At 44.4% G+C, this 71,260-nt stretch overlaps 2 protein-coding genes across 2 annotated transcripts; one reads left to right on the top strand and one right to left on the bottom strand.

The window, feature by feature from the left end:
• The first annotated feature begins 28,486 nt into the window (after positions 1-28,486).
• Smu1 (SMU1 DNA replication regulator and spliceosomal factor) lies at positions 28,487-44,827 on the top strand. Its single transcript, XM_038346944.2, has 12 exons — positions 28,487-28,590; positions 30,385-30,595; positions 30,972-31,124; positions 32,079-32,189; positions 33,751-33,879; positions 36,291-36,410; positions 37,577-37,693; positions 38,604-38,731; positions 39,176-39,302; positions 42,031-42,198; positions 43,291-43,443; positions 44,214-44,827. Exons 1-12 carry the CDS (start codon positions 28,565-28,567, stop codon positions 44,310-44,312), a joined length of 1,542 nt encoding a protein of 513 aa, XP_038202872.1. The 5' UTR covers positions 28,487-28,564; the 3' UTR covers positions 44,313-44,827.
• Positions 44,828-47,697: 2,870 nt separating this feature from the next.
• Dnaja1 (DnaJ heat shock protein family (Hsp40) member A1) lies at positions 47,698-59,872 on the bottom strand. The gene is made up of 9 exons (XM_038346945.1): positions 59,733-59,872; positions 58,535-58,676; positions 58,224-58,401; positions 56,127-56,231; positions 54,533-54,760; positions 51,207-51,321; positions 49,816-49,931; positions 49,475-49,575; positions 47,698-48,849 (listed from the first exon to the last, which is right to left on the bottom strand). Exons 2-9 carry the CDS (start codon positions 58,664-58,666, stop codon positions 48,631-48,633), a joined length of 1,194 nt encoding a protein of 397 aa, XP_038202873.1. The 5' UTR covers positions 58,667-58,676; positions 59,733-59,872; the 3' UTR covers positions 47,698-48,630.
• Between the last annotated feature and the right edge of the window lie 11,388 nt (positions 59,873-71,260).

The following is a 71,260-nucleotide window of genomic DNA, read 5'->3' as shown; positions in this document are numbered from 1 at the left end:
TGCCAGCTGGCTAATAGAGACTTTCTATCGACTTAAACCCATGTCTGAGCAGTCTTTTCTGGTGAATGCCCACAAGGTTTCCCCCCCACCAGCTGTGTGTAAGGGTTTCCCACATCCTCACCAACACTGCTTGCTGTTTTTTTAGTGACTGCCGTTCTGACTAGGATGAGAGAAAATCTCAACAGTTTTAATTTGCATTTCTCTGTCAGGTTGAGCGATTTGATTCTTGTTCAGAAAGTTCATGACTGTGTCTGTAACTTCTTTTCCCTGTTCCCCCCCCCCCCCCCCCCCCCCGTTATTCCCCGCTGCAGAGTTTCGGGTTCTACTTTAAGGTTGTTTTGTATTTTCAAGTGAACTATTGCTGCAATTTTAGTTAATCTGAGATATGAGCTCTTGAACTCGATTAGTTCCTGGACTGACTCAGTGAAACTTTTTGGTCAGTGGCTAAACTCGGCCCCTAATTTGTTCAGGTTTATGCACCATTTGAACGTCATCTTTTGATGGCCGTCCGTTCATTAACCCATTTTGATTAGAGTGTTCAATTTTTTGTTTAGGTTTGGAGTTCTTATGTGTTCTAGATATGAATCCTCTCTCAGATGTCCAGCTAGCAACGATTTCCTCCTGACTAAATCTTGTCCTTAATGGTTTTGGGTTTCAAAGTTCGTAAAACAGAGACTCCAAGAGATTCCACCCTAAGAGCACTGGCTTTTCCCTTTCCATCCCCTCCCCATCAGCCACTCACACAATACTTCAGCCCATGGCTTGGATGGACAAACTGACATTTATGACTTCATATGTAGAAAAGGCAGGGTCTTTTCCCCCTCTAATATCAAAAATTAACACCTTTTAGCACAGAATGGCCTCCCTGTGTCCACTCTCTAAAAAAGGCTTCTCATTCAATTTCCATCTCTAAATAGTGCCAGTACACCTGTAATCCCAGCTCTTGGGATGTGGAGGTAGGGGGATCAGGAGTTCAAGGCCATTCTCAGCTATATAGCCAGTTCCAGGCCAGCCAGGGCTACATTAATAGTGAGATCCTGTCTTGAGAAACAAAATAAAACAAAACACCAAACGATAGCATGGTAACTCAGAAACTAACAGCCTTTTTGTTTTTGAGCCAGCCTCTCTATGTAAACCAGGTTGGACTGTAACTCTGCCTGCCTCTGCCACCCCACTGCTGGAATTAAAGCAGTGTGCCGCCATGCCTGACTTAGTCTCTTATGGGGAACAACATTAAAGTCAGGCAGGGGACACCTTTGCTGATAGGTTTCAGGCAGCGGCAGTTTTCAAGCAATAGGTCCCTGTCCTCATTTATGGTGCCATTAAATTATTTTGAAAAGATAAAATATTCTGGACTTAGAACCAAATCATTCATTGTTTCTATTATCTCACCATTCCTCCAGTCAGATGCCAAATTTTAACCAAAATGTTCCTATTCCATCTCCCTTCCTTTCCCCTCTATCCTTCCCACCTCCCAAATAATATACCAATAGCCCCAGATCACGCATATGCTACGCATATGTTAACAGAGACAGTAAAGTCAGACAGGGTGGCTCACACCTTTAATGGCAGCATTCTGGAGCAGAGGCAGTCAGATCTGTGTGAGCCAGTGCCAGCCTGTTCTACCTAGTGAGTTTTGAGCTAGCCAGGGCTTACACAGTAAAACCTTGTCAAAAACAAATGAATGAATGAATGAATGAATGAACAAACAACAAACAAATAAATAGGTAATACTATTGGGAAGAAAACTGGGAGTCACTGGACATGTTCTTTGAAGAGTATGGTTTCCCACAAGCCCCATTCTGCAAATTTAGTCCTTCACGGCAGGCCCTTTTCTTCACTGTAAGTGCAGCATGGGCTGTTTTGAAACCTTGTTTCCCTTGTAGGTGTAAGCTACACAGCTTTGGACATCTTGAAGACACTTGGGCAGCTGGACAGAAGTTATCTGGCAACTCTTCTCTCCTCCCCTCCTCTCTTCTGTGCGTTACTTTTCTCTTCAGTACTGGAGATTGAACCTAGCGCCTTGCTTACCCCAAGCCTACCTTCTACCACTAGGCCATACTCCCCCTTTTCCACTTTATTTTGAGACAGGGTCTTTCTCAATTCCCAGGTTGGCCTTGAACTCACTCTGTAGCTCAGGTTCCTTGATCCCCTTGCCTCAACCTCCCAAGTGGCTGGTGCTATCATCCTGTCCCGTCTCCCCCCACCCCCCCAACCCTCCTCACCCCCCCCCCCCCCCGGTCTGGCTACTCGGTTTTGCAGTGAATGTAGCTCAAGCTCCCTTTATGGTGCCAAGACAAAAACAAACAGAGCCCCTTTCCACTTGGAAGGCACAGAGGACAGGGCTGGTACTCCACAGGGGTGGGACTGCCACGTCAACTTTTCCACGTAGAAGGATGGTCCCCTGTGGGCACCTGATGCCTTAGCAGCAATCAGGTGGGTCTTCCGGGACTTGCCTACTTTGACGGGAGAACGGGTTCTCTGGAACCTATTCCTTCCATAACTGGCTCTATCTGCAAGCCCAAGGCAAAGGCTCCTGGTTTCTGGGTACTTTCTTCTTTGCTTTGCTTTCCTCTTCCTTTTTTTTGATCCAGCTGTCTCTGCTTCATGTACTACTTGCTGCTGTCTTTGACTTGGAAGTTCAGCTGTGACGCCAGGCAATCCCAGTTCTTCTCTGGCTCCCATGTGTTGTCCTTATTTTAGAAGGAACCTCCACCCTTCCATTTATGACTCAAGGAAGACTATCCACCACCAATTCCTCCTCTTCTCCAACTGCGCCAAGTTTTCACTCCATGGTGCCAAGTGGGTTTTGTTTGCTTGCTTTTGGTGTAAAGGGTGGAGCTGTTTAGACCTGCATCCAGACCTAAGTACTGGAGGAGTAGCACTGTGCTGCCAGCACCTTGTCTGACAAAGCCCGTGACCCTAGTGGCTGGGAGAAGAGAAAGCATGAGTGGATACATATGTTGACATAAGCCTGCCATGTCAAGGATCCCAGAGTCTCTTCAGACCCACGGAGGAACAGCAAAGCCTTTCCAGAGATGAGGCTCAGAGGAAAATGGCAAACTCTTTCTCTCTGGTCGATGTGCCAGTGTTGCCAGTGTGTGTAGTACAGGCCCGCCATAACATTCACCTCTCTGGATGTGCACAGCTGAAGACTGCTCCCCTCCAGAGACTGCACCTGCCAAGATTAGCTAACCCTGCCTCCCTGTTCGGCTGCACACAACCCTGACTCTGTTCAACGCTATATAATAAACATGCTGAGCTTTTGGGATACTGTGGTCTCTCCACCTGAGAGCCAGGACCACACAATTCCAGCTTTTGGTCTCTGTTTCTATCTCTGTCTCTGTCGTTTCTTCATTCCCAGGACACCCCAGTCAGGATATGAGGCACCCAGCTGAGTCCCTTGAAATCCTATTTGGATTTCCTCCCTGAATTTGTAGCTAGATGTTTTCTGTTTGGAGGAGTTCTCAGCCATTATTAGCCCTATGGATTGTGCTGTTCTTGCTTCTCTCCCTGAGTGGCACTTGAACCACACGTGTGTTGTCCCACACCTTTAAGGAACCATCTTTCTTTTGTATTGCCTTTCTGCACTCAACTGGTTATTTTTAAAGTTATTTTCTAATTCAGAAACTCTTAGGCTGAGTGAACTATAAATCTAACAGTGACTTTTTTAATTCTAGAATTTCCACTTCAACTGCTTTTTAAAAATAATCTATTTAGGCCAGGTGGTGGTGGTGCATGCCTTATCCCAGCACTTGGGAGGCAGAGGCAGGTGGATCTCTGTGAGTTCGAGGCCAGCTTGGTCTACAAGAGCTAGTTCCAGGACACGCTCCAAAGCTACAAAGAAATCCTGTCTCAAAAAAACAAAAAAAAGAAAGAAAGAAAAAGAAAAAGAATAATCTATTTAATTTTATGTGCATTGGTGTGAGGGTGTCAGATCCCTTGGAACTGGAGTTACATACAGCTGTGAGCCACCATGTGGTTTACTGGAAATTGAACCAGGGTCCTCTGGAAGAGCAGCCAGTGCTCTTAACCGTTGAGCCATCTCTCCAGCCCCCTACCAACTACTTTTTATTGTTCCCAGACCTTTACCGAAAAGCTTGGTCTTGCTTTTGAGCACAGTAAACTGTTAAAGTCTGCTTGTTATAATCCCACCATTTAGAGCTGCGGTGGGGTTAGTTCTATTGCAGACAGTTTTTTGCTCGGATTTTGTTCACATTGTTCGTCTGTTCAGGGGGGAGAGATTGCATTTACAAAACACCATGATTTCCATGAGGGGGAAAAAAAGCAAAAAAATTTTAGCAATAATTTGAGACCTCTGATGTCTTCTTCCAGAAAGCGTCTAGGTTGGTTTCTTCTAGACCCTTTGGAATGGCTGGCATAACCAGAAACTTTACTCAACTTCAGGGACTGAGTTGGGTGACATGGCACACAGCTGGGATCCCAAGACTTCAGGTGAGGCAAGCAGATGAATCTAGGCTACCTACTGAGGGGCTGCCACAAACCAAACCAAAGCCAAAACAAATCCAGCTCAGAGACGGAGATGATTTGGAGCTGATCCTTGACAGGGCTGTTTACCTTTTATTCACACACACACAGACCCCACTTCTAAATTTTCTTTCTTTTTTTTAAAGATAGTCATCTTGAGGTAGATTAAAAGTCAGGGAAAATTAAAGAAGCATGGGAAAATGGAGAGTCCCCCCCACTCAGAGAGTCTGATTGAAGCCTATCAGCACCAAGAATCAGGAATTGCAGCCCCATTCACAGATCCGTCCTCTACATGATGGGGCACTGGGGTGACTTTTGGGGCAGGGAGAGACAAAGAGAGGCCCCAGCAAGTAGTTCTGAGAGGACCCCTAGCGAGGTAGGTAGGCGAGGAGAGCTTTGCGGGTAGAGTACAGGGAGGAGAGAAACGAACAAATATGGGTGACGGGAGCCAGCAGAAGCAAATGAACCAAGCCGTGAGTGATAAGGCTTTTTTTCCGGGGTGGAGGGAGGTCATGTCTATTCTTTTTTTCCGGGGTGGAGGGAGGTCAGGTCTATTCTGGGTTTTGATGTCAAGTGTGAGCAGGAACAGAGTGAAATTACTGAACTGGACCATTGCAGAGGCAGAAGGAAAGGTTTACTGGGGATCAAAGTGCCAAGGCTTTTTCTCACGGGCACAAAGCAAAAGGGCAGAAGAGCAAGTGGATTTCATATGCCAGTCGCGGGGTGGGGGCTTTGTGCTCAAACAGGCTCTTTGGATCAACTGGGAACCAGCTGCTCTGGCCAGCAGGAGTCGACCTCAGGGGAGGATTAAGGGAGGTTCCTGGTAAACTGAAACCCTCCTTACAAAGAGATCCGCTTTTCTGTTAAACAGAAACTTACCTTTAGGTGTCTGTTTACTCAACCATTGGCCTTCTGTTTTGGACCAAGTCACCAGCAGCACTACCAGTTTGGGGAGCTTTTTTGGACCTAACAACCCCCTCACCTGTCTTCATTTACCTTCTGAAGGTCAACCTTTAGTATCTCAGCCAAAGGGAGGTTCATTAGCACCCATTCTGGCAATTCAAAACTTCAATCCCCGTTCTGTTAAAACAAAACAAAAGGGGGAGGGGGGAACACGTCATTTTCTTGGCTGGCTGTTGTAGCTGGCGTTAGTTGTCCCAGATCCAACAGGGAGAAATGAGTCCTAACATCCAGTCACTGATTTCTATGCCTTCAGGTTGATATTTTCTTATTCTCCAGTTGTCTTTCTGGAGCCAAACTGTAGGAGGTTAAATTCTCCTTGGTCTTCTCAGCCTCGTTTTTCTGTAGTGGAGGACTCACGTCTTTTGAATGACTTTGGTGGCGTGGAAGTCATCACTGACCTTGACATGACAAGACTCTGGAATGCTGCTGGGACAGGGTAGAGTGATTTGAGGGGCAAAGAAGAAGAAAACAGTAGTGACAGAAATGCTAAAAGTTTGGGCGTGAAAGAAAGCAAAGAAATGGGGATGGAAATATGAAGTAGGATGGTGGGGGTCAAAGAATTCCACGCGGGAAAGAGTCCAGTGCATGTCCACACATTGTTGAACTTTTTCTTTCTTTTATGAGACAGGTTTTCTCTGTGTAGCCCTGGCTGTCCTGGAACTCACTCTATAGACCAGGCTGGCCTCAAACTCATGATCCACCTGCCTCTTCCTCCTTCAGCAAATCCTACTTGGAAATCCACCACAACCGACTTGTTACACATTTTTCTTTTGTTTTTTTCTTTTGTTTTGTTTGTTTGTTTGTTTTGTTTTGTTTTTTTTTGAGACGGGGTTTCTTTGTAGCTTTGGAGCCTGACCTGGAACTAGCTCTTGTAGGCCAGGCTGGCCTCGAACTCACAGAGATCCACCTGCCTCTGCCTCTGCCTCCCAAGTGCTGGGATTAGAGGTGTTCGCCACCACTGCCAGGCTTTGTTGAACATTTTAAATCTCCATAATAGCTGCGTTTTCCCTCAGCTTTCTATGCCTGTCTCACAGTAGTTTCTCTACTTAGCATAAGAGGGAGCCCATGAATTCGTACACTGGTCAGCTTTTCTTATCAAATCCCTATACACTTCCCTTTCTTCTCCTCACTCCAATAGGACATCTGCCCTAGAACAAGCCCCTTCCTCTAACCTGAGCAGATGTTCCTGTTCACATTTCCTATCCCCAGGGCTACTGGTGTCCAGCCACACTTCCCTTTCTTCTCACTCCGATAGGACATCTGCCCTAGAACAAGCCCCTCCCTCTAACCTGGCCAGATGCTCCTGTTCGCATTTCCTATCCCCAGGGCTACTGGTGTCCAGCCCTTCCACAGCAAGCTGCCATATTTATTGTGTGCTAGATACTATTCTCTGAGCTGGGAGCTCTAAAACAGCAATTTAAACATGGCACCCTTTCTCTTAGCAGTGCCCACTGCCCATCACCTCCTTAGCAGTACCCACTGCCTATCACCTCCTCCTTAGCAGTACCCACTGCCCATCACCTCCTTAGCAGTACCCACTGCCCATCACCTCCTCCTTAGCCGTACCCACTGCCTATCACCTCCTCCTTATCAGTACCCACACCCCCATCACCTCCTCCTTAGCCGTACCCACACCCCCATCACCTCCTCCTTAGCCGTACCCACACCCCCATCACCTCCCTCTTAACAGTGCCCACTGCCCATCACCCTTTTCCTTTGGTCAAAAGCTTAATTTCTTCTTTAAAATTTTATTATTTTTATCATCTGTGTATGGGTGTTTTGTCTACATATATATTTGTGCATCACCTGCATGCCTGATGCTCACAGAGTCTAAAAAAGGACTTTCGAGCCTCTGGAACTGGAGTTACAGACAGTTATGAGCCGCTTTGTGGGTGCTGGGAACTGAACCTCCTGCAAGACCAGTAATGCTCTTTACCCCGGAGTCATCCCTCCAGCCCTAAAGGGCAAGTTAACCTTCACTTCCACATCACTCTTCACAGCCTTGATCCTCCGTCCTGGCATATTGCTTTGTGGCGTAAGGCTGGCTTGTTGGGTTAAAAATGATTTGGGCTGGGCAGTAGGGGAGCAAGCATTTGGGAGGCAGAGGCAAGTGGATCTCTGTGAGTTCAAGGCCAGCCTGGTCTACTGAATGAGTTCTAGGACAGGCTCCAAAGCTACACAGAGAAACTGTCTCAAAAAACAAACAAACAAACAAAAAAGATTCGGTTGGGGAAGATAGAGGCTCTGTTTGTCCAAGACTGTTCAGTCCGGTCCAGTTCTCTTGCTGTCCCCCGGGCTAAGGGAAGGCTGTTTCTTGTGTCTAAGAGGCCCTGGAGCATCATTTGAACTGGAACACCAGTTCTAGGAAGGTAAAAGTGTTAGCAGGCATCTTGCCCTGCTAAGCCAGAGCTGTGCTGTGCCAAGGCCTTTATTTCTGAGTTGGGCAAGGCTTCAGGTTTCTGCCTTTTCCCCTACGAACTGTGAATGTGCCACATGGGCACCACAGTAGCCAGAGACTACAGGAAGAACAATATGGGGGCATAGGGGAGGGGAGGATGACAACACGGAAAACAATACCCCGGCGGGAGTGGGGGTGGGGGGAGATCTAACTCACATTACTCACCACAGGATTGTGGTGAATGACTCAAAGTTTGTGTGTCATATGACTGCATGTCTCTACATAATGTGCTTCATGTCTGTCCCGTTGTGTGCCTCTCTCTGTTGTATGCTGGCAGAGAAAAGAGGGGACAGTCCTGGATCTGTGAATTTATGAGTTTTGTCCCGTGCTGCCTGCCTGAACGCACCTGCAGGTCTCTGGATTCTGTCTGGGAATACCCCATGTGTGGGTCTCTGTCCCTCATTTCCAGGATTTCCTCCAGTCTAAGGCCTTCCCCTCACTTTAGACACTCTCTTCATGTCTCAGCTCCTGTCATGAATAAGAACGGTTCCACCTTGATCTCAGAAGCCAAATTTTAGGCTGCAATACACTTGGGTTCTTTCATACTCTGAGTAAGCCTGTCTTCCACCTCGGGGACCCCTACCCCCTTACAGCCCAATAGGTCCCTCCTGGCTCCCTTTTAATGTCCCCACCTGTTCCCCTGACTGTACCCAAAAGGCAGAGAAGCCTAGAATGGAGCAGCTTAGCCACGCTGGGGGATTCCTCAGGCTGATCCAAGTTGCTTTTCTTCTTCCCTTATTTACAGCAATTCCTTTTTCCAGCCACAGCGTCTTTCCTCACCCCCCAAATCTTGCCTTGAACTACCTCACAGATAAAGCCTTGAGGTTAAAGGGTGTGAACTTCCCCCATTTCCTGCCCCTCCCACCTCCAACTCTGTCTGTAAACCTGCTGCACCCTTCTTTAAGGTTATCTTTCTTCCCGTCCAAGGCTAGATTCTACAAAAACAGCCCTATTCCGGAGGAGGAGGACCATGGGGATTGGAGTGGGGGGGTAGCTCAATGGTAGATCACTTCCCTACAGTCAAGAGGCCTAGAGTTCAGTACCCAGCATATACTTCAAAACACACGCACAATCTACCTCAGTCAGCCCTTTCTTAATAAAAGAGAATCTCAACCCAAACCAGTTATTATAGCCATAGGTAGAGGGAATGACGGTAACTGAACCCAGGATCTGTGCAACGGTAACCTAGTGCTGCCTCTTCTACTGCGTGCCATCCTCCCCTCAACAAGTCGTACAACTAGGGTGCCCAAAGCTAGACCGTTTCTGAGACTAGCTAGATCGTAGGGTGTCACTTAGACGACCTGTCATGTCTGTCTCGCTTTCCACATCTGTAAAACAGGATATTAATATTCCCTACCACAATGTCTCCATGAGGAGAAAATGCCGTCGGAAACCTAGAAAGCGTCCCTGGCATCCGTGTATCCAAGAGAAAAGCCCCTCCCCCATCTCTCTGCATAGCCTGCTGCATCTCAGAAAGCCCACCAAATGATGACCCCCCCCAGAGATGCTCAAGACCACTCCCACAGGGTAAACTGTGGCACCCCAAAAAGCAGACACATGTTTTCCAGTCTTCCTTTCCCATCTCTTCTCTGGGGAGCTGAAGGCCTTCCTTGAGCGCGGTATCCATTAAACCTGGGCTTTTCTAATTCGGTTTGATTTGGTCTGATTTGAATTATTGCATCAGTGGAGAGGTTTATCGGGGTACAGAAACTTTCGGGGACATTTAAGGAGGACGCTAGCAAGGAAAAGGACTTCTTCAATACAAGAGGTGGTCAGGAAAGCTTCAAGGATACCTTCAAGGATACAATGCTCCTTTCCCGGATGCGTCTAAACGTTTAAGAACAACAAATGAACTGTTTGCCTTCAGTCAGGCATATGGGCCTGTAAGTTTACAGAGGGCATTCCTCTCTTATCCCTGAAACCTGAACATGCAAGTCACCTGACAATTTCATCCATAAAAGAAAATTCTCCAAGATAAGAAAAACAATCGAATGAGCTCTTCCTTTTCTTTTTTATTTTATTTTATTTCTTTTAAAAGCTATTTATCTATGGCGGGTGTAATGGCGGCACACACCTTTAATCCCAGCAATTGGGAGGCAGGGGTAGGTGGAGCTCTGTGCGTTCAATGTCAGCCTGATCTACAGAGTGAATTTCAGGACAGCCACAGCTATATATTGAGACCCTGCCTCAAAACCATAACAAAACTCAAATAAAAAGATATATTTATTTATTTATTAGTTTTGCAAGACAGGGTTTCTCTGTAGCTTTGGAGCCTGTCTTGGAACTCGGAATAGCAGGCTGGCCTCAAATTCATAGAGATCCGCCTGTCTTTGCCTTCCAAGTGCTGGGATTAAAGGTGTAAGTCACCACCACCCCACAATTTAATTATTTTATTTTGTTTTATTTTTTATTTTCTATGTATGAGTGTTTTAACTGCATGTATGTCTGTGCACCGTGTGTGTGCCTGATATCCACGTAGGCTGGAAGAGGATTTTGGGCTCCCTGGAACTATAGTTACAGTTGATTGTGTAGATGCCGGGAATCTAACCCCTGAAATAGTAGCTAATGCTTTTTAACAACTGAGTTATCTCTCCTGCTCTGTTGGGTTTGTTTTGCTCTGTTCTGTTGTTTTTAGAGAGAGGGTCTTGGCGTGTAGCACAGGCTAGCCTTGAACTTGCTGTGATCCTTCTGTCTCAACTTCCCAAGTTCTGGCATGATAATTATGAACTACCGCGCTCCATCCAGCCCACACATTTTCATTTCTGTGTATCCATTAGGCTTTTGTAACCGTGGTAAGGCTGGGTGCCCCCCAGGAGCCACATTCCTGCAGTCATCCAAAGGATATGCCAGGTTTCTCTTTGTCTCTGCCCTCTAGTGGCCACGAGACCCCGCAGGAGCTCGCCCAGCCAAATTCTGCACTAGGTGGTGGCTCTCTGTGCACAGTGGGCAACAACCTCTGGGAAGTTTCTCGTTTGTCTGCTTAGATGACAGGTCTGCATGGTTGCCGATGTCACGTCTAAACTCGTGACTGGCTTGTTATCGTCAGTGTCACCTCCTCACCTCCCGCCTTCCTTTCAGCACGTTTTAAAACTTAATTAGCCAAGTATTCTCAAGACAGAGGCGGATCTGTGAGTTCGAGGCCAACCTGGTCTACAGAGCGAGTTCTACAGAACAGCCAGGGTTACACAGAGAAACCTTGTCTGGAAAACCAAAAACACAAACAAACAAACAAATAAACAAACCTAAACAAGACCAAAAATAAAAACAAAAAAATCCCAAAAACTTATGAAACATTTTCTTTTAAGATTTATTTGTTATGTATATAGCATTCTGTCTGCATGTATGCCTGTACACCAGAAGAGGGCACCAGATTTCATCATAGATGGTTGTGAGCCGCCATGTGGTTGCTGGGAATTGAACTCAGGACCTCTGGAAGAGCAGCTAATGCTCTTAACCTCTGAGCCATCTCTCCAGCCTCATGAAACATTTTCTTAAAGTTGTATTTTTTATGTGGATGTGTGCATACCCTTGCAGAGGTCAGAGAACAACCCACTGGAGCCCCCATTCTGTCACGTGAGTCCCAAGATGGAACCCAGGTTGCCGGGCTTGTTAGCAAGCACCTTTACTCGCTGAGCCATCTCTTTGGCGTTTAAATGTAATTTTCAAGTTTTTCCTAATCTTTGAACCTGGTTGTAAATTACACCCTTTGAAAAACGTAATTTCAAAAGCTACCAAATAGGACTGGGGCTATAGCTCAGCTGGTAGAGGGCATGCCAGCATGAACTCTGGGTTCAACCCCACGCACGGCATAAGCCAGGTATGGTGGTGCATATCTGTGATCCTAGCACTTAGGAGGTAAAGTCGGGAGAAGTTTAAGATCATCTGTGGCTACATAATAATTTTGAGGCCAGTCTGAGATGCATAAGACACTGTCTCAAGTAAAGGAAAAAGCCACAAAACACATATATTGCTATTATTGAGATGCTTAAGCCCCCATCTCTTTTTCTGCCCGCACTTCAGACTTAAACATACACTTGAGTTTTTCATCGTTTCAATAAATCCAACTTTTCTTCAAACCGACTCATTCTGATAATCTCTAGTAGAAAACCAAGCCAAACCAAACCAACCAACCATACAAACAAAAACAATCCAACAAAATAAAACAAACACCAACCAAAGCAACCCAGTTTCGTCTGAGTGGAGGCTGCAAGAGAACTCACTAGGCTACAGGGGACAGCCTTGGGCCGTATGTCCCCCACTGCTGCTAACGAGAGAGACAGAGAAGTCGGATTGTTCTGTGGGCAGGGCAGTGTGAGGAATGAGCAAGGGTGGAACATCTGCCTCACAGAGCCAAAGGATAGCGAGGAATTTTGGATGTGTAGGTTTAGAACTAATTTGGTGCCCCAGAGTCCCTCAAGGCTGTAGGAAAATAATTTGGGGAAGAGGGCCAAAGGTGCCATCTACAAGACAATCCTGGGAAATCTCGTAGTGAAAGTACAGGAAGCTGCTGGGGCTCCTTGTGACCTGGGCCTGGGGATACTGTTTGCTCAAACCCCAGATCAAAGGCGTGCGGAGGGAAAGCTCTGGAAAGCACAGAGCCAGCAAGTCCTGGTGGAGTAACCAGCCTCACACTCCGGCCCCAGCCTGCGCACGTAGAGGAGGCGCCGGCCACATCCTTCATGTGGCTTTTGTGTCACGGGGCAGAAGCAGCCAATGGGACACACATAGTGATTTGGGGGGCCAAGACAAAGTAGAGGACCACGGGAGGACCAGCCAGCCACCGCCTGCTGACATGAACAGGATGCAAGCTGTATTCAAGAGCAGCGGCTTAGTAACAGGGATAGTGTTCCCTCACTCCGGAACCAGCCGGTCCTAGACCTTTTCTTACTTACACTACTCATTTTCTCTTTATGTTAAAAAAAAAAAAAAGCCGGGCAGTGGTAGCACATGCCTTTAATCCTAGCACTCAGGAGGCAGAGGCAGGTGGATCTCTTGAGTTTGAGGCCAGCCTGCTACAGAGTGAGTTCAAGTACAGCCAGGGCTACACAGAGAAACCCTGCTTTGTAAAACAAAAAATGAAAAGAAAGCCAGGAAGGAAAGAGGAAGAAAGAAAGACAACAGAAAGGCTTCGACTTCTTTTCAAAAATTAAAGAAAAAGATTATGTTTTTAAATTATGTACAGGTGGGGCTGGAGAGATTGCTCAGCGGTTAAGAGCATTGCCTGCTCTTCCAAAGGTCGTGAGTTCAATTCCCAGCAACCACATGGTGGCTCACAACCATCTGTAATGAGGCCTGCAGGAAGAATACTGTATACATAATAAACAAATAAATAAATATTTTAAAAAATTATGTACAGGTGTGTGTTACCGGTAGTTTGAATGAAATGGACAACATAGGCTCAGAGGGAGTGACACTATTTGAATGAATCAGGATGTGTGGCCTTGTTGGAGGAAATGTGTCCTTGGGATGAACTTGGTGACTCCATGTTTCTTCCAGCTGCCTGCTGATCCAGATGTAGAACTCTCAGCTACCTCTTCTACACCATGTCTGCGTGCCTGCCACCATGGACTGAACACCTGAAACTGTGAGCCAGCCCCAATTAAATCTTCTCCTTTATAAGTGTTGCTGTGGTCACGGTGTCTCTTCACAGCAACAACACCTTAACTAAGACTGTCTGTGTGCCTTTGTGTGTGTGTGCCTCTGTGCAAGTGTGTGTGTGTGTGTGTGTGTGTGTGTGTGTGTGCATATGAATGTAGGCGCCCTCAGGAGGTCAGAGGCATCATACCCCTGGAACCTAATGGTTACAGATGGTTGTGAGCTGCTTTGTGGGTGCTGGGTATTGAACCTGGGTCCTCTGGAGGAGCATGCAGGTGCTCTTAAGTGCTGAGTGATCTAAATGATGATAATGCATTCATCTTTGGTGTTTCCTATATGCCTGATAGGTTTGACATATTTTATACATGAAGTAATGATTCATTCATTTTTTTGTTGTTTTGTTTTGGTTTTTCAAAAGAAGGCTTCTCTTTATAACCTTGACTGTGCTTGAACTAGCTCTGTAGTTCAGGATGGTCTCGAACTCACAGAGATCTGCCTACCTCTGCCTCTTAAGTGCTGGGATTAAAGGTGTGTGCCACCACTACCCGCCTAACTCTCGGGAATTCTGAGATCCTTATTTTACAGATAAGGAAAGAGAAACCCCTAAAGTCACAGCCTGGGATCTCCAGCTAGGCCACTGCCAGTGATGTTGCTCCAGGTAAGCGGTGTGCTGACTAGTTAGGTTCTTTTGGAAGATATAGTCTCCTTTAAGCTACATCATGGTAGAAAGTATTCTCAAGGGTGGAAATAGGGCTAGAAGAGGTAGAAGCTACTGAAGTCTAAGAATAGGCATCGTGAGTCAAATGGCCTTTTGTTTGTTTGGCTTGGTTTTTTGAGACAGGATCTGGCTGCCCTGGAGTTCTCTATGTAGACCAGGCTGACCTGGAACTCACAGAGATCCACTCGACTGCTGGCATTAAAGGGGTACAGTACTAACAGAGGAGCTCTTAGAGGCCTGGGAAGTGAGATTCTCTAAGAGTTCAGTGTGTTCCAGTATTCTTGGCAGCAAGAAGGAACCAAGGCTTCCCTCCCATATGTCTCTGTCAACATACAATGACACGTGTCTTCTCCTCCCCTTCCAGTGCACACGTAGGCTTTATTCCCCTCAACTGCACCTTTTCTCTCAGCTAAAGCTGCCTCAGGCCTCAGGACCTGTTCCCAAGTGTCCTGGTGTCCCTGCCACCTCCAACTGCTCAACTCTCAAAGCCTGATAAAGAAACGAGCTCGATTTGTGATTGTGAACCTGCGCAGGGAGTGAGATGCTGGCCAGCTTGTGGTCCTTCTGCTCTTAGATCTGATGTCGTACCACTTGTCCAACAGGTTGGGCCCGACTTGATGTTTGAAACCACAAGGTATAAAGCTCGGTCGCCAGTGATGCGAAGACCACACCTTCTCAGACACTCCCTCAGCCACAGCACCACCTGGTCGACATGCATGTCCTGTCCGAGCATCGTGTCCTCAGCTTCCCTGCCAATCCCATTTTCTTGCCTTTGAGAGGCTTCTTGCCATCCTGTTTTCCTCCCATGGGTCTAACTACTAAGACAGTGAAACAGAATCTCCGGCTACTGCTTTGGATACTTCTGAAAGAAACAACAAAAAGTCCCAACTGGGTCTTCCAGCTGAACTGATTTTCTATAGGCTCAGTGTCCCTCACTGGGAGATTTGAACAGGGCTTTTCAATTCCTCTCTTCTTCTTCTTCCTAGTCCAGAAAATGGAGTTCTCAGTACTCCCCACCGACGTACAGGGGTGGGGAGATGGCTCTGGCTCCTCTTTGCCAGATGAGATGCAGCTGTGCATGGATGCTTAATGTGGTCCTCCACTGCCCCGGGGGCATAGTCACGTGGCTCTAGTCAACCACAGTCATTCCATTCCCGTTGCCAGTGATGGCCTTAGCTCAACAAAGAGCATGTGAGGTTGCATTGGCCTGTGGATCAGCAGAAATCAGGGTGTGTGTGTGTGTGTGTGTGTGTATGTGTGACTTCTGGGAAAAGTCTTGGCTTTGACAGAGACTGATCTGTGAGGAGAAACCCCCTTTGCTCTGGGGTCAGGGACACAGCGGCACCTCTGAAGGAAATAGGCTCGTCCTTTGAGAGTCACAGGAAAGCATGATTTTGTTCCATGTTAGAACAGATGGCTTTTATCCACGGACATTTCAAAAAAGACGAGGGCCCGTTTTCAGGCAGTTCATCCCTGGCCTGGGAAAGAAACGTTAGAAGGAGGAGGAAGTCGTGTTCTGCCACGAGCCAGCAGAACTGTGTGAGGGCTTTCTTGTAGACTTGGCCTTGTGTTAGGAGAAGCTGGTCTAGATCACAGCAGAGAAGCCAACTTCACTTCCTTTTTCCTTTCTAACTGCCGAGCCAGCTGGAGGCGCGCAACGGTGGCTTTAGTGAGGCTGCCCTGCCCTCTGCTGGCTTAAGAAGAACATTAGTTAAGTAGCGTTCTCGAGGGGATCCTTGCGTCTCTTTTGTGTTATTACTCAGGTTGAGGAGGCTCTGCATTAATACAATAGTCCAGGTTAGCCTCAAATTTGGAGTCATCCTGCCTCAACTCCTCAAGTGCTGTGTTTACAATCTGTGCCATTTCCATCCTGCTCCCTCTCTGGTTTTTTTCAAGACAGTGTTGGTAGACTAGGTTGACCTTGAATTTAGAGAGCTGCCTGCTTCTCTGCCTCCCCAGTGCTGGGATCAAAGGTATGTGCCACCACCGCGCCCAACTGATGTAATCTCATTTCTCAAGGGCGGTATCTGACCTGATGGATGTGAACATATAACCGTTAGGCACAGCTGAGGATAACAGTCTCTGACTTGGAAGAGTGGTTCCTCCAGTGGTTTTTCCCAAGCAGCAAACTGCTCTCTCCTCCCCACATCCTTCCTGCCTTCCTTCTCTTTTGTTTATAGGGATTTTTTCCCTTCAAATTTAGAATCAGTAGGGGATGGACATCCTTCATAAATTTTCTGATAACTGGCAGTTGCAATTTTCAGCGCTATGATTTTTCTTCTCGAAACCCTTTTTCGTTCTGCAGAGTGCTGAGGAAGGAACTCAGGGTCTCTACACGCCAAGTACTCATCTCGTATGGAAGTACAACCTCAATGTTTTCCTGATTATTTTTTCACTTTTAGCGATAGAAAAGAAGCAGTCTGTTAAGAAAAAGACACTCCCAAGTGAAGAAATGGGCTATATTATTCCAAGATCGTGGGGTCCTCCAAAACCACCACGGGTCTGCACTTATATGTAAAAGCAAAGAGCCTTTATTCAAGTCTAAACTTGGACTGTCTGTCTGTCCGATTCAGCGGTTGAGAGCAGAGAGTGCCAAACCCAGTCAGGGTAGGGTTTTTAGCATAGTTGAGGTTGGGGTAAAGGGATTTCCAGGGTGCAGGACCCTGATTGGCTGACATTTGTCTAGGGGTCTTGAGAAAAGTGGAATAGGTGAGTTCTGGGCTCAGGAAAATCTGGTGCTCTTATCTAATCTTACCTAACGGTCGGACAGTCGGGTACTTCCCTTTAGATGCTGGCCCTCCCTGGGTGGTGTCAGCTTAGGGAGCCCAGTGCTAACTGCCAGGGCAGCTGTGAGACCTGGGCCTGTTATGTGTGGCCAGGCTGCCCTAGGCCCCTCAGGTCAGTGAGACGGAAAAATCAAAAAAACAAGCACTCAAAAGCCCTTTGAATAAAAAATTTATTATTATTATTATTATTATTATTATTATTATTATCTATTTATTGGTTTTTGGAGACAGGTTTCTCTGTGTAGCAGTTCTGGCTGTCCTGGAATTCACTTCATAGACCAGATTGGCCTCAAATTCACAAGAGATTCGCCTGTCTCTGCCTCCCGAGTGCTGGAATTAAAAGCATGAGCTACCATTGTGTGGTTTATTTTTATTACTTTTAATTGTGTGTAGGTGTGTGTCAGGGTGAGTGTGCATACTTGGATGCAAGTGTCTGCAGAGTTCAGAAGAAGATGCCAGATTCCTTGAAGTTGGCGTTGTAGAGGTTTTTGAGTGCCTTAACATGACTGGGGAACCAAATTCAGGTCCCAGCGTGAGTGACACCTGCCCTTAACCCCTGGACCATGTAACTTCCTCCTTTCGGATTTCAAAGGAATGATGCCCTGTGCACGTTAGACAAATATCCAGCCACTAAGCTATAATTCCAACCCACGGTTATATCATGTTATCCCAGAGTGCTCTCTCTCTCTCTCTCTCTCTCTCTCTCTCTCTCCCTCCCCCCCCCCCTCTCTCCTCCCTCTCTCTCTTTCTCTCTCCTCTCTCTCTCTCTCTCTCTCTCTCTCTCATTCCTTTTAGTTTTAGATTTAAATCCCATCAACCTAGGTGTTGGAGAGATTGCTCGGTGGTTCAGAGCACTGGCTGTTCTTCCAGAGGACCCAGGTTTGATTCTCAGCACTCACGTGGTGGCTCAATATCATCTGGCTCCAGTTCCAGAGGGATCTGAAGCCCTCCCCTGGCCTTCAGGCACACATGAGATGTAAAAACATGCATGTAGGCAAAATACCAACACACGTAAATAAAAATTTTTGAGAATTTAAAAATCCCATCACTGATATGATATTAAGAATATTATTTCAAATATCCCTTATGGATACACACAAATGAGAAATTAGATGTCTAGGTAGTTGTGACTAATTAACAAGCAAACAAACCTATTGTAATGGTTAATCTTAATTGTTAACTTGAGGGGATCTGAATCACTTAGCAGACATGCTGGTCTGAGAGAGATTTGCTGAATGGCAGCAAAGACCCTTCCTGAGTGTGTAGTGCCCGCCATTAGAAGACCCGGATATCGAGAGGTCTAAAGGAAATATTATTGTCTACCTTCACTTCCTGCCTGAGTGAAGCTGGCACGGTACTGCCGCTGTCCAACTCAGTCACGATAGTTCTGGGAAGGCTTCAGGACATTGGTGAACACATCTCGACCAGTGGAAGGGCTCAGAGTCCAGCTCCTGCCCCTACCCAGGTTCCAAAGGTGAACCGCTTCTCAGGTGCACAGGAGCGGGTGAAAGATCTCTACAGTAACTTCACACACACTCTGAGGGCCATATGCTCGCTGTCGCTCTGTGTCTACTCTAATAATCCTGTCCTACTTTTGTAAAAACTCTTCTCCTACAGGAGCCTTGAAACGATAAGGATCTGAGCCGCTATCAGGACAACACCAAGGTTCAAGGACGTAGGAGAAAACCCCAACCGGATGTGGGGACGGGCACAGTGCCCAATGACAACTTTGAGATAGAGATCCATTATTAGTAGACTGGTAAGTGAAGACTAGGCATGCTCTCTTCCCCCTCCCCCTCCCACCGAGACAGGGTTTCTTTGTGTAATAGCCTTAGCTGTCCTGGAACTACCTCCTGTAGCTCTTGTAGTCCTCAAATTCACAGAGATCCGCTTGCCTCTGGCTTCCAAGTCCTAGGATTAAAGGCGTGTGCCACTACTGCCTGAGAAAATAGGCATGCTTTAAGGTTAATGCTAGGTTAGCTTGGGCCAGCACTGTCCTATCTGCTGGCAGGGGGAATCCAGGACACTCTTGTTCCCTATCTCCCTGAGAACTATGGCTCAGCAGCTTCAGACATGACTCTTATCCTTAGGCATCTATGAACGTTTCAATAGAGCTCTCTTTGCCTGGACACTAGCACTGGCCAACTGCCTGCCAAGGAAGATAATCGCAGGAGGGCAGACTTCTAAGTTTATACAAAGACCTGGTTGTGAAAATAACGGTATCTACTGTGATTACTTTCTTGCCAGAATCACTCACTACTGGAGACAGTCATCCAATATACCAATGCATAGAGAAAATTGTGCCCGGTAAATGATTAACACACTGTAGTGCTGTGGGAAAAATCCCCAACCTGTAATGTGTGGGAAAAAGCTCTTCACACAAGAAGTCTGCAATACAGACAGCTTAACACATTCAGAAGGCAGTATTCCTTATCATCTTGCAGATAAGATTAATCTCTGGGGCTGGAGTGGTGGCTCAAAGGTTAAGAGCACTGATTGCTCTTCCAGAGGTACTGAGTTCAATTCCCAGCAACCACATGGTGGCTCACAACCATCTGTAATGAGATCTGGTGCCCTCTACTGGCCTATAGGACATAAGTAGGCAGAATACTGTATACATAATAAATAAATAAATCTTTAAAAAAAAGATTAATCTCTGGTGAGAATAGTCCTCATGCCTTGCTAAATAAGGTGGCCCACATGAGATCTCTGATAAGCTGACCCCTGAAGTACGTGTTGAACTCTCACTGCATAAATTCTGCAGTCCATAGTAGATCAGAGTCTCTGGTAGAGCTGAATACTTGGCTGGTTGTTCAGACCAGGTAAGGACCCTGGGGTGATAGGCAGGGGAGGCTTGATCACCCACAGAAGATCACAGCCAAACTCTTTTTTAAACACTATTTATTTTTGCCCGTCAAAATCCCAGTAAAATTCTTCAAAGACCTCAAAAGAACGGTACTCAACTTCATTTGGAAAAGCAAAAAAACCAGGATAGCCAAAACAATCCTGGGCAAAAGAAGAACTTCTGGAGGCATCACAATCCCCAACTTCAAACTCTACTACAGAGCTAGAAACAGCCTGGTATTGGCATAAGAACAGACAGGAGGACCAATGGAACCAAATAGAAGACCCAGGTATCAATCCACACATCTTCGAACACCTGATCTTTGATAAAGAAGCAAAAAATATCAAATGGAAAAAAGAAAGCATATTTAACAAGTGATGCTAGCATAACTGGATATCAACATGTAGAAGAATGAAAATAGACCCATATCTATCACCATGCACAAAACTCAAGTCCAAATGGATCAAAGACCTCAACATAAAGCCAGCCACACTGAACCTTATAGAAGAAAAAGTGAGAACTACACTTGAATGCATTGGCACAGGGAACCACTTCCTAAATATAATCCCAGCAGCACAGACACGGAGAGAAACAATTAATAAATGGGACCTCCTGAAACTGAGAAGCTTCTGTAAAGCAAAGGACATGGTCAACAAAACAAAATGACAGCCTACAGAATGGAAAAAGATCTTCATTAACCCCACATCAGACAGAGGTCTGATCTCCAAAATATACAAAGAACTCAAGAAATTGGACACCAAAAAATCACATAATCCAATAAAAAAATGAAGTACAGACCTAAACAGAGAACTCTCAACAGTGGGATCTAAAATAGCTGAAAGACACTTAAGGAAATATTCAACATCCTTAGTCATCAGAGAAATGCAAATTAAAACAACTCTGAGATTTCATCTTACACATGTAAGAATAACCAAGATCAAAAACACTGATGACAACTTATGCTGGAGAGGTTGTGGGGAAAAGGGAACACTTCTGCCTTGCTGGTGGGAATGCAAGCTGGTACAACCCCTTTGGATGTCAGTGTGGCGATTTCTCAGAAAATTAGGAAACAACTTTCCTCAAGACCCAGTAATACTACTTTGGGGTATATATCCAAAGGATGCTCAATTGTGCCATAAGGTCTTGTGCTCAACTATGTTCATAGCAGAACCTGGAAACAACCTAAATGCCCCTCAGCTGAAGAATGATAAGGAAAATGTGGTACATTTACACAGTGGAATACTACACAGCAGAAAAAAATAACGACAGCTTGAATTTTGTAAGAAAATGGACGGAGCTAGAAAACATTATTTTGAGTGAGGTAACCCAGACACAGAAAGACAATTATCACATGTACTCACTCATAGGTGTTTTTTAAACATAAAGCAAAGAAAACCAGCCTACAAACCACAATCCCAGAGAATTAGACAACAATGAGGACACTCAGAGAGCCTTACATAGATCTAATCTACATGGGAAGTAGAAAATAGAAAAAGGTAAGATCTCCTGTGTAAATTGGGAGTATTGGGACCTTGGGGGAGGATTGAAGGGGGAGGAGGGAGAGGCAGGGAGGCGAGCAGAGAAAAATGTAGAGCTCAATAAAAATAAAAAAAAAGAATAAAAAATTTAAAGGAAAAAAGAAAAAAGCTTGCTTCAATTAATTTGATCATGATAATTTGGGTTGGTGGTCTTTCTCCTCCCATCATTGAGATTAACAGTTCTGCTGAGGTTGTTTCTCTTGAACCAGCTCTTACCTCTCATAACAGGAAGTGACGAAACACAAGGTGGTTTAAGAGTAAATGGCTGGGAGGCAGGTGGCCCAGCTTGAGGGAGAAGATGGTCTTGTCTGCCCCACCCTACACACCACATGGGGTTCCCCAGCTCTGCTTCTCATCACTTGGTCTGCACAGTCCCCATGTGAGACATGAAGAGTCCTGCACCACATTAGTTTCCCCCAGAGGATGAAATTTTGCCCATGATGCCCATGGACCCCTGAAGGCTCCAGTGCCAGTGCCACACAGCACCAAAGGCTTGCCCTACTCAGTGCTCATCAGCCTCCTCTTGCATAGGCTTTGCCAGACTCTGGTCTGTTGTGTGACATTTGATCGCATTCTGACAATAAGCTTCACTCTGAGTCAGAGGATGGAGCTAGCTGGTAGCTGACCAATATTAACCATAGAGATCTTGAAGAACTGAGGGCAGAGAGGAGACAGGAAGTAGTAAGGTAGGGCTGAGAGCCCCTTTGGATTTAGGAAAGGGAAAGAGAGGAGGTCACTGGTGGCTTCTCCATCACTTCACTAATCCCTCAGGTTCTTTTTTTTTTTTTTTCAAGACAGGATTTTCCTGTGTAACAGTCCTAGTTGTCCTGGAACTAGCTCTTGTAGACCAGGCTGGCCTTGAACTCACAGAGATTCGCTTGCCTCTGCCTCTCAAGTGCTGGGATTAAAGGCATATGCCACCCGGCTCATTCAGGTTTTTATCCCGATATCTGCCTCCCAATCTTTTATTTATAAAGAATAATTAGATAAACACTTCACTGGTCAGTGGCATTTCAGGAAAGAGCCCATTCCACTGTGTCCACGAAAGGAAATGCCAGGCCCTCTCCTCACCCAGGAAGATGGCGGCTATGATATCTGGTCATATATTAGCCTGAAGAGAGAAAGCCTTTTCATGATTTCAGAGAAATTATAAAAGATTTTCTCCTCAGGGCCAGAATTAAAGCATAATTCAGATATGGAACTTTCTACTGATGGTAGCTAAGCCTAAAACAGGGGAAACAGCCCCTCACACGTAGAGACTCAATGCAACAATACACAGTAAAAGAATCTGCCCTGGTGGTGCGTGCCTTTAATTCTAGCATCCTGGAGGGAGAAGCTGGCAGATCTTGGAGTTTGAAGCCATCCTGGTCTACAGAGCAAGTTCCAGGTCTGCCAGGGATACACAGAGAAACAAACCAACCAACCCAGCAGTGGCTCCTAATGGTACATACTTTGCCTACCCCAAAGATATTTACATCTGCCCAGGAGTCAGATGCAGACTGGCATTCTTGGTCCTTCACTTAGATGTGCTCCCGGGAGTGAGGTCCGGCAATACTTACACCATTTAGATTTAAGAAATAAGAGAACTCCTGTACTTTTACCAGTCCTGCTAGGGATGGCCCTGGCAGGGTTCCTGACAACCGGTGCCACTGCAATAGGCATCTAACAAGTTCAAGATAGCCAGCTCTCTACTATACTAATCAGTCAAAAATAGCAAAAGAGAATGCCAGAGAGTTATTGAAAAGGATGAAGGCTAGAGGTACAAAGGAGTGCCGACAGAGTACAATATGGACAACATGGGACCCTGGCTGGCTCCGTTAATGGAACCTCATGATGATAATTTTGAGGCTTCTATCAGGGCCATGCATCTTGAACACCTTGTCCAGATTCCTCAAACTAGAATGAAAGCGATAAACCCACAGATGATATTCCAGGAGTACCAACTCATTTCTTCAAGTTATCAGATACTGATTTGTTGATATATTTAGTGAACCACTTTAAACAAGGCTTGTACGGCCTCTTGCCTAGCATGACTTCACTTACTACCTAGAACGGAATAACCAGGAGAAATAGCTAATAGTCATTGCTCTTAGCAACCTGTGTTGGCATTCAGGCACACCTTGGCCCTGTCGCTTGGGAACCTGGCACAGTGTGTTATCACTGCGCATGACAAGCAGCACCCTGACTCTACACTGATGCAAAGGTCCCTTTAAGAGACAAGCTCCGCCCACTCCCCCTTTCTTAGTTCTGTTGTTTCTCCCAGGCAGCCGGTCACGGTCACTGTCTCTCTCTCTTTCTCCCCTCTCATTTCTCCCTTCCCAATAAACTTTCTTTTTTATGTTAGTTCTTCCTGATGGCGTGTTTGTCCCCCGCCATGGAATCCGCCGCCCCACCTCGCACCTGCGTATCAGTACAGCGCATATCGTCACAAGCTGACCACAAAGGCTTACACCAGTCCACAGTCACAGGTCCTTAAAAATCAAAAGCCCTGGGCTGGAGAGATGGCTCAGAGGTTAAGAGCATTGCCTGCTCTTTCAAAGGTCCGGAGTTCAATTCCCAGCAACCACATGGTGGCTCACAACCATCAATGGGGTCTGGTGCCCTCTTCTGGCCTGCAGACATACACACAGACAGAGTATTGTATACATAATAAATAAATATTCTAAAAAAACCAAAAGCCCCCAAGCTAACAGCTGTGTATGCTTCTCTTTGCTTGCCTGCTCACGCGCCCCACCCTGTGGTTTTAAAGCATACTATAAAAATCCAAGCTGGATGCCAGTCTCTCAGGAGCTTTCCTGATTTTGGTATACTGGTGAATAAATTCATTTCCTAGCTCCCACTCTCACTGGTGTCAGAGAACTTATTCCAGAGAGACTCCTGCAACATCATCACAGAGATTTTTTTTCTTTTTAACATAATGTCTTTATTGATTCTTTTAAACATAATTTCATATCATGCACCCTGATTCTGCTCACCTCCCAGTCCCCCCATATTCTCCTCACCCCTTAGTGCCCCCCAAAAGAAAATTAAAGAACAAAACAAATTAAGCAAACAAACAAGAACAACAAAACAATGAAAAACCTCTTCCCTTCTCCATCTTTCCCAACTCCCCAACACCTCTTCGTTCGTCCTGGTGGCACTGGGAGTGGTGTGTCACACAGTACACACTTTTGTCTAATCTGCTTTATTAGAAAATATTCATTACAATGAGTCCCTGATACATCATTCTCACTGGTTCCTCACTAAACTCCTCTGGGAAATTCCGCGACTGCCTGAGTCATGGAGATCCTGCTGGTCTTGTTCCACAGGACCAGTCCCTTCACAGGCTCCAGTAGGTCCTAGATGGGGCAGATATTAGGGTAAACAAACCCAAGGCCCAGCTGTGGACCTCAGTGGTAGCTGAGGTGGTCAGTCTGGGCCACTGAGGCCACCTGCTTCAAGCAAGGAGGTCAGAGCCAGCTCCCCTATGCCCGTGCCATCAGGGTCAGTTTTCCCTCGACTGTGGTGAGGGGTGTGGACATCTCTTCCAAGTGCAGGGGCCAACTCTCCTGTTGCAGTGTCCAACAAGAGGCAGGGCCAGCTTTCCCAGGGTCAGCGAAGGGTGGGGCTGGCTCAGTATGGCCTTCTAATTTTATTACACATGGTTCCTATTGCCCCCGGAGGTGACGTAGGCCACATATATCAACACAGAACCCAGCTGCAGTAAAACCATGGACCCAGACATGGCCCTTGGCAACAGCTGGGCTTGATAATGTCCTGCTTTGGGAAGACATCCTGGCTCCCATTGGAAGCTCTGGCCACTCAGATTGGGATAACTCTTTCAGTGGCATTGCCCCGGATACCAATAAGGCCACAGGTTGTGGCCCCAACCCCCGGCTTCCATGTGACCTTTGGTGGCAACATGGGCCTTGGACTTTTAACATAGACCCCAGCCTTTGTTGAACCACAGATCTAGACATGGTCCCCTGTAGCAGCCGAGTCTGGATGCCACTTTGTGTCAGATTGGAACAGCTCTAGTGGCAGCATGGTCCTGGGACACCAACATGGCCCCAGGCCTTGGGCATCCACATGGTCTTTGATGGTAACAGGAGGCTCGGACACCAACATGGCCCCAGGCGCTGGCCAGAACCCCTGGAATCAGCACGGCCCTCGATGGCAACACGAGCAATGGACATCAGCACAGACCCTGACTGCAGTAGGCCACAGATCCAGAGATGGCCCCCAGCCACAGCCCTGGGCCGGATGTCACTATGGCACTGGATAGTAGTATGTGCCACCCAGATCTCTATGGCCCTGGCTACCAGCAGCAACACTGGCCACCCAGACCAGCATGGCTTCGTCAGTGTCACTTGGACACCTACATGGGGTTCAACCCGAAAGCTAGAAAAACAAAGCAGCTAAGCCACTAGAGAAGTCTTAACTTCTACAAAGGCTGGGTGACTGCAAACTAAGCAGACTAAGCCGCTTTCTCCTCCCATTTGATATTCCTTGTAGGGATTAAAGGCATGACTCCCTAGTACTGGGATTAAAGGTGTGAGCCACCACCACCTGGATTTGTTTCTGCATTGATTTCGTTTGTTTGTTTTTTGAGACAGAGTTTCTTTGTAGCTTTGGAGTCTGTCCTGGAACTAACTCTTGTAGACCAGGTTGGCCTCAAACTCACAGAGATCCTCCTGCCTTTGCCTCCCAAGTGCTGGGATTAAAGGTGTGCACCACCACCACCCAGCTGGAATCCCTTCTTTAATGTAGTGCTGGAAATTAAACCCAGATGTGGTAAGAAATTTAGTGTAGCCTTTGTACCTGGCATTTACTCAGAGTTGATGGCATACCTAGACTTTGAAGTCATCTTTTGTAAACAATCCCTGATTGTTATCTGAGATTTATGAAGTTGGTTTTTTTTTTTTCTGTAAGAATTTCAGAGCTTTTGTATGACTTCACTGGCAAACTAGAAATTCTTCTAATGGCTAAGAACTGCTTAGGTAAAGAGGCCCTTGATTTACCAGCAAGATTCCAGGGTGTCTGTCTCCTTCAGCGTCTCCTTCACTCTGCCTTCTTTTCTCCTCTATCTCTGTTTGGAATTCCTGCCTTGCTGTATTCTGTGCTGCTATAGGCCCAAAGCAAATTCTTCATTAACGATGGTAATAAAACATATTCACAGGATACAGAGAGGAGTCCCACATCAGAGTTCCAGGACAGCTAGGACTACCCAGAGAAACTCTAAAATAAATAAATAAACAAAACAAATAATACTTGATAGATATCAGAAAACTAGAAAGGGGTCATAAGGAGCAAAAATAGAGGCTTTAAGGAAGAGTGGTAGGAGGGTTATAAAACACACATGGTATGGCAGCAAAAAGGGAATGCCAGGGGCAGAAAGGATTTAGGAGGTGATGAGGGCCAGGGAGATAGGGGAGAAAAGAGAAAGTCATAAGGAAAGTATGAATATGCCTCTAGGAAGCTTGCCACTTTGCAGGGTAATTACAAAACACTCATTCATTATTACTGAAGACATATGGAACTCGAGTTGCTTATAGCTATATAATTAATAAAAGGCCTGAACTTATAAGAATTATAAAAAGTGATTCTATTAAAAATGAAATAAAAATTATGGAAGACACTAAATAAAGCCTTGTGTTAAGGAAATACATAGACTTATTTTTATAGGCAAAATAAAGAAGCGAGTCTAACTGAAGTAAAATGATAGGACGGCAGTGTGGGAGGGCCTTCTGTGTCGCTCCCATTGGTTAATGCATAAAGAAACTGCCTTGGCCTGTTGATAGGGCAGAACTTAGGTGTTGGGGGGACTAAATGGTATGTTGGGAGAAAGGAGGCAGAGTTAGACGCCATGGAGCCACCGCCAGAGATAGACGTGCTGAAGCTTTGCTGGTAGGCCACGGCCTCGTGGTGATATACAGAATAATAGAAATGGGTTAAATTAATATGTAAGAGTTAGCCAATAAGAAGTTAGAGCTAGGGCTGGAGAGATGGCTCAGCGGTTAAGAGCCTTGCCTGCTCTTCCAAAGGTCCTGAGTTCAATTCCCAGCAACCACATGGTGGCTCACAGCCATCTGTAATGAGGTCTGGTGCCCTCTTCTGACCTGCAGGCATACACACAGACAGAACATTGTATACGTAATAAATAAATAAATGTTTAGAAAAAAAAAAGAAGTTAGAGCTAATGGGCCAAGCAGTGATTTAATTAATACAGTTTCTGTGGGATTATTTTGGTTCTGGGCATCCCGGACAAACAAGCGGGTCCTCCTCCTATAGGACAGGTCCAGTGAGATGGCTCAGCAGATAAAGGCACTTGCCACAGTCTAACCAAGTTTATCATTTAGACCCACATAGGCAAGGGGAGAATTAGCTCCTCTAAAGTTATCCTCTGTGCTTCACAAGTACACACACGCACGGTGCACGAACTCACACAATAAATAAAATGTAAAGACAATACTTTAACGTTTTTGTTTTGTTTGAGGCAGGGTCTTTCTATGTAGTCTTGACTGTTCTGGAACTCACTATGTAGATCAGGCTGCCTTTAACTCCCAGAGTGCTGGATTACATTGTAAATCACCTAATGGCTTGGTGATGGCACACGCCCTTAATTCCAGGATTAGGGAGGCAGAGGCTGGAGGATCTCTGTGAGGGCACACGCCTTTAATCCCAGTATTAGGGAGGTGGAGTGAGGAGGATCTCTGTGACTGCACACTAATCCTGAGCAGTGATAGGCTGGGACAGGAAGGCATGGTTCTGAGTTTCGGAACTAGCTCTTGTAGACCAGGCTGGCCTCGAACTCATAGAGATCTGCCTGCCTCTGCCTCCCGAGAGCTGGGATTAAAGGCGTGCGCCACCACCGCCTGGCTACTCCGCGTTTATGTTAACGTGCAGTCGCCACTGAGCCAGAAGAGGACGAGGCTCCCCGGGATCGAAGTCAGGACGTCAGGATCGGCTGTAGTCGCCTTTTTTTTCTGAGCCGTCTCCCCAGCTCCCGAAAGACTTTGGTTGGGACAAGCACGCTAGGCCCTGCCCCTCACGCACTGCGCCACCCCTGCATTTCCCTGTCACCCTGAGCCCGTAGCCGAGCGGAAGTGACGCTGGGCGACCGCCGGAAGTGTCGCGAAGTGTTGTGCGACCGAGTCTGTCCTGAGACGGGCCTGGACCCGAAGCGATACCGCTATGTCGATCGAAATCGAGTCTTCCGAGTGAGTAGGGCTGTGGCTCGTCCCAGCGTTGAGGGCGTGGGGTGGAGGGGCTCGAGAGGACGTCCGAGGGGGCTGCGCGCCGGGGGCTTGCGGCCTCGGTGTGCCCGCGGGGAGAGCAGCTCTGTGGCGTGCAGCCCGGAGCCCGGCGGCCCGCGGTGGGGCTGGAGAGGCTCGCCGAGCAGACGTGATCGCTGTGCTTGCTCTGCTCGCTCAGTCCTCACTCAGTGCTGTCCCTGGGCCCTGGTCCCCCAGGCTGCCCGTGAGGTCCCTTCTCCTCCTAGTCCCAGCGCTAACTAGAAAGGCTCGGTTGCTTCTGTTTGCGCAAACCCCAGGTGGCGCCGAGTTTTGGTTTGCAGCGTGCAGGTGAGAGCCGCTGTGTGGACAGAGAGACAGAATTTGGGTCAGAAGGATGATGCATAGCTAAGACGGGGGGACAGCGAGGGGCCAGGCAGGCGTGGAGTTAGTGATGGAAGAGTCTTTGGTGGACTTCTCCAGGACTCCTCCCCTCTGTCTTTGCTGGCTAACAAGTAAAATGTAAAATGGCAGACGTTTGTGTTCGGAGGGCAAGGGAGGTAGGTGTGTCCTGAAGGTCTGCATAACCGGGAGGCTCATTAAATCGACTGAGGTGGAGACCCGCTGTGTATTTTTTAAAACTGGAAACCGGGCGTGGAGTGCGCACATCTGTAATCTTAACACTGAAGAGGAGGGTAGGAAGGCTTTGTCATTTTTTTTTAAACGAACCAGCCAATCTATTCATTCATTTATCCATTTACTTATTTATTTGGCTTGTCATTTTTTAAATGGACCGATATTTCCTACAGCAGTGTAGGAAAATGGTGCCTCACTTTAAAGAAATGGACCAGATTTCATGATTCCATCTGTCTGTCTATCTATCTATCTCTGTCTAGTGATTTGTTCTATTTATCTTATCCATCCATTTATCTGGCTTATCATATTTTAAATGGACCAAGATTTCATACATCAGTATAGATGATTTAATCCATTTATCTATTTATTCAATAATTTAATCTATTTACTTACTTATTTGGTGCCCCATTTTAAAAAAATGTACCAAGATTTTCTACAGCAATGTAGATTCAGTCTATTCACCCATCTATATCTATCTAATGATTGAATCTAAATTCATTCATTCATTTATTTATTTGGCTTCTAATTTTTTTTAAATGAACCAAGATTCCCTACAGAGATGTAGATGATTTTATTTATTTATTTAATAATTCCATTTATTTATTTATTTACTTGGCTTGTCATTTAAACTAATATTTCCTACAGCAATGTAGATGATTTAATCCGTTATTCAATTAATTAATTTGTTTGGCTTGCCATTTTTTTTAAATGACCAAGATTTTTAATAGCAATGTAGATGATTCAATGTATTGATTGATTTGATTGATTCGCCAATCTATTTATTTAATTTATCTGGCTTTAAAATTTTTAATTTGGGTCACAGATGTGCGCCCCCACCGCTCCAGATGTTTTAAATAAAGACATCATTGGCTATTGTAGGTTTATAGTGTCTCATACAGATGTCCAGTAAATCCAGTGATCAGAAAAAGAAAGGCAACCAGCTTTCTTTCTGATAGGGAAACATTGGGCAGACAATTTCCCCTCTCTGAACCCAAGTTCTCCTATCTTTAGATGGAAGTTTGGAACCCTGATTCTGTGGTTGTTTGCAGAGTTTTACTCTCAATAACTAAATGGAGAGTGGGTAATAAAAGGACTAATCGGTGGCTGGAGCTCTCCAAGCTGATGGCTTTCTTTGTTTTCTCTCAGTGTGATCCGTCTCATCATGCAGTACTTGAAGGAGAACAGTTTGTATCGGGCATTGGCCACCTTACAGGAGGAGACCACTGTCTCTCTCAATACCGTGGACAGCATTGAAAGCTTCGTGGCCGACATTAACAGCGGTCATTGGGATACTGTTTTACAGGCTATACAGTCTCTGAAATTGCCAGACAAAACCCTTATTGATCTCTATGAACAGGTGAGAGTGAAGTCCTGAGCTTTGTGGGTTGGCCCTTAATGGAGAGTATCAGTGAGCCTTCCTTCCAGAGTCCAAGGGATATATAACCGGCTGTAAATTCACATCATCAAGACTCAGCAGTGTATTTTTTTTTCCTTCCTTGGAAGATTCAACATTTAATCCCAGCACTTAGGAGGCAGAGGCAGGTGGGTGTCTGTGAGTTCCAGGCCAGCCTGGTCTACAGAGTGAGTTCCAGGCCAGCCTGGTCTACAGAGTGAGTTCCAGGACAGTCAGGGCTCCACAGAGAAACCCTGTCTTGAGAAGAGGGTTGGGAGGAAGAAGAAAAAGACTGATGAAGAGGATGTTCTGAAAAATGAATTTTCCTTCCATTGTCCAGGTTGTTCTGGAACTGATAGAACTTCGTGAATTGGGTGCTGCCAGGTCCCTTCTGAGACAGACAGACCCCATGATTATGTTGAAGCAAACACAGCCAGAGCGCTATATTCATCTGGAGAACCTCTTAGCCAGGTCTTACTTTGATCCTCGTGAGGTAAGGATATGGTAGTGAAAAGACATCATTGTTAACTGTGAAAATTGAATAATGTGGCTTTGCAAAATTACTTTTTAATTTTTGTTTGTATATATGTTTGGGCGGATATATGTGTGTAGAAGTCAGAGAAGCAGTTACAGGAGTAGGTTCTTTTCTTCTACCATGGGATTCAAACTCATTTCTTCATGGTTGATGGCAAACACCTTTCTCCCACAGTGCGATCTCATCCACCAATGAGATATATAAATGCGTCATTTTACACACATAAATACACACAAATGCAGCTTCTTTCCCACATTGAGATGTATAAATACGTCATTTTACACACATATACACACAAATGCAGTTTCTTTCCCACACGAACTTTCACTAGAGGGCTTCCAAAATGAAGAAGAATGCAATAGGAACTAGGTAAATGAAAGTTAGATTTCTGAAGAATATGAGTCTTCGACCCTGCATATATTTCAGAAACTAGAATCCTACCTCTATTATGACTTACATGGCCTCTTCAGGAATAGCAGTATGGACTGATTGATTCCAGCTCTCTTCCATACTTCAGAAATGCAAGAGTGCAGAATTGCAAAGTTACTTTAAAACACTAAATCTATTTAGTTCAGCACCTGTTTAACTGGGTATTTTATTGTTTTCCTCTGAGAATGTCTTATTTCCTTTGCTTTTGAAAAATTTTAATTTTTATTATATTTAAAATGTGTGTGTGTGTACGTATGTGTATGTACATAGGTGTACTTGTGTGCATGATCCTCAGGAGGCCAGATGCATTGAATTCCCCCGGAAACTGGAGTTATAGAGAGCAGTGAGCTACCCAATGTGGGTACTGGGAATTGTTTTTTTGCAAGAGTAGTACATGCTCTTAACTGCTGAGCTGTAATTATATACATTCATGCCTTTCTTCTCCTTGGAAATGATACCAACTCTTTTTTTTTTCCCTTTTAGGCCTATCCAGATGGAAGCAGCAAAGAGAAAAGGAGAGCAGCGATTGCCCAGGCATTGGCTGGAGAGGTCAGCGTGGTGCCCCCGTCTCGTCTCATGGCGCTGCTGGGGCAGGTCAGTGAATGCCGTAGACCTGAATTACCTTGAACTACTGCGACTGTTTTCTGTGGATAATAAGGCTATTTCTGAACTAAGGAAATTACACACCCTGGGATTAGAGCTACGTACAAGGCTGATTGCTCAGAAGCTGTACCGAGCCACCTTTCCTCTTTTCCTGCATTGGCAATCTCTAGCCTCATTTAGAATTATGTTGGGATGTGCTAGGAAACTTGGAATAGTGTACTCCGTAGAATCTGTACTCTTTGAGCTCCGTGGTCTTGTCAAGCTGGGGCTGTAGCTCGGTGGGTAGGACAGACTGTTTGCTTCTGTGCTTGAGATTTTAGATTTTCTCCCAACCAAAGCCAACAGTGAGACTTTATTTTCTGACACATAAAAATACATATGTATTTATGATATTACTGTGAGGATTTGTGTGTGTGTGTGTGTGTGTGCACAAATCCCAACACCTGGGTGATGCAGGCAACTTAGGGAGGAAAGGATTTATTTCATTATACACTCCACCAGCATCTAGGGAAGCCAGGGTAAGCTCAAAGCAGAGACCTAGAGGTAGGAACTGAAGCAGAAATCAGTTAATTATGCTGCTTACTGTCTTGCTCGTCTTACTTATACAACCAAGGGTGCTCCTGCACAGTGAGCTGGGCCTTTACATCATTAACCAAGAAAATGCCCTGATAGGTCTGCCCACAGGCCAGTCTGATGGAGGCAATTTCTAACTTGAAGTTCTGTCTTCCCAGATTGGTTTGTGTGTCAAGTTGGCAAAAACTATCCATGGGGAATGCAGAGTATCCCTATTCAGATGTTCAGGTAGCATTCATTAGATAAGGTGTTGAAAGCAGTGCAAACATTCACTAATATATTGAATAGGTGAACTGAAACACCCAGTAAATAGTGTATTGACAACCATTAAACCTGATAGCTTTGCAATTCCTAATATGTATGAGCACGCATAGGCATGGCATGTAATAAATAGTATAATGTGATACTAGATGAAAATAGAATATAAACTTATTATATAGTATAATTACTAATACAGTAATTAAACACATTGTGAGAGGAAAATGACTAGAAGGAATTATTGTACAGTGTCATTAGTGGCTGGTTTTGAGTCTTGGAACTCTGGGAAATTTCTGCTTTACAATTTTTGTTTATAGGAGCTGGAGAGATGGCTCAGAGGTTAAGAGCACTGACTGCTCTCCAGAGGTCCTGAGTTCAATTCCCAGCACCCACATGGTGGCTCACAACCATCTGTAATGAGATCTAGTGCCCTCTTCTGGCACTATATACTGTATAAATAAATAAATACATTTTTAAAAAGCAAACAAACAGTTTTTGTTATAATAAAGGAAATAGGTGTGAGGTACAGCTTTTGCCCGTCAGAGTCTTTCACAAGAAGTCCGTGTTCTGTGACCACTGAACGGGAGATGGTTTAATAGTCGGAGATGTGGAGGCTGGAGAGCGCTTTCTGGACCTCGTTCTCTCAGGCACAGTTTGCCTGAGCAGCAGTGATGGCTCTTCCATGCCACTCAGCAGATCACTGTGCTTTCTTTTTCCACAGGCGTTGAAGTGGCAGCAGCACCAGGGCTTGCTTCCTCCTGGTATGACCATAGATTTGTTTCGAGGTAAAGCAGCTGTTAAAGATGTGGAAGAAGAAAAGTTTCCCACACAGCTGAGCAGGCATATTAAGGTAGGCTCTGATAAACACAGCTGGTAATTAGTTGAGTACTCATGTACAGAGCCAGGCCCTGTTGGCAGGAGCTGGGATACCAGGGAGAAGGGCTTGACAGAACTCAGGGTTCTCTCAGTGTCCTTTGGGGTACTGCTGGAACCTGGCAGTGGCACATGTCAGTTGTAGATATGTATTTGACATCCAGCCCATAATCCTATATTTGGGAAAATGGTTTAATTTGGGACTATAGAATTTTCCATATTTATGTCCTATTAAATATTTATGCTTAGTCTGCTGCATGTCAGGCAAAGGGTCAGCCATGGATATTAAAGCTGACTTGTGATGTTAAGGAGAATAATTTTGCCTTATGACTTAGATACTGTGTGAGTGCATGCCAAGGATTAGATCTAGAACCTTAACATGCCTCTGAGCTAAGCCTCGAGACCTTGATTGTATTGGGAAACTGTTTTAGGAAAAGGAACAATCAAACAGTTCAGCTCCCAGAACTAAAGGTGTGTGTTAGTGCCTTAGCTTCTCTGTAGTTTTGTGCTCTGGTTGCATTAATGGATTTTAAAATGCTGCGTGTTCACGGTGTTAAGGAAATGGCTCAGTGGATAAAATGCTTGCTATGCAAAGATTCCCAGTGGCCACATAAAATTACATATGTAAGCCCAGTGCTGGGGCAGAGGGAGGCAGGTATTGGGAGCTTGTTAGCAAGCCATTCTAGCAGAATATGGGGGTGCTTCAGGTCTAGTGAGAGACTCTGTCCTGAAAAACAAGGTGGAGAGAGGTAGAATATGATTCCTTGACCTCTAACCTCCAGATGAGCATGCATGGGTGAGTGCATCTGCATGAACATGTGCTCATATGCATATACTGTACTGCAAATATGCACACACAGAAGTGCATATTCCTTAACTCTGACTTTGGTTCAGTAGTTTGTATTTGTCTTTTCTGCACTGTGTGTTCTAATTTGCATGTGATAATTTTTTTGAGTAGCACCTTTATCTGCCTTGGTCGAAGACTTTGTTCAGTTAGAGATCGTTCTGTCGGTGCCACTGGGCTAGAAGTTGTCTGGAATGAATATTTTGCATTAGAGCTAGACAGTGGGGTGGTTGTGGCACAGGCTTTTAATCCCAGCACTCAGGATACGGAGGCAGGTTCTCAGAGTTCCAGGCCAGCTTGATCTATAGAGGGAATTCCAGGACAGCCAGGGCTACACAGAGAAACCCTGTCTTGAAAAATAAGTAAGTAAATAAAAGTGGTGATGTACCCCAGTAATGCCTGCAGGCCAAAGCAGGAAGACTCAAGCTGAATGCCTGCCTCATCCCTAGACACAGTGGCCTGGGGATAGTTTGGTAGAGTCTAGTATGTGTGGGCCCTGGGTCTGTATGCCAGCACTAAAAAAGGAAAAATCAACATTATTATCTGTCTGCTGTCCTGTGGTTTCCCTGACATTGGAGCATAGTCAGTGTGAATGCTAGGAAGGCACTTAGCAAACAAATAACTCGTCCAATAATTAGTCCTAGTTATTTTTCCCTAAAGGTGGGTAGATAGATTAATTTATTTAATATATGAGTGTTTTGTGTGCATGTCTGTGTACTACATATGTGCCTAGTGCCTGTAGAGGCAGAAGGGGGCATCGGGTCCCTTAGAACTGTAATAACAGATGGTTCTGAGGTGCTATGTTGGTTCTGGGAGTGGAATCCAGGTCCTATGCAAGATCATCCAGTGATCTTGACCTCTGAGCCATCTTTCCAGCCCTTAGCTCTAGTTTTGTGAGCCACATATTATCACTGATTCAATAAAGGTTGTGAAATAATGATGAAAATTTTATTTGCAACACTCTTATTTTGAAAATGAGTCCTCTCTTCCATCCAGATGCACAACAGAAACATTAAACTATGTTAACTTGGAATGGAAAGGCCTTCTAATTGCTGATTCTGGCAGAAAGTTATGGCTTGTGTTAACGGAATTATTTGTTTTATATCTCATGTTAAAAAATTTTTTCCCCCATATACCACCACACACTATATGTGTGATGATGTATGCTTGTAATCCCAGTAAGTACTGGGGTTACTGCAGAATGAAGATCTCAGATTAGAGGACAGGATTTCAGTGGACTACATTGAGTTCTTGGCCATCTTAGGCCACATAGTGAAATCATCTTTGAAAGAACAAAACCTTGTGTTTTTTTTCCCATTTTTTTTCAATTAACTAATTTTATTAAAACAGCAACAACATTTAGATATAAAACTGGTCAGAGAAAGCATCTACCAGGGTCCATGTGTAGAAATGCCTTCCGATACTCCACAATATGGGCCATCTGGGATTATATGCAAGGGCTGGGTTTCTTAAAAGGCTAAAATGGAAATCGTTTAAAGGCCCTTAGGTAACAATTTATGTGTTCTTTGTTTTACTTAAAACAGTTTGGTCAGAAATCGCACGTGGAGTGTGCTCGGTTCTCTCCAGATGGTCAATATCTGGTCACTGGATCTGTTGATGGATTTATTGAAGTGTGGAACTTCACTACAGGAAAAATCAGGAAGGTAAAGTATTAAAAATGCATTAACTTTTAAAGGAAGAATTGCTAATTTTCAGTTAATTTTGTCTTATTTGTGAGTTATATGATTGAGGAAGGGTCTTTATGAAAGTTTAAAAGCTCATTTTAAGTTGAGTTTCTATTAAATGGGAGAAACCTTTGTTATCTTTTCATGAGTTTTTACAAAAATTGAAAACATTCTGTTTGGAGTGAGTTACGTGTCTGTAATGTTCAGAAAGGGTCATGAGATCTTTGGGGAGTGTGAAGCTCTTACTCTCATCCTGGAGCCCATCCGAGCTCTTCCTTGTTCATCCAGGGCTACCCATTCCTTAGCTTTAAAGGGATGTGCTGTGTGTGTGTTAGCAGCTACTTATGTATCCTTTTAATAATGTTACACAGATGGCAACATACACGCCACGTACTGTATTATGCCCTTGATTTCCTCTTTGTAGTGTTTGAAATAATTGCTGAATGAACTACATTGCAGTGCAAAGAATGAAGCATGGTCTATGTATAGTCTCTTAGAGATTGTTGCCAGTCTTACCTAATTTTAGTACTAATTGTATTTTTCATATGAGTGAAGTTTATATGTAAATAGCCACCAAATTTTTCTGTTCTGTGAAGTCTCTGACCACATTCACCATGTGAGTGTGTACAGGTACAGATGAACATATGTGTGTGTGTGTGTGAGACAGAGAAAACCTCGGGTGTTGTTAGTCAAGTGTTGTCCTCCTTGTTTTTGACATAGGATCTCTTAGTGGCGGGGAGCTCCTCAAATAGGCTAGTTTGCTCAGCGAGGTCCAGACTTAGTGCTGCTCTCCTAGCTCTGGGGTAACAAATGGATACCATGATTTTTTTCCCCCCACATATGTTCAGGGGTTTGAATTTAGGTCCTCATGCTCCTAAGACAGTAGCTTCCCAGCCAGCCCCTTTGTCCCTTTTCTTATTTATTTCTTTTTTGAAATGAGGACTTTCTATCTTAAGGAAATCAAAATATGCATTGCAGGTGCTGGGGAAATGGCCCAGTGGTGAAAGGACTTGCCGTGCAAACACGAGGACCAGAGCTCAGGCCCAGACGCCTGCTTTCTGTGGATTTCTAGGGTTCTGGGTGGGGCCACTGGGGCAGTGGTTTGATTTTTGTGTTATTTTAATAACTGTTAATCATCACTTTAGGATCTTAAGTACCAGGCCCAGGATAACTTCATGATGATGGATGATGCTGTCCTCTGCATGTGTTTCAGCCGAGATACTGAAATGTTAGCAACTGGGGCCCAAGATGGGAAGATTAAGGTATGGAAAGCTTAGATTTAGACATTTAAAAAATTTTTAATGGTGTAATACACATGATATTTACTACCAAAATAACTCCTATATATTGAGCATCAATTTGATGCTAATCCCTTTTTTGTTTTCAGTTTTACTAATAATCCTGTCTGGGATGGGCCATTAACATATTTGCAGTCACACAGCTGGTAAATTACAGATCTGGCACTTCTGTTCAAATATGTTCATGTCTGTCTTGGTTGTAGGGCATATATGTAATGTACTGCAGGTTAATGTTTCCTTCTTTCTTTCTTTCTTTCTTTCTTTCTTTCTTTCTTTCTTTCTTTCTTTTTCTCTATATCTATCTGTCTGTCTGTCTGTCTGTCTATCTATCGGGGTTGGTATTAGCTGTGGCTTGTTTTTAGTTGCTGATAATGCAACTGGGAGGTAAAATAAGGAAATAGTTCCTGCTTAATAGACTCGGCTACTATTTTTTTTTGTCTTGTCTTTTGTGGTGTTGAACTGGGGGCTTGTGAATGTTAGACAAACACTCTTACCGCTGGGTTGTGTTTTATTTATTTTATATGTATGAGTGTTTTGTCTTCATGTGTGTATGTGTGCACCACTTGTGTGCCTGGTGCCTTAAGGTCAGAAGGCGGCGTCAGATTCCCCTGGGACTGGACTTATGGGTAGTTCTGGGTCACCCTGTAGGTGTTGGGAATTGAATCTGGGTCCTCTACAAAAGTAAAAAGTGCTCTTAACTGCTGAGCCGTCTCTGTGGTTCACCGCTGTGTATTGAATCCATATTATTGTACTACTGCAGTAGACATGCCAGATTGGACTGTAGGCATGCATCATTGCTGCTGTCTTGGTGTGTTCGTGCTGCATTGTCAGCTGTCCCTGCCAACACTTTATTCACATTTTTATCTTCTTAAAGGTGTGGAAGATTCAGAGTGGACAGTGTTTAAGAAGATTTGAAAGGGCACACAGTAAAGGTGTCACCTGTCTAAGCTTTTCAAAGGATAGCAGTCAGATCCTCAGTGCATCTTTTGACCAAACAATAAGGTAAGAGGAATCCCGGAGCTGTCCTTATGACAATTTGATAAAATAGGCCCCAGAGGGAAGTTACTCGTGAGTCTTCATGCGTTTCCAGAGAACAAGGCTGTGTGAGGCCTCATCTCCTCCGGTTCAGGTGGCACAGCGCTTTGTTATCCAGAAGGGATTTGTGAAATAACAGTGTTTTATTTTTCTCAGTGTGTGGTCTGTGATGCTGGGTGTGGAGGTGGAAGCCTGGACTCCCAACCCTTAGAAGGCAGAGACAGATGGACTGAGAATTCTAGGGCAGCTTGAACTCCCTACTGAAACTCTTGTTTTAAAAAGCAAAAATGTGGTTTTGACTGTGTACATTTCATCATTTAAGATTGTAATACTTTTGTAATTCATCTAAAATGCATTCAATGATTTGCTTCCACATAACATAATGAATATTCTTTTAATTTTATTTGATAGAATTCATGGTTTAAAATCTGGAAAAACACTGAAGGAATTTCGAGGCCATTCCTCTTTTGTTAACGAGGCAACATTTACCCAGGATGGACATTACATTATCAGTGCATCTTCCGATGGCACTGTGAAGGTAGAGTGTCGTCACTGACTCCTGGGATGCTCTCTTCACTGTTGCTCTTTAAGAGGGTAGCATTGTCAGGATGGTGATGATAGAGCTGTGAGTCGGAGGCAGGCATGCTGTGGGTGTTCCCTGTTTGTTGGTCTATATCATACACACTCATAACCTCACACTCAGACAACCCAAGCTTTGTCATATGTAGAAACATAAGTGATCAGTAGTTCAGCCTGTCTTCCTATGAATATTAGCCACTACTTGTAATCAGGTTCAGAAATGCTTCAATAACCAAATGCCCTTTTTGTGTTTCTTCCCAAATTAAGTCTTTCCTTATATCTGAAGAGGAGTGAGGGAGAGAAAGCATAGAAATATGAGCCTCCCAGCAGTTGGGAGACAAAGGCAGGAAGACTTCTACAAGTTCAGTCCAGCCTAGGCTGTGTAAAAAGGACCTTGTCCTAAAAACAGAGGGGCTGGAGAGACAGCTCAGTAGGTAGAAGTGCTTGCTCCTGTAGAGAACTCCATTCAGTTCCCAGCACTTACATGGTGGCTCATAGCCATCTGTAATTCCACTTTCAGTTGCTTCAATACCCTATTCTAGTCTCTGTGTACACTGTATGCTTATGGTGCACATCCGTCCATGCAGGCAAACATTTGTATCCATAAATAAAAGTAAATAAACTCAACTTTCAAATAATCCTTTCCCAACATATCTCAACTGAAAGTATTGAGTCTTTATTCAGTACCTTTAAAGATTTAGTTATTTCAGGGGAAATGGCTCAGTAGTTAGTAGTTGCTCTTCCAGAAAACCAAGTTTGATCCTTTGTGTTAGGCAGCTCATAGTTGCCTATATCTCCAGTTCCAGGGGTATTACTGATTGATTGATTGTTTTATTGTTTTTTGAGACAGGGTTTCTCTGTATAGCCTTGGCTGTTCTGGAACTCACACTGTAGGCCAGGCTGGCCTCGAACTCACAGAGATCCACCTGCCCCTGTCTCCCAAGTGCTGGGATTAGAGGTGTGAGCCACCACACCTATCCTAAATAAAAAATTTAAAGGACCTTATTTCTTGGAAAAGTTGAGAAATTCCAGTAGAAAATTGATTGCTGAAATGTTTTTCTTAGGCAGCTGAACTCCAGAAGAATGTGGCAGGTAACGATATTCACCTTGAACATCTAGGGGGGCAACTATTTCTCCCTACAGATGTTTAGAAGACATTTGTGTTGTACAGAGCTGTTAGTCACAGAGGAAAAGCATTGGGAACGTGCTGTAGAGGCTCTTCGCCTCTTTAGTGAGGGGTGTCTGAACAGTGCCATGCAGCCCTTTTTGGTCTCTTCTCTAAGCTCTCTGACTAAACTCTTCAGCTCATAAGCCTAGAAGGACAAGGAAAGAACTGAGAAACAGTCCAGGTGGCTGAGTGGCTCTGCCTTTGGTTCTCATGTATGTGCTGATGCTGTGATCTTCTTGACTGTATTCACCTCAGCCTCACCAAATCAATTTTCAAAACAGGGCGCTAAACTGACGTCTCTTTTGGTGTTAATGCCTTTTGAGCGTTTTTGTGTTTGTACATGTAGATATGTACATGTTTCCTTGTGTACCTTGAGGCCAAGGCAGGTCAGCACTGGGTGGTGTTCCTCAGTTGCTTATCCGTGCTATGCATTTTTCTTCCTTTTTTTCTCTTAATGATTTATTTATATATTTTTGTGTTTATATGTACACAGTGCTCTATCTGCATGTATGCTTGCACACCAGAAGAGGACATCTGATCCCATTATAGGTGTTGTGAGCCACCATGTAGTTGCTGGGAATTGAACTCAGGACCTCTGGAAGAGCAGCAGTGCTCTTAACCTGAGGCTTCCCTCCATGGAGCCCTGCCCTTTTTTTTTTTTTTTTTTTTTGTGGGTGGAGGGGTTCCGGAATGCACCATCTTGCACTAGGATTCAAAGATCTAGATGATTAGCTGGCCCAAGAGCCCCAAGGCTTGTCCTGAGTCTTTCCAGTGCTGGGATTGCTGGCACCCAGCTTTTTTTTTTTTTTTTAAACAGACTGTGCCTTCCTTTCTTTTATTTATTTATTATATATACAATATTCTTTCTGCGTGTATGCCTGCAGGCCAGAAGAGGGCACCAGACCTCATTACAGATGGTTGTGAGCCACCATGTGGTTGCCGAGACTTGAACTCGGGACGTCTGGAAGAGCAGGCAATGCTCTTAACCACTGAGCCATCTCTCCAGCCCCCTGGCACCCAGCTTTTATGTGGTAGCTGGGACTCAAACTTAAGTTCTCAAAATAAAAAGTGACTAGCAGGCACTTTTCTGAGCCATGTCCTGAGTCCCTGGATTATTCTCCCCTTCTTCTTTCCCAGGCTATCCTAGAATATTATACTCTTACTCAAACTAGGGATTCTTTTGCCTCATCCTCCTGATGCTTGAAATTACAGGTCTCATCCTGATATTTTGTTTAGTTTGATACAGGATTTGCTATACGGTAGCCCAGGCTGACCTTGAACCCTCCCCTTAATGAGTGCTGGGATTAAAGGTATGTGCCAGTGTGCTAGCCTCTAGCTGTTTATGAAGATAGCATGATCCTGAAAAATAAATGATTTTTATTATTTAGTTTGTGGTTTTCATTTTTTTATGCCAGTTAAATGCTGAGGAATGCTTACTATGCATGTGGCAGTATTGGTTATTTGATTTTCTTAAACCTAATTGTTAATCTAGGTGTTATGTTTTATATTTTTGTGGTAGATCTGGAACATGAAGACCACGGAATGTTCAAATACCTTTAAATCATTGGGCAGTACTGCAGGGACAGACATTACCGTCAATAGTGTGATTCTGCTCCCTAAAAACCCAGAGCACTTTGTTGTGTGCAACCGATCAAACACAGTGGTCATCATGAACATGCAGGGGCAGGTGAGTGCTCAGAAGGTGCTTCTGCACTGGGTTTGGTTCTGGTCCGTACTGTGGTCAAGCAAGGGTCACTGTTTCTAAGCTATATAAGCTGTGTTTATTTATAGATACACATGCAGAAGCACTTCCTTTCTCCAGTGTGTGTATAATGCTTTTTCATCATTCATCTAATCTGTCTTTTGATTTCTGAGACAGTATCCTGCTGTGTAGCCTGGGCTACCCTCAAACTCAATGATCCTCCTGTCTCAGACTTCTGAGTGTTGGGATTATAGTACACTACCATGCCCAGCCAGCTCTGGTCTGTTCTTTAGCTTTTAGAACTGACCTGAAGATTATCCCTCTTAGGGAGGTCCAGTGTGGAGTGGGTCGCTCTCTTGGGATATCTACCCAGGTGAACATGGGTACTACTAGAAAGAAAACGGCAGTGTCTCACTGGAGCCTAGGCTGCCTTGAATTCAGAACCCTCCTTCCTCAGTCTCCCAAGTGCTGGAACTGCAGGTGATCACTTGGTGAATTTAAAGTTGTATATCATAAAGGAAAGTCGTAGTGTTCCTTCCTGGGTGGAGCATGGGCGTTGTGTCTGGTAAGCGTGGACTGGTGAATGTTAAGTCCAGGCAGCCTTTAAAACTGAGGTGTATTGATTGAGAAGATGGGTGTTTGTGAGATGAATTTGCCTCATCTGATCATGGGCTATAAAGTAACTGAAGGACAGGGCTGGTGACTTGGTGCGAAATTCAGAATTTCTGACTGTTAGTTACTTAACTATAGTTTACCTTTTGAATATTTTCAGGCAGGAAGATGTAACATATGATGAATGAAACTGGCAAAGTGCAAAATAACAGTGTAGAAAATGTCAGCTTTTAAAATTTTGTTTTCTGGGTGTGTGACACATGCCTTTAGTCCCAGCACTTGGGAAGTTGGAGGCAGAAGGATGAGGAATTCAGTCAACCTTGGCTGTAGAGCAAGCTTGAGACCAGCCTGGCTACATGACCCTATCTGTAGACATAGAGTCCTCATTAAATGTTAGGTCGGTGGTAGTTTAGACTGCCCTGCTACAAGTCTGGTGTTTGCTTTTGTTTTGGGTGCGGTGTCTAGATTGTCAGAAGCTTCAGTTCTGGTAAGAGAGAAGGTGGTGACTTCGTTTGCTGTGCCCTCTCTCCCCGCGGCGAGTGGATCTACTGTGTTGGGGAGGACTTCGTGCTCTACTGCTTCAGCACAGTCACCGGCAAGCTGGAGAGAACTCTGACGGTGAGTTAAAGACCACATGGGGATACCCATGTGCGTCCATGTCCTCTGGCTCTCCAGGCAGGCTGCCATCAGTGTGAACCTCCTTAGAAAACATGCAGTCGGGGAGTTTACCAAGAAATGTGATTGTGTCATATATTAGAAGTCAGGTGTATTGTAGTACAGTTTGGCTTCAGAGAAAGGGTAACAGTACAGAAAACAGAGAAGGAACAGCTTGCTAGCTAGGCCTGACTTTCCGGGGCTGACGGGTTGGAGAGACAAGCTTTCTTCATTCCTTTTGGAGGTAACTACTTGGATATTATCCTTCCAGTTTGATTTCTTTTGATACTTTCAGCTTTATGCTACTAAAAATTTCAACTAAATTGAAGATATTATGAAGAGTAATTTTTTTTCCTTTATCTTTCCAAGACAGTTTTTCTGTGTAGTCCTGACTGTCCTGAACTCACAGAGATCTTCCTGCCTCTGCCTCCTGAGAGAGTACAGGGAGGGATTAAAGGCATGTGCCACAGCTCAGTTTATGGGGAACGGTTAATACCAGTTGCTATAATACATGGTCCCCAAATTTTAGTGATTTAACAAAATAAAAGCTTTATTTCGAATATGTCCCAATGATTCCATCACAGTGTGGCATGGATTGGAGAGCCCTCTTTTAAGCAGTGCCATTTAGAATATATGACCTCTCAGGGTCTCTTTTTCTCCCCAGCCTTCTCTAAAGGCCTCTTGAGAGTGCTTTAAGTAAGACCTGTGTACCCTGACTGCTTTCCGTGTTCTAGGTTCATGAGAAGGACGTGATTGGAATTGCTCACCACCCGCATCAGAACCTGATTGCCACCTACAGTGAAGATGGACTCCTCAAGCTCTGGAAACCCTAAGTCCTCTTCACAGTGCAGCCAGGGAACGCACCTAAGTGGAGGCATGCCCATGTGTTACTCTTACTTTCCATATCTGCCTTTGCAAGCAAAGATACTGTCTGAATAAGTCACAAGAACAATTGTGTGAAAATTCATGTTTAAATAGAAGTTATCATTTAAAAGTTTTTTTTTTCTTTTCTTTTTTTTTTTTTTCCTGAGACGTGGTTTTCTCTGTAATCCTGGCTGTCCTGAAACACACTCTGTAGACCAGGGTGGCCTTGAACTCAGAGATCTGCCTGCCTCTCAAGTGTTTGGATTAACCCCTACCCCCTTTGCCAGCTTGCTTTTAGAGCATTTTAAAGGGGAGTCATTAACTGGGGAATTCATTTAATATTTTCATTAATCTCTACCAAAAGACTTTAAATACTGTTAATTAAAACATGTCCTAGCATAAAATGTGTAAATAAGTCACTGTGCCATATTCAGCAGCTGTGGGGTTTTTAAAAAGATTTTAATAAACTTAATACCTTTCTGAAGACTTTACCAAGTGTTAATAGGGGAGAACCTTAGGTCTGATATTCAGTTCCTGGGGTAGTTAAGACTAACATGAAAAGGGCCTGGTGACACACAATCACATTCCGCTGTCAATCGTCTTTCTGAGTTCTGCCCTTTATGTTCGGGCTTGCTTCAATGTAGCGCTCATGTTCGGATTGGAGCTAGTTACAGGGTAGTCTATGGGATTTTTAAAAAAAATATTTTTAAAGATTTATTTAACTTTATGTTCATTAGTGTGAAGGTGTCAGATCTTGTGGAACTGCATTTTCAGACCGTTGTGAGCTGCCATGTGGGTGCTGGGAATTGAACCCCGGTCCTCTGGAAGAGCAGTCAGTGCTCTTAACCGCTGAGCCATCTCTCTAGGCCCAGGTTTATGGGATTTTTGAAGTTTAGACATCATCCTTTTTTGGAGGATAATTTGGCACTGAAAATGTACTGTTGTGAAGAAAAATTAGAAAAGGACTGGAGATTTAAATCTCTTGTAATATATATCTGAAGAAAAACATTTCAACAAACTATTGAAAATGGGTCCCACATTAATGTCCTTCCGATTTCCAACAATGTAGAGCGCATTTATAATGTATGCTAAGCTGTTCAAGAAAGTGAGGCCTTCTCCTAGGCTTTTATTGATAAAGTCATTACCAAGTTTCCACATTTTGGGCTCAGTTGGTAGAATGCTAGCCTAGCATGCCTGTCTTGGTTTGATTTCCCAGTGCCACATAAACTTGCATGCCTGTATTCCAGCAGTTGGGAGGTAGAGGCAAGAGGACTAGAAATTCAAGTTAGCTCTATAGTATGCTCAAGGCTAGCTTGGTCTACAAATTGGAGTTCCAGGAAAGTTTACACAAAGAAACTCTTGTCTTGAACCCCTCGGCCCCCAAAAAGCACAAGTTTAAGGTCAACATGGGAGGCTATAGGGGAACCATGACTTTATTTTTGGTCTTTCAAGACAGGGTTCCTCTGTGTAAGTTCTAGCTGTCCTGGAACTAGCTCTTGTGGACCAGGCTGGGGCCTCAAACTCATGGAGATCTGCCTGCTTCTGCCTCTATAGAGTGCTGAGACTAGAGGTGTTCACTGCTACAGAGACTGTAGTATGGTATACCAGTAAGCTAAGGGATAAACTGGTAGTTTCTAGTTTCTGGGATTACACTTGGAAAAGTTCTAGCAGACCACCTCTGTTCATCCTTTGGCTACGTTTGGAAGGAACTTGCAAGACTGGCCTGCCTTAAGCCCTTCCTGGCCAGCTTTCTGGAACCACCTTCCTGGAGCAGTGCTGTGCTGAGGCAGCACTGGTTGATGCCCGCCTCTGGTACCCACTTCCAATGAAGTAGCCAAGTTGGGAGAAACTCCCATGTGGCAGTACAGGATGCGACCTGCTCAAAGGCTGACATCTGGTGGCTAACTCTGCAATTACCCCCAAGCCAGAGGTTAAGGGCCCTGTTATAGGGATAGGGGCCTAATGAAAGCTCAATACCTGGGACTTGGTACTTGATTATAAAAAGTAAGTCACGTTTGAAGAAGGCAATAGTTTTGGTGTGGCCCACCAGACAATCCTGGTGTTCTGTTCCCTACTTAGTTGACAATCATGATGAATCACACATTTCAGGGTAATGTTTTTTTAGAAATGCCAACAGTAGTAATTCTAGGGTGTAGTTTTCTTGTTGGTTTCTGGTTCTTGCAAGTCAGTTTTGTTCTAGGTTCAAGCTGACTCACAATCTGAATTGTCTGTCAGAATATTTCCCTCCTGTGACTGTCCACCACGGTAACGAATGGAAAGGACAAGCAGCTAGCTCCAGTCTGCTTTCCTGTTTTACTCATCCAGCAGCTTGTCTGAAAGGCATTCTCAGGTCCACCCAAACTAGTACTGAGATTCATCCAGCATAAGCGTATACAGCATTTTACATCATCTTTGTTAGGTGTTTTCATTTTTACTCTTTCCAAAGGTCTTAATTAAATGCAACAGCTCTTCAGTACTTCATAGCTTTTGTTAGCATCCCACATCTGGAAAGCTTCAAGTACAGTATGTTCAAGGTGATATTTTCCTGCTTTGAGTTTAAAATGTTCAATAGTAAGCTGGATGTAGTGGTGCATGCCTTTAATTCTTGCAATCAGGAGACAGGCAGGTGGATCTCCATGAGTGAGGGCCAGCCTAGTCTACAGAGTGAGTTCTAGGACAGACTCCAAAGTGAACCAGAGAAACCCTGTTTTGAACCCCACCCCCCAAAATGAAAAAAAAAAAAAATGCTCAATAGCAAAGCCTGACATTTAACTTGTCAAGTTTGTTTTTGAAGACAGGGTTTTCTGTGTAGCCCAGGATGTTCTAAACTTGCTCAGTAGACCAGACTGGCCTTGAAATCGTGAGATCACCTGCCTCTTCCTCCCAGTGCTTACTAAATGCTTGAGCCACCATTTGCCCAAATTGAGTTTTAACTGTTTTGTTTGCATATGTGTATGTACATCATGTCTATGCCTCATCCTGAAATGCGTGTCTGATAACTGAACCTAGGTCCTTAGTGTAACCACTGAGCCATTTCTCTCACCCTGCTTTTTAATTCAGATGTTCTCCCATGAAGTGAATGTCATTGTACTTCCAGATTGGAAATGTTTTTAAATTCCTGATTACAAAAAGATGTGATAGACCCATGCACTGAGTACTGCACTGGCATGAAGTTCACATATCACCCAGGTGGGTGCAGTTCCCTTTACTGACCTGGGCTCAGACCTACACTTTTACTCCCTACCCATATATATATATTAATCATTTGCACATTTCAGGAACAAAGTAGTAAAGTTACATTCTAAAAGCCACAACTTTGAACTGAGAAAAAAAGGCCTGCAGTGACACATTAGAAACACTTATAATCAGTGTATTAGTAGACAGTCATACATTTCAGAAACTGCTTAAATCCTGATACCCAGATTTAAGCATGTGAACACGTGACTTTAAACATATAACAAAGCTATTCATAATTTGCTATACTACCAACATTAAATTGCAGATACGTTGGAGCCTAAGTCAAATAACAAGCCTTCCTGGATTATACATGCAAATAACTTCCCCACATACAAGGTCTCTTCACTTTAATTTGTAAAATTACTTGGGTTTTGGAAGTCACTACCCAAGGGCTTATCATGGTTCAAGAAGGGAAGAGGTGACCATGTTTTCTGTGTATGTGTATATCTTTTAACAGATGGCACAGCAGAAGGGAATGCAATATAGAAGAGCAAGCCCTTAAGCAGTAGTTTATGATAAATTTCTTTAGGAATGTATCATTTCTATCACTAATAACAGGTGAAATTATGTATTATGCCACCCTCTAGTAATGGCTGAGGCAATACAATGCAGAGGCATCACAATTAGTCCACTTCATACAACTAGACAGACCAGCATGTCACTACTAATTGTTTTCTTATTACCTTAAATACAGAATTTTAATTCCATAGCTTAACAATTAAGGGTCATAACACATACCTAGCATATCAGTCTAATATACACAGCTAATATCAGTTACACAAGATATGGCCTAACAGATGCTAGGGAACTAAGGTTTTTTTTTTTTTTTTTTTTTTACAAGTATTAAACTTCATCTTGAACATTGAAGTCATCATACATACAGGGCAAAGTCAGAGCTTTTATATTTGTGTTTATTCTTCATTTAACTTTTAAAACACTACTATAGTTGAATATTAAAACAAGAACAACAGCCAAGTAGTGAGCATATTATGATTACAGTCCTTCCCACATTCACTACTGCATATAGAGTGACAAACAGTAACTGGCCCATTAAGAGGTCTGACACTGAACGCCACCTCTGGGGTGATGTTCATCGTCCTCATACGCTTCTCCATTATAATGACGCCGTCTTTCCTGATTTGGATCAAAGTCCACCAGTTCTACCTGATCCATTTCATCAGTCTCTTCTACTTCCTTCCTTTCAGGAAGGAGTTTTTCCAGCAAAGAGAGTTTATCAGGAGAGAGAAAGCCATTCTCAGGAAAGTTTACCTGCAAAAAAGAAATTGCAGCTAAGTCTGAGTCTATCATTAGATCCTCTAAGTACACTGAACTATTCCTCCAGAAAAAAAACATGTGATTACCTATTTCTTTAGGGACACCTCGCAACTTTGGCTTAGAATCAATCATTACTATTTTGCTTTTTCTCTCTGTGTAGCCCCGACTGTACTGGAATTCGCTCTGTAGACCAGGCTGGCCTTGAGCGCTGGAATTAAAGGTGTTCACCTTCACCACCCAGCCTGGCTAGATGATTTTTTTTTTTTTTTTTCGAGACAGGGTTTCTCTATGTAAGTCTTAGCTGTCCTGGTAGACCAGGCTGGCCCCGAACTCAAGAGATCCGCCTGCCTCTGCCTTCCAAGTGCTAGAATTAAAGGCGTGCGCCACCGCTGCCTGGCTTAGATTATTCTTTACCCAATCCTCTCTAGTGCTAGATTACATGTGCATACCACCCAGCATAGGTGCTAACAGACGTTAACTGTCATAATACTAAGAAGTAAGCCTTTCTGAGCCAGGCCCCCCACCTTGGTCACCTGGTTGTCAATTCTTTCTGGACAAAGGGAATAAATGCATTCGTTCACTCTTTATTAGCCATTATCAAATATCCTTGAGTTCTTACCTTAAACTCAATGATTAGACGTCCTTTTTCATATGGCCGACGATATATTGGCATACCTTCGTTCAGCACACATTTTATATCTCCATGCTTGACAATCTGACCTAAAGACATTAAAGCCAAATTCTTAAGTATGGTCACATTTGCATAAGGAAAAAAAGCACACACAGAGAAAACATCTCTGAGCTAACTATGGTCCAGAACCCTGTTGCCTTCATTTACAGCTTTCCCAAGAAGAAACTGACATTTTATCCAAGGCTCCATAACTTCATTTCACCCCTAGGAAGGAAAAGATACTTTTCCCTCAGAAGTTCAAATAGGAAAACAGGTTCATCTAGTCATACCTGGATGAGAGGTGATGACTATGGTTCGGTTGTCAAGAGTGGATATTGGCTTTTGGAAGCCGCACAATGCTTCAACCAGCTGTATGTCCATACACATGAAAAGGTCTTCTCCTCGTCTACAGCAGTAAGCAGAAGGAACAGTTTCATCTTTCAAATCACCGGATGACTATACACACCACAATGGGCAAACTTTGACAAACACCTGAAAGTTGAGATTCTTGGCCAGCTGCTTGCTGAATAAGCTACAAAATCCTACCACAGAGCTGGACACAGTGGTATAGGCCAGCACTTTAGAGGTAGAAGGCAAAGGATACAAGGATCAAGGCAGGTCTGCTGTGATCTTAAAACAATTTTAAATCTTTTTTGTTGCTTCCTCTCTCTGGTGTAAAAGCTCTTGAAGCTCTTGCTACCCTGGAACTCCCTTTGTAGACTAGGATGGCCTCACAGAGATCTGGGATTAAAGGTGTATTACCACCTCTAGGTAAATCTGGTTTCTTAGAAGGGGAGAGAAAAACAAAAAACATTGAAGCTAAAGGAAGCCAATACACGTTTGTAATATAGGAATCAGGGTAAATGCAAACAACTGTGGGCTGATTTTAGATTATTTAGGTCAATTATGAGTTTTTAACGGAAAGTAAGAACTGCTTTGCTAGTACATGCATTAAGTATTGTGCCTAGTAACATCATGATAGCATCTTCTAATAGTTAATAGTCCTTCAAGTTTATACTTTTCCAACATAGAATAAACACCCTTTCCTAAACAGGCTCCTTCCACATTGTCCTGATTCAATTACAAATTGAGCTTGGAAATCTTATGCTTCAAGGTACAAATTCAGAGCTGGGCAGATCTCCGTGAGTTCAAAACCAGCCTGGTCTACACGAGCTAGTTCCAGGATACGCTCCAAAGCTACAGAGAAACCCTTTCTGGACCCCCCCCCCCCCCAAGAAATACAAATTCACTACAGCAGCCTTGAATATACATATATGCTTAACAGAGTTTCAAAATTTAATTTCTTATTGACAACTGAAGCCATAAACCAGGGATGGGAAACTACTGTCCAGAGTACTGAAGGGCTAGGGTGGCCGAAAGTTTTCTCTATGCCTTTTTTAGCTACCTGCTATACAGTCAATCTTATTTTAAAAGATTCTGTATACAGTGTATGCCTGCAGGCCAGAAGAGGGCGCCTAATCTCATAGATGGTTCTGAGCCACCAATGTGGTTGGCTGAGAATAAAACTCAGGCAGGACCTCTGAGCCATCTCTCCAGCCCCAGAAAATGAGCTTTTATAGAACACATTATAGCTTGTTATACCTAAGTTATTTATTCTGTGTTCTTAAACTAGAACTCAACCAAATATGCAAGTCCGTTTGAAAGAGTGATTAATCTTTACCGTGTAAAAACAGCATGGTCCTTCTGGTCTAACACAATGATAATGTCTCCTGGCTCCAGTCCTGGCTCTTGGTCTCCTTCACCATGGAATGTTATCTTCTGACCATCTTTCATACCTAAACACAGATCGATTGTGTACTTTTACTGATATCAGACACAAAGGTCAAAACCATAAAATCTACTGAAACACAGATGTGGTGGTACAGCATATGCTGAGGACTTGGGTTCAACCTTCAGTACAATTCCTGTAATGAGTCCTTCTGACCTCCACATGCAGATTTTTTTTTAAGCATCAAGTCTTTGTGGATGGCATATAGTCCAGTTTGGCTGCACTGAAGCAGGCTATCAAACAGTAGATGATACAACTCAACAAAAGAATCAGGCTTCCAATTTCAGAAATACTACCTAATTACCTGCATATCCATCCTAAGTCTCAACTTTCGCAAAGAGACATTTCATTCCAGTAACTGAGGATGAAAAATGTTCACGCTGGAACCCAACTGGCAACTGACAAACACTATTACCACTAACTTATTTCTATTGTGTAACACTCTGTAATTACTACCATTAAACTAAGCAGCTATGACAACTGCTTTTGTTGTAGCAGCAGTATTTCTAGTAAGAAAACTACCAGTTTATTTAAAAATCCACAAATGAGTATTTGTCCCTTGAAGCCTCTTCCACCCTCAGTTCTCATTTTCCCCGTGTCCGTTCATTTTGCTCAAAAACTAAAACAAAAATTCATCTTTTACGATAGGTAGCTCTGTGACAGATAATCACCCAGTACATGCAAAGGCCCTGGGTTTGGTTTCTACTAGCCTGGACTCACTTAAAAAAAAAAAAAAAAAAAAAAAAAAAAAAAAAAAAGCTGTGAGCCAGGCGGTTGTGGTGCACACCTTTAATCCCAATACAAGGGAGGCAAAGCCAGGATCTGAGTTCAAGGCCAGCCTAGTCTACTAAATGAGTTCCAGGACAGTCTCGAAAATACAAAAAAAGGTTGTTTACTATTAGATACTATCTTAGCCCATATGGTCTATATATAAAATCTGAGTATATTCCAATGCAGCGTATTTTTTTTAATGTGTGTATTTACTGAGATTCCTACCAGTTCTAATTCTGACTCACACACTTAGTTCAATGAATAATGTTCATGGTGGCCAGGAGAGGAGATCGTGCATCCTTCAGTCTCACTGAATCTAGAGTTAACCGGGTCACAGCCCCAGTGATGCTTTCTCCAACTCCTAGACCTCTAGGCCAGGAGTATACAGACTAGTATTTCCCCCCCTTTGGTGCTAGGTTCTCTTGCTTATACAATTGGTGTTAACTACTAGCCCAGGGCCTAAGTCTGGAGGGCAGGGAGGCAGAAGCAGCTTGCGCTACATACTGAAATCCTGTTGAAAAATGTCAAAAACTTAAAAACAGTGGCACCATGGGCAGAAGGCTAGGCAGATGTCATGGTCTATGCTGTGGCCTGAAGCTATGTTGATGTACATGATCCCAGCTGCGTATCAGAACCCTGTCTGGATAGCGCCACTGCAACCAGGAGCTCCTGTTCCCAGTCTGTGCTCCACATTCCCAAAGGTCACAAAGACCAAACAAGCTATGTTGGCAGTGATACCCATGATTGTACACATACACAGGTGAGAAAGAGGGATATGGAAGACTTCTGTGACAACCTCTTTACCCCCCCACCATAGTAACAGCCTAAACAAGAAGCCATTAAAAAGACATCTTAAAAATTGTGATAGGATGCTCTCCACAACAGATGGCTTCCAACAGGGGACAGGGAAGTGGTGTAGGAGGTCCTTCTGTATTTGTGTTGCTTTCACTGGTTGAATAAAGAAACTGCCTTGGCTTTTTGATAGGGCAGCACTTAGGTGGGCAGAGTAGACAGAACAGAATGCTGGGAAGAAGGGCAGAGTGGCAGTCACTATGCTTCTTCTGCCTGAGACTGAAGCTGGTTAGAATCTTTCCCGGTAAGCCACGACCTCGTGGTGATACAGATTGGTGGAAAAGGGGTAGATCAGGATGTGAGAGTTGGCCAAGAAGAGGTTAGAGATAATGGGCCAGGCAGTGTTTAAATGAATACAGTTTCTGTGTGGTTATTTTGGGGGTTGAGCTAGCCGGCCGGCAGGCCCGCTTGTCATACATCGGGGAAGGACTAGGAAAACAAATGTGATAATAGGTATATGATGTGAAGTCCCCAAAGAATCGGTAAGAAATATATTGAGGAAAAAATAAAATATATAAAAATAAAAACCTAAGCTGGGCGGTGGAGGCACACGCCTTTAATCCCAGCACTCGGGAGGCAGAGGCAGGCGGATCTCCATGAGTTCAAGACCAGCCTGGTCTACAAGAGCTAGTTCCAGGACAGGCTCCAAAGCTGCAGAGAAACCCTGTCTTGAAAAAAAAAAAAAAAAAAAAAAAAAAAACAACAGTCAGGCCATGGTGGTGTATGCCTTTAATCCTGGCACTTGGGAGGCAAGGCAGATCTCTGTAAGTTTGCGGTCAGCCTGGTATACAGAGTTCCAGGGCATCCAAAGCCGTTATACAGAGGAACCCAGTCTCAAAACACAAAAAGCTTAAAAAAAAAAAAAAAAAAAAGACAGGATTTCTGTGCACTGGGTGTGGTGGCGCACGCCTTTAATCCTAGTAGTCGGGAGGCAGAGGTGGGCAATTTCTGTGAGTTCGAGGCCAGCCTGGTCTACAAAAGTTCCCAGAGAGCTAGGGCTACACTGAGAAAACCTGTCTTAAAAAACAAACAGGACTGATACACACACATATTCTTTAAAGATGTGTTACACCAGGACTGTAGTAACTTCACATGTTAACAAGTCAGCAATCTAAGTTTTAATGAGCTTATTCTTCCCCTCACAAACATCCCCTAAGAATGTGCCAGGACACAGAAGACAGGACAATTATACTTCAGAGAACTGATTTTGGATAAAATGTCTTAATTGTTGCCACTTAGTTAGGATTACTCACATAACCTAAAAATAGTTTTAAAAATAATTATAAATGAGGGAGGGGCTCATAAGGCCACACACTCTACACAGTTGTTTACTGGGGGGGGGGGTGTTCATTTCTTTGATGGTGTAGCCACTGATAAATTACCAGCAAATAATCCCCACTCATGCTCACAAAGCACTCCTAACCTAATTACACTCAGTGTATCACAAACGAGTCTACAAAGATGCGAACGTGACAGCAAGAGCTACAGAAGATAATGAGGAACGGGGTGAACATTAACAAAACATTATAATATGAATAAACTGTCAGAATAAAAAAACATGATTCAGACTAGAGGGCAGACAGAACAGAACTTACCTTTATCAATATGAACTTCTAAAATCTTCTTCTCTCGAACTATCTTTCTTCCATTGCAGCTTTTACATCTGTCTTTAGGACTGATGCGTTCTCCGTGACCCTGGCATTCCATGCACACTGACTGAATTTGCTGAACCATTCCTGGTCCAATCTGATGAATCCTTATTTGCATGCCAGTTCCACGACAGTTGGGACAGCACTCTACTGCTCCTTTCTTACCACCTCGGCCTGAAGAATTTCAAAATAAACTTGTGTTATGAACGTAGCAGAGACCGAGTCTAACTCCTTCATGTTTTCGAGGGCTTATGGACTGCTGTCCTAAAATGTACAATTCAGACTATAAAAGGGCCATTTCAAAATCACAAGCTTTAAAAATACTTTTCTTTGGAAGTTGAGAGGTGGGGAGAAACAAGGTAAGCAAGCTGTAAATCTCTGTAAATCTCATCAGGTGCCAAGGAGGGTCTTGCCTTTTCAGTCTGTGTTTAGAAATGGAGGTCAGTAAGTGTGTTGGCGAGGGATGACATGTTTTAGACATGATAACGCCCAAGAGTGTCAGAGCATGTATTCATAGGATTTGGGTTGAAATAAAGGGGCGGAATGGGAGGAGGTATGGGAAAGGAAGGCAGGGCCTAGTTGATGACTCATTTATGAACATTGGCTGTAGGTCCAGAGGACCTGGGTTTGATGCCCAGCACCCATACGGTGGCTCACAACCCCCTTTAATTCTAATTCCAGGAGATATGAAGCCTTCTTTTGGCCTCTATAGGTACTGCATGAAGCAGTACAGAGAGATACACAAAGAAGACAGGCAAAACATGGTGGGGTGGGGGACAAGTAGGGATGGAGTGTCATGACTTTCCAGTTAGAGCTCAAGTAGGCAGGCCTAACAGTGAAGATCTCTGCAAGCAACCTCGGAATTTCACTTTCTTGAGAGAACACTTTAGGGAAGCAGTGAGCATGGCAGTTAATTAGAAGACTGCCTGCACCATAGTATTAACGTGTTCCAATAGCACCCCCACTCCAGACAAGGTCTTATTGGCCTCACCAAGCCTGACCAACATCAGTCTGATGATTTTAGCCTGCATGGTTGAAGGAGAAAACTGATTACTACGAGTTGTCTGTCTTTTGACCTCCCACATAGACAACACAGCATGCATATGTACAAAGCGTAAAAAAAGTGTTACTTAGGATCTCTACAGGATTGGACCCACCAACATCTTGTAATAAAGGAAGAAGCTGATGTCAAGGCCTTACCCCTGGAGAAACATTTTCTTTCATAATACAATCATTGAAGCCAACTCTAATGGGACTCACTGGGCCATCAAAACATGGGCATACAGAGTACTAAGGAATAAGGAACAGGAGTTCAGTGGAAGCCGAACAAAAGAGCAATGATGAAAAATACATTATATACACGCATGAAAATGTCATGATTAAAGACGGCGGGAGGCTCAGCTGCTTTTAGTGTAGCACCAGTTTTGTCTATCCAAAGTCAGGCATGGGCCCAGGTGTAATCCCAGAATTTAATTTAGAACACAGTCCCACCCAATCTGTAACGACCCTATCTCAGGAACCCAACAGGAAGAGCCCTCACCTTCACATTTGTCACAGATCACGTTCTTCTGCAGAGCCAGTTTTCTTGTTGCACCATTATACAAGTCTTCTAAGGTCACTGAGAGCTGGTGCACAACATTTTTACCTGGAACAAAACACTGCTCATTAAACGCTTACGGGTAATGTTTGTTGAGGGCTTTATAAAAAGGGAAAAGGAAAATCAAATACCGGCCTCAAACTGTAAATTTGTTGAGCTATACTCATATACAACATTCACCCAATCACTTGATTCTCAAACTGACCAAATCATAGAAAAGGAAAATGATGTCAGAGATTTATCTACCTAATGACACAGAAGAGACCTCCTTAGAAATGGAACAATTAATACTACCCTTAAAAGACACTCAATGTTCAGGCACATTTCACAATAATTCAAAGCATGTATCCCTTTGAAGGTTTCACTTACTAGGCATTAAGCAATACGGCCAGTTACTTCATCCAAACAGTAAATTCTTTCTAATCAAGATTGGCTGGAAAAGCCAATATTGAGACACTACTGAAATAGCAATTCTTACTTCTGTTTCAATAGTTCTTACTGCTAGGCTAGCACTGGTTGTTTCAAATGATAAATTTCTTATGCCTTTTGTAATAGAACAGAACTTTCTGTAACAATGGACACATTTTATGTATTCAATATAGCAACTACTAGTCATAATTACTGAACACAATTTTATTAAGTGTGGCGGCTACCATAGCTGGAGAGAATCTTTTCCCCATCTTAAGTTAATCCGAATTTAAAGACCCACATTTGGCTGGCGACTACAAAGGAATGCCATGTATAATTTACCTCCTGCAATGGGAAATAGGTTGTTGAGATCACTTAAGGACAACTAGGCTATGGAAATAAAATCATTTATCTATGGTTAATAAGTTCCCAGCTAGTGATCTTTCCACCAGGACTTTATCCACCACAAAGCAGCACTGCCGGATGGCAGCTGAATGAAGTCTCACTCCTTTTAAGTGAGGTGGTGTCATCACATCCTTCCTTTAGCTTCACTTTGGGTTTCTATTATCATAAAGAGAACATGTAAAGCAAGTAGGCTCTACCAAGTTGAAAGATGCCCCTTTCTTAACTTTATAAATACAGGAAAGAAAAAAAAACAAAGCTTCTGGAAACTGACCAGGCACACTTTCAAAGCAGCAGGAACAAAAACCCCTCAAATTATATTAACTAAGCCAAAAAGGCTAGTGGTAACTTCTCAGAAGCTCCTACCATCCTTACAAATGTTTTATGGCTAACAAATTTTTAAAAAATTTTGTGTGCACACGTTTATAAACCCAGAGGTCGGAAGAGGTTTTCAGATCCCCTGGAGCTGGAGTCATAGGCAGTAGTGAGCCACTGGATGTGGGTGTTGGGAAATAAAACCTAGATCTTTTGCAAAAAATACAAGTGTTCTTAACCACTGAACCGTTTCTCAGGACCACAGCTTTCATTTTCAGTAAATTCTTATAAAAACATAGTAAACAATTTCTCAAGTCTTCCTAAACCTTTAGAAGGGCAAAGTGAAATTAAATGGCCTGCCCACCTGTTCTATAACTGTGTCTCTCCGTCAGCTTGTATAAATTATATTGAGAACCAAGTACTATTTTGATCTCCAATACTATCTTCCAAAGATGTCTGTCTGGCCCACAGACAACTTTTTGGCTAAAACACTTCATGCCTAAGTTGAGCTAGCAAAGCTAAAGCAAGATTAAACAGGCAGCAGGTAGGTCATCTGGAGGTAACGGGCCGTGTTGGCAGTCTTGCTAAGCTTTAGTCTTTTCAACTCAACTTCATCTTTAACAGAGGCCACTGCACTTACCACTATGTTTAGGGGCAAAGGTTATCGCCCAAAATGTGTTAAGGGCCCAGAAACCCACGTTGCTATGCTTTGTTACCTGACTGCTGGGAATCTGTGGAGTTGGATAAACCCACTAGATAGATTGGCTTAGCTATTCTGGTCACATAAAAATCTCAATTATAAAGAACACCAGAAACCAGAGGCAGTTCATGAACCAACATGCAACGCAGGGGAATTCTCAGTCTTTCATCGGCAGCTACTCCACACTCTGCTCAGGTAAGCTAGATTTTCCTTACCTCTTCTTTCTCTCTGCATCCTTCCTCCTCCTCCAAAGAACATATCAAAGATATCCATGGGTGAGCCAAAACCACCACCTGCTCCACCCTCTTTAATCGCCTGCTCTCCTCCTTTATCATATAACTCCCTTTTTTTGGAATCAGCAAGAACTTCATAAGCTTGAGAAATCTGTTTAAACTGTTTCAGAAAAAGAAATCCCATTAGAGACAGTCACAAAGCACAGCCACTGTATTAGGACGACCTTGACTTTCAGGGCCCAGCAGCTACAATACAAGGCAACACTGCTGAGCTGCTTTGAGAATGTACTTGCCTTTTCGCCTTCATTTGGATTCTTATCAGGGTGGTACTTTAAGGCCAATTTTCTATAAGCCTTTTTCAATTCTTCCTGGGTGGCATTGGGTTTGACCCCCAAAACATCATAGTAAGTGGTTTCTTTCACCATTTTTTACAGCCTGAAATCAGAAAAATGGGGGCGTTTTAAACCAGCTTTTAATTTGGTGCACAAAATCCACCTGCCTCTGCCTCCTGAGCGCTGGGTTAAAGGTGTGCGCCACCATGACTGGCTTTAAACCGGTAGTTTTTAAACAAACTACCAGCACTAAAGCAATCTGTTCTTTGCCGTATAAAAGACACAGCTTCCCTAAACGTCGTAAAAGCTAACAATTCCGATACGATTCTGCTGCAAATTCTAACAGATTAAATACAAACTTCAGGGACCCGAAAGCCTTTCTAGCAGCTGGTTCCTTCTCTCCCGCACCACCAGCTGTGTGCGAGATCGGGTTTCTTCCGGTTTCCTTTCCCCAGAGGTTGTGCTAGGAACCCAGAGCAGCACCGATAGGTTCTGTCCATTGGTTAGCACATTACCATTGCCTTTGTACATCTGATAAAGGCCCTGCACACGCCGGAAGAGACAGCGGGCTCCCGGGGGTGGAGGAGTGGCTTAGGAGCCCAGCTCCAGGGAGCAGGTGCCCCGGCGCCGGCGCCATCCTGCCCCTGCTCACCGCTTACCCGCTTTCGCCCCTCGGGCCCGCGAAGTCGACTAGCCCTCTGGGTTTCCCTGGCACCTGGCGCCGACCGTTAAGGTTTCCTTCCTTCCTCCCTCCCACCCAGATCGAAAAGGCGGAGGGAGAAGGCCGGACCTCAACAAAGAGAGGGAGGAGAGCCAGGAGAAGCGCCAGCAGCAGCCTCCGCCCGGCTCCTCCCGCAGCCCCTCACCCCCTGCCTCGGTCCGCGCGTGCGCAGCGCAGCCCACCCGGCGCGGGCGAATGGGGTGCGCAGCGAGAGGCGTCTGAGGCAGGCGCGGGGCTGGCTCTGGCCTCAGGCCGCCTCGTGGCGTGCGGACGGGCGGGCAGGGCGCCCGGCATCCCGGCCGCCTTCCGAAGACCGAGTCCGGCTCGGGGAACCCGCAGCCCCCGCCCACGCGGGGCCAACCGCCTCCGGCTGCGCGGCTCTCCCGCTTGTCTGGCGTCCAGGCCGCGCGTCGCGGCCGAGGGAGGCCCGAGACTCACCGGTGAGCGGGCCGGTGCCGGAGAGCGGAAAGAGGAGCGTAGCACAGCGCGGTTCGGGCGGACGTCGCTCCTCCACCTCCCACCGAGCGTTCTGGAAAGTTCCGCCCGGCCCGCCGCAGCCGACCTCTTTTGTAGCCGAGCCCGGCCGCGTCACTCGCCGGAAGTCCCGCCCCACGCCGCTGCCACCGCCCCTCGGTTACCTGGGCAACGGCGCGGGGGCGCAGGGAGTGGCTACGCCCAAAGGCCTTGTGGGGGTGGACTCCAGCCCCGCTGGCAGAATCTTCTAGAGGGTTTTTCTTTACTGCCTGAGCACAGAGTGCGGAAGTCTTGAGGTGGAGAGGTCTGGTTCCGGAGCCCTGGGCTTCCGAGGCTGCGCCTGTTCCCGACAGTGGGACCAGTGCCGCAGGGAATCTGTGGGAACCCAACCCGACCTCCACCCGGAGCCTGATTTTCTGCAATCCCCTTAGCTCTGAGCCCTGCGGGCAAGAAATGCTGAGCAAGGCCGGCCTATTCGCCAGACCAACCTTGCAGGCTTGGGATCTGGTGATTTCGTCCAAGTACACTTCTGTCAGAGCTTTTGGGAAAAGTCCAGGCTTCAGATCCTAGCGCCGAAGCCTCGCGTGGTGGGAACCTGGGACTGCATCAGACAGGGAAGCCTTTGGAATGCCTCCTGCAAACTAAGGGCCATGGACTCTTTTAGTCAATCTTCCACCCAGTTTGGCTGCAGAATAGCAGCCAAAAAGAAATTAATTTCTTTAGCTAGTCGTTTTAGTTTCCTGACCATCTTTAGATCTAGTCAGCAAATCAAAATCCGTAGTTGGCAAAGTGAGTCTCGGGCTTTCAAAGGACAGAATGAGAAATGGAGTGTGTTTTTCTTATTCAGTAACTCAATAGACACATCAAAGAAGCTGAAGGTGCAAGCTTGAAAAAGTAGAGTTCACAGATTTTACAAAGATTTATTTTTTAATAGTGTGTATCTGTGTAGGTGCCCAAGGAAGTCGAAGGCATGGGGTCTCTGACTGTTCAGATAACTTTTATACACAGCACCATATATTTTATTGTTTTGTTTGGCTTTTTTTAAAAAAAAATCCCCCCCCCACGCTGGGCGGTGGTGCCGCACGCTTTTAATCCCAGCACTCGGGAGGCAGAGGCAGGCAGATCTCTGTGAGTTCGATGCCAGCTTGGTCTACAAGAGCTAGTTCCAGAAAGACTCCAAAAGCTACAGAGAAACCCTATCAAAAAAAAAAAAAAAACAAAAAAATTAAAAATATTTTTGCACTTACTGTATGTGTATGAATGTTTGGTTTATATGTGTGTATGTGCACCACATGTGTGCCTAGTGCCCTTGGAGATCAGAATGGGGAATTGGATCCTCTAGCTGGAGTTACAGGCAGTTGTGAGCCACCACGAGGGTGCTAAAAACTGAACCTGGGGCCTCTGCAAGAGCAACAGGTGCTTTTAACTGATCAGCCATCTCTCTACCCACCCTTGACTTTGTTTTTGAGACAGGGTCTTGCCATATTATAGCTCAGGCTGACCACAGACTCTGAACTCCCCAGCCTCTAGGCAGATGTGAAGAGCCACATCCTAACCACTGAGCCTCCTGCTTAGACTTTTGTTGGAAGTTGAACAAAACAAATTACAAGAGAAGTCACAAAATCAGATCAACACTTGTACAAGCAGCAGCTGAGCACAGTTCCTAATGAACAAAGCCCTGGAAGCCTGGTGTGGAATGTCTGCTTTAAATGTTCGTTTCATGGTGTGTGTTTGGTCATGTGGACCATTGCAGGTCATGTCTGCTTTTGCGCAGGTAACTCAGGTCTTCAGGGCTTTACCAGTTGAGCTGTCATCTCGGTGTTTTAAGGAAATCTTAGGTAACTGGATGAAGCCAGACCCAACGGTGCTGTAAAGGCTGTTGTCAAATCTCTGGGGTTTCGACCTTGTGCTGTGTGCCTCTTCAGCCTCAGTTGCTCATGAAACCGCTCCTGTCTCTGAAGCCACACCACTTGCCTTACAGACTTTTCCCAATGTGCTTTTGTTTTGGCTGAAAAACATCTGATTTTTCTCGTGTGTTACCCTCTCAAATATCACATCAAGTAATAGGTTCTGTCTATAATCCGGTAATCCTCCTGTCAACCTGGAAAGAGCTGGGATTATAGGCCTGCACCACCTCGCTTGCTTACAAATATCTCTTTAGGGCAGATACCTGGAGCTGACCTTGCTGAGTCAATGTGAATGCAAATTGAGAATTGTAATAACTCTTTTTTTTCTTGCAGTTTCTGATTAATTGTAATAACTTTTCACAGTGCTTTGTACTGCTTCCACCAAAGTGTTTATGGGCCTTGCAAATATAGGTGGTTCTGTTAAATTTTTGCCAGCTTTGCAAGTAAAAATTTACAATCAAATGCCTTGTATCTGTAATTCCAGCATTTTGTAGACTCAGGGAGGAAGATCAGGAGTTCAAGGCCAACAGAAGCTATATAGAAGGTTTGAGGCTACTTGGGATATTTGGAACTGTGTCTGTGTGTGGGAGTGTGTGTAAGAAATTAATATCTTATTCCTTTAATTTGAAATTTTCACTTACATAAAAGCAAACATACATATACAATAATAAAATAAAATCTAGGCAGTGGTGGTGCATGCCTTTAATCTCAGCACTTGGGAGGCAGAGGCAGGCAGATCTCTGAGTTCAAGGCCAGCCTGGTCTAAAAGAACTAGTTCCAGGACAGGCTCCAAAGCTTCAGAGAAACCCTGTCTCGATAAACCAAAGTAATAATAATAATAATAATAATAATAATAATAATAATAATAATAATAATAAAATATTCCACACTTCTGCCTTACTCTGTGGCACAGGCTGACCTTGAATTTAGAGCAGTCCTCCTGCCTCAGCTTCCCAAATGCTAGGATTACAGGTGTGAGCCACTACACCTTGCCTTTGTGTTCAGTTTCCTCCCATGGCAGCTGTATTCTTTTTATTATTATTATTATTATTATTATTATTATTATTATTATTATTATTTTATTACTTTAAAAAATACTAATCCAAATTCCCACTCCTGCCCGTCCTCCCCACACCCTCTCACCCCTCCCCCCATTCTAAGAGAGGACAAGGCACCCTGCCCTGTGGCAAGTCCAAGGCCTTCCCTACTATGTCTAGGTTGAGCTCTATTCTTAATTCATTCTGCCTTATGGAAATATCCTCAGCTTTCAAGTCTGGCTTGGTAGGGTAACTGCCTGTGTGAGGACAGGGTGAGAGAATATGTGCTGATACATTTGTCTGCAGTGTTCTCAAGCAGCATGGACTTTGAATTTAAGTTACCCCTACCCTGTCTTCTTGTCTTCTTTTCTCTTTTATTTTTTTGGGGGGTGGGGTGGGGTGGGCAGGGCCTTGTGTAGCCCAGGTTAGCTTCAATTTTTAGTTTTGTGTGTAACTCAGGATGACCTGGAACTCCCAATCTTCCTTCCTCCACCTAGTTTGGAACTGCGTCTGGCTTCTTTTTTCCCCCTGGGGAGGGCACAGGTGGAGAACAGGAGAGAGCCTTCTCCAGGCAGTGTTCATGGATTCTCAGCCTCTCCAAGCTGGGGTTCGGGATTCCTGAGGGCAGATAAACATGTCTCAGATGAGCACTGGGTAGTTGTAGGGCGTGATTTGGGTAGAACTCTAGTAAGACCCTGGGCATGCCCAGTCCCGGCTCTTGGCACAGGCATCCTTTAGAAAGGTGGTTTGTCTTGGTCTTCCTCTTTAGGAAATGTAATCATTTCTGGTCAGTCGTCTACAGAGGACTTCAAGAACAGGGTTGAGGCCCCATAAGCATCCTCAATCCCCATTCTTTCACCCTCACATCTTCAGGGGGTGTCTCTATTGTTTTTAAACAGGTACAGTGGCAGAGTGTAGTGTGTGCCTGTAGTCCTAACTACTCTGAAGTTATGGAGGATTATCACTGGAGCCCAGGAGTTTGAACACAGCCTGGGCAACATGGCATCAAAAATACAGTATTTTCTTTAAAGGAAAGAAAAAGCAAGCCAGATTACTCCTGTGTACCCATGACTTCCTTTAGTCCCGAGCTGTAGAGAGTCCTCAGTCTTTGCTTCAGCGATCTTTATCCTTCTCCCTTCTCATCCTCCTGCTCTCCCTGCTCTGTCCCCTTTCTTGTCCTTATTCTGCTAACTATTTAACCCAGGCGCTAGGCTTGCTTAGCACATGCTGTTCCGCTACCACTGAGCTGCGCCTTCCACAGCACCCCTTTATTTTTTATTTAACAGTTTGTATGTGGGCTACATCATCAGTTCAGGGTGTAATTCAGGAATAGAGTGCTCGCCTAGCATACCTGAAATTCCAGGTTTGAACCCTAACAGTAGTACCGTCGAATAAAAAGAGTCAACTGTTAGAATCTTAAAATCATCCAGATCTTCTGAAATAAAACTCTCATTCCTTAGCATAGAGCATGAACATTACTCCTTGGCTTCCCACAGCCACCTCCAGCCACTTGTGATCTGGCCACATGGTTACAAGAGTTCCAGTGTACTCCATTGAATAATGACCCTTATTTTTAACCAAAATCTTTATACAACCAAAAAGTATAAGTAGCTATAGACACTGTATAAACATCTGAGAATACAAGAATTGCAATACAGCATAAGGATCTACTATTCATAATATAAAATGGCTACCATTTATCAGGACAAGGTCAAATGATACAAATGGACAATTGATAGAAGAGTCAGTAAACATTTATGATGTGATTAATCACACCACCAAGGAAACTCAATGGCTGGCAAGATGGCTCAGTGGGTAAAGGTACATGCTGCCAAGCCCTGGCCACTTGAGTTTGATTTCCAGAACTTGTATGGAGGAAGGAGAGAACAAACACCCCCCCACCCAAGTTGTCCTCTAACCTTTATATGAAAGCCGTGATCCACATATACCACAGACACAGCACGCACATAAATGTAAAAAGAGAGAGAAAAACTCAAGTTCTGAATGTGGTGGTAGCATTAGGATAAGGCAGAAAAGTCATGAGTTCATAGCTAGCTTGGGTTATGTAACAATAGTCTATCTCAAAGAGAACACAACAGGGTAGGGAGAGAGAACTTGCTCTGTATACATGGAGACCTGAGTTCAAATCTCCAGAACCCACATAAGTCTAGGTGTGAGACAGTCTTTGTAGCACAGGCCTTTAGTTCCAGAACTGGGTGGAGATGAGGCACGGGCTGTTGAACAGAGGCAGGCAGATCTCTCTGAGTTCCAGGTTATCTGGGGATACAAAGTGAGACCCTGTCCCAAAAACAAATAAAAGAGAAATTGGGTGTGGTGGTTTGTGTCTGAAATGGCAGCATAGCATAGGTGGGGGCAGAGACAGGGATCCGGGAGCTCACTGGCCAGCAGGTCCAGGCAGATCAGGCTGCTCCATGAAAGGTCCTATGTAAAAACTGACGTGCAGGGCCACGGAGGATGACATCCGCCACCTCCGCCTCTGTTTCCTCAGAGCACCCACACATGAGCACACCCTGTCACTTGTGTCCTGGTTAGTTTATTGTCAACTTTGACACACCCGAGAAAAGGGACCCTCACGTGAACAATTGCCTCAATCAGATTGGTCTGTGGGACATTTATTTTTTTAATTGCTAATTGATTCAGGAGGGCACAACTAACTGTTGGCAGTGTGTCCCTGGCCATGCGGGTCTGGGCTGTATAAAAAGCTAGGTGTACTGGTTGGCTTTTGTCAACTTGACACAAACCTAGATGTATCTAGGAATGAAGAGGGAATCTTAGTATTCCATATATTAGCCTGTATGTAAGTCTGGGAGGGTATCTTGATTAATGATTGATGTCAGAGGGTCCCCTCACAGTGGCTAGTCCTACCCTAGGGTATATCCTAGTGGTCCTGGATGATATGTGTACATATGTATGTGTGTGTGTGTGTGTGTGTGTGTGTGTGTGTGTGTGTGTGTGTATCAAGCTGAGTAAGCTATGAAGACAAATCAGTAAGGAGCACCTCCCCACAGTTTCTGTTTCAGTTCCTGCCCTGACTTCCCCTCATGATGGATTAACCTGCTGGCTAAAGAAACCCTTTCCTTCCCCCAAGTCTCTTTGTTCAGTGTTGTATTGGAGCAACAGAGTAAGCGAATGAGGGCACATGTTCACCAGAAGAGGGTGGTGGAGCCCCTGGAACTAGAGTTGCAGATAGCTGTGAGCCACCACGAGGGTGACAGGAACGGAGCCTGCTGGTAACTGGAAAGGCGGCCAGCATTCCTAACCACTGAGCCTTCTCACCAGCCCCGTGGAATGGGGAATTTAGTTCAGCTGGTAGAGCATTTGTCTAGCAAGCTCTGAGCCTAGTCTCCTGTGCCCCACCCCCAAAGAAGAAAAGGAACAAAATGTCTTTTAATATCCTCGGAGCTGGATAATTTAAGCTCATAAATTCCATTTGCCTTTTTTTTTTTTTTCCCAGTGCTGAGTAAAGGTTGAACCCAGGGCTCTGCACGCACGAGACAAGCACTTGCCCACTGGGCTACATTCCTAGCACATCATAGTCTTGTTTTTTTCTTTTATGTTTTGATTTTTAAGAGTTATTTTATTTTAGTTTGGCTTTTTTTTTTGAGACAAGGTTTCTCTGTAGCTTTGGAGCCTGGCCTGGAACTAACTCTTGTAGACCAGACTGGCCTCAAACTCACAGAGATTCGCCTGCCTCTGCCTCCTGAGTGCTGGGATTAAAGGTGTGTGCCACCACCACCCGGCAGATTTATTTTATTTAATGTGTACAGATGTTTTGCCTGCATACATGTCTGCATGCTTGCCTGCTTCTGGAGGAGGTCAGAAGAGACGTCTGCTCTAGCCACACTATAGGGCTTGTTGTTATTGTTTATTGGTTTTTTTATTCTTTTGTTAGGGGGCTCACTCTAGCTTTTTGAGGAAAGTCTTTTTATAGTGCACATTGTCCTCAAGCTCAGAATCATATTTTTTTTCCAGATAGCTGGGATTCCAGGCATATGCCACTATACCTGCGAGCATCATCTCTTTAAGTTATTCATGTGCATGCATTATTCATTATTTACATGCACATCTATCTAGTTATTTTAATTCTCTACCTCGCTTTGCTGCTAGATGTCTTTTAGATTATTTTTTTCCATCTAGATTCTTTTTGTGCACACAGACTCTAATGTGGATAGGAATTGTTTTCCTCAAGCCCCTCCTCTTTTTGAGGCAGTGTTGGAACAGATTTTGCTATGTATCATAGCTTTCAGCTGTCAACCTGACGCAAATCTACGGTCACCTGGGAAGAGGGAAACTTCAGTGATGAGTTCCTTAGATCAAATTGGCCTGTGTCTATATCTTTGAGGCATTTTCCTCATTGCTGATTGATGTAGGACGGTCCCATCCCATTGCGTGTGGTGCCATCCTTAGGCAGGTAGGCCTGGGCTATACAGGAAAGATAGCTGAGCAAGTTGGGGGGGGGGGGGAGACAAGTCCACAACATCCCTCTGTGGTCTCCAGTTCAGTTCTGTCTTCAGGTTTTTGCCATCGGCCATAGCATGAAAAGAACTCAAGTACGGGCCAGCTGCTACAGATTTGGAATACTTTATGGTGCTTTATTTAAGCCCACAGGGTGGAGTCACACCATTAATTCAGCCGTCAGAGTTAGAGGTTGAGGGATGGGGCCGTGTAACTCTTTCTTCTTGGTGCCTGCCCCCCCCCCATTCTTGTCTCCTCCTCCTTTAGTCGCTGACACCAGAAAGACAATCTGGAGCATGACCTTGATCCCTTTGAGCAGTTTTAAACCTCTCTGGCCGTGGTGATGCCATTGTCCTGATGAAAAAGACGCTGTTGTCTCTTCCTGTTTCCTATTACCTTTCCTTCTTCCGCACCAAGGGCTCTGCCAGATCCAGCACAGGAGAATGGGAAAGGCAGGGTAGTGGTTAAGGATATACAGTCTTTTTTCTTTTCTTTTTTTCTTTTTTTTTTTTTTTGTTTTTTTGAGACAGGGTTTTTCTGTGGCTTTGGAGCCTGCCCTGGAACTAGCTCTATGTAGACCAGGCTGGTCTTGAACTCACAAGAGATCCAGCTGCTTCTGCCTCCCGAGTGCTGAGATTAAAGGCGCACCGGCAGATATACAGATTCTTAAGAAAAGTATATATGTATTCTACAGGCCTGGTATAGTGGTCACACCTCTAATCCCAGCACCTGGGAGGCTGAAGAAGAAGAAGAAGAATTGCAAGTTTGAAACCAGCCTGGTTTATATAGATTCTGGAAACTGATTCCCTGTGTTTGAATCTTGGGCCTGCTATAAGCAAGTTATTTATACTTTCTGTGCCCGAGTTTCCTTGTCTGCAGCAGGGAATAATAACAGCTCCAAGCTAACTGGATTATTATGGGGACTAAATGAATTGAGACAGTCATTTATTATATAATGATGTTTTGGTTAAGGGCAGTGCTTCCGTAAGATTACATTGTTGTGGTCATTTTAGTTTATCTAAGTATACATTATAATTTTTCATAATGACAGAATCACCTAGTGATGTACCTGTTAGGGCATATGCCTGCTGTTAAGAGACACATGACTGTATATATAAAGTCCTTAGAAGAGCATCTCTGTCTTGTAAACACTACATTTGCTAATAACAATAACAATAACACTTGCAAAATTATAATCTTGGAGGCTGGAGAGATAGCTCAGCAGTTAAGAGCACTTCCTGGGGACCTGGGTTGGGTTCTCACACCGACACAGTGGTTCACAAGCCTGTAACTCTAGTTCCAAGGGATCATACTCCCTCTATTGGCCCTTACAGGCACTGTATTCACGGGGTGCACAGATACACATGCAGGCGAAACATCCATACACATAAAATAAAATGAGTCTCATTCAGGCAGAGGAAATGACAGAACAAGTCGATCAGTATTGATTTAATAACAGTTTTTCCCAAAAAGGATTAATCCCAGTGCCCTCCACACACACGTGCTCGCTCTATTTAACCCTCACCCCCCCACTCAGCCAACTTATTAAAATGTTATCTGCTATATGCCAGGTCTTTTCTAGGTCAGCAAGCAATGATGACCATGACAGACATAATCCTTCCCCTCAGGAGTTTACAGATGAGTGCAGGCACAGACACAAATTGACGTTTATTTATTTAATTACAGAAAGGCTCTCACTCATGAATAAACATTGCCGAATTGAAGGAGGTCCTAAGAGGACCAGCAAGATGGCTCCACAGGTGAGGGCCCTACAATGTGCTGTACACATTTATACTTTTATCGCTGTGCCTGGCCACCAGGACCCACATGGTGAAGAGTGAGAACTGACGTGCAAAAGTTACCCTCTGACCTCTACACTCTCAATGGGGCACGAGCACACCCCCCCCCCCCCCCCACACACACAAAGACAAATATACAAAGTGAAAAAAGTGTTCTAACAATGTCTGTCAGCGGAATGAACGTGAGGACTTGGGGTGCAGTGGCCAGGCTCCCCTCTTAGCGATTAGGCCTTCAGAGAGTTAAGCTGTGATATGAGCACACACATCAGAAGTTCACCCGTTCTAAAAGCAGGAGTTGGAATCAATGAAGTGTAGATGGTAGGCGGAGTATTTTAAGGGAAATTGTAGGGTACAATTTATTTGCACAGCATCATGTTTATAGGACAGAAACTCTCAACGGGTGTGCCAAGTCCAGATATGAAAGCCAGGGATATGAAAATATTATTGCTAAAACACAGTCATAAATCCTGTCAGTACCTCAGCAGGGAAACCAAAGCCATAAAGAGCATAGTCTCCAAAACAAGTTTCTCATAAAACTTAAGTATTTTGCTATTGCTATTTGGCTAAATTAATAATAGTTTGCTAAGCATTTATTTATTGGGGACAGGGATAAAACATGGGGCCTTGTGTATGCTAGGAAAGTTCTGTGACCCTGAAACATGTCCAGTCCCTAAACAACTCTGCTTTAAAAAGCTTTATTGTCATTAGAATGAAAACACTTCAGTGAAGTTCCTCAAAGGATTTCCCAACCCCCCTAAAACCTACCCTAGTTTTTTTTGTTTGTTTGTTTTGTTTTTCAAGATAGGGTTTCTCTGTAGAACAGCCCTGGTGGCCTTCGAACTCACTCTGTAGACCAGGCTGGCCTTGAACTGACAGAGATCCTCTTGTCTCTGCTGCCTCTCAAGTGCTAAAGGTTTGTGCCACTATGCCTTTTTTTTAATTTTAAAGGCAGGGTCTCATGTAGTCTAGGCTGTCCTTGAGCTCCCAATCCTCCTGCCTCCAGTTTGCAAGTATTGGGGTTACAAGCGTGCACCACCACACCCCACACAATGTATTCTGCAAATATTATACTTTTATCTTTGTGTCGTGGCATACAATAGCTGGGAAACAGTAGAAGTCATTATCTAGAAAGCCTGAGTGACACTATTAGAGGCTGGCCAAGGGGAGAGCCTCGGGTGGGATTTTCCACAAGCAGATACTCATGGGAGAATCTGAGCATCAGTAGTTCAGAGATGATGCCAAGACATGCCGAAAAGGGAGAAACGTGAGACCGAAATGGGAAGGAGGGTGTACAGGGTGGGTGAACGTGCAGGTGACATCTCTGGATAGCTGGGTAGCCTCTGGAAGACAGTATGCTATAGGCTTCAGCACTGTTCCATCTGAGGCAAGGACATGTTCATCTGCTTCTTCGTGTCATTTTCATCACTGGAGCCCTTGGAAGCTTGCAGACAACATCACGTCTCTTACAGAGCTGTTTTAGGGTGCATGAGCCATGCACCTAAACTTGTTTCAGTGAGGTTTGGGCCGTCACTACTAGGTAATTTTGATGATCTGATGTCCTGGTTGTTATGATTTTAGCCAGCCAGCATGGCTGGCTCTTCTGGGTTCCTGGGCTAAGCATGTGTGCACAAGGCAAAAAAACAACTAGCCGCCCTGGGGACCTTAAAGGCCCTGCGTGACCCATGTGCGGTATGGTTTCATCACCTACGTATGACGTAGCTACGTAAGCCCTTGCGTACATGCGTGAGCTCCGTCATCTGTGTATGATGTAGCCACATCATCCCTCTGTGTGCATGTGCTAGGCAGCCTTTAAAAGTTGTATGCGCCATCTTCAGCCCTCTCTCTCTGCACACTGACTTCCCCAGCCTGTACACGTCTCCTCTAATAAACTCCTAAGCGGGTTTGTCGCGTGCTTCGCTTCCTTCTCACTGGCGCCAGGTAATCTCACTGGTGGTATGAGAAAGGTAGCTGAGCAAGCCAGTAAGTGGCATTCCTCCAAGGCCTTGCTTCAACTCCTGCCTCCAGATTCCTACCTTGCATTTCTGCCCTGCCTTCCCTTTACGATGGACCAAAAGCTATAAGCTGAAATAAACCATTTACTCCCAAAGTTGCTTTTGGCCATGTTGTTTATTACAGCAATGGAAAGCAAGCTGACGTAATCCCAGCTGACTCTCCAGAGTGTATTTTGTGTGTGTGTGTGTGCATGTGTGTGGTGCATGTATGTATACATGTACATGTGTACATTGATCTCACAGTGAGGAAGGTCTTCCACT

The sequence above is a fragment of the Arvicola amphibius genome, chromosome 11, assembly GCF_903992535.2.
Source record: "Arvicola amphibius chromosome 11, mArvAmp1.2, whole genome shotgun sequence".
Classification (NCBI taxonomy): Eukaryota; Metazoa; Chordata; class Mammalia; order Rodentia; family Cricetidae; genus Arvicola; species Arvicola amphibius.
This window is presented reverse-complemented; position numbering and strand designations above follow the sequence as displayed.

Excerpts from the sequence above, each read along its gene's own strand:
- Smu1 (XM_038346944.2), top strand. The coding sequence starts at position 28,565 with ATGTCGATCGAAATCGAGTCTTCCGA. Across the intron at positions 33,880-36,290 it reads AGCTGAGCAGGCATATTAAG|TTTGGTCAGAAATCGCACGT; the intron begins GTAGGCTCTGAT and ends TACTTAAAACAG. Across the intron at positions 38,732-39,175 it reads TCTTTTGACCAAACAATAAG|AATTCATGGTTTAAAATCTG; the intron begins GTAAGAGGAATC and ends TTTATTTGATAG.
- Dnaja1 (XM_038346945.1), bottom strand. The coding sequence starts at position 58,666 with ATGGTGAAAGAAACCACTTACTATGATGTTTTGGGGGTCAAACCCAAT. Across the intron at positions 56,232-58,223 it reads GATGCAGAGAGAAAGAAGAG|GTAAAAATGTTGTGCACCAG; the intron begins GTAAGGAAAATC and ends GTTTTGTTCCAG. Across the intron at positions 54,761-56,126 it reads GATCTGTGACAAATGTGAAG|GCCGAGGTGGTAAGAAAGGA; the intron begins GTGAGGGCTCTT and ends GAAATTCTTCAG.